General features: G+C 40.2%; 1 protein-coding gene across 1 annotated transcript; it reads left to right on the forward strand.

Moving 5' to 3' along the window:
* Positions 1-741: 741 nt before the first annotated feature.
* Positions 742-38398, forward strand: STXBP4 (syntaxin binding protein 4; the record flags this gene model as incomplete). Its single annotated transcript, XM_010072882.1, has 11 exons — positions 742-824; positions 1292-1388; positions 2728-2840; positions 3502-3588; positions 5137-5202; positions 10501-10677; positions 12770-12886; positions 13422-13471; positions 14647-14780; positions 32644-32701; positions 38287-38398. Coding segments are annotated over 11 exons (1094 nt in total), but the record flags the coding sequence as incomplete, so codon positions are not given.
* Between the last annotated feature and the right edge of the window lie 17549 nt (positions 38399-55947).

Genomic DNA, 55947 nt, shown 5'->3' on the forward strand with positions numbered 1-55947 from the left:
GCTGAAATCTTGCATGTGGGCTGCTTAGGACCGCTAGCGTCTTCTCTGCTCAGCTTAATCATCTGTGTATGCTGGAAATAAAAAAAGATGCACCACAAGTTACTAATGCAACTAGCTAGAGTTGTGCAAAGTTGTTGTATTTCTGACTATAAGGAGTGGAGAGGAGGGGATGGTGGATGATGGCTTTAATGGATGGTAGTTCTTGGAAAAGAGTTCCTCACCAGGGAAAAATATGGAGGATCCTGCTGGAATTCAGTCTAAACTGCCTTCACACAGCCCTTAGTTGGCAACAGGTCATTCCCTCTCTTTCCACAGTGTTTTCCAGCTCACCTGGTATGCTTTTGGGAACTGTGGATTATGCTAAGGGTGTGCCTTGAAGGTCTTTCTCAGAATTCGCAAGTGTGCTTCCCTTCTGTTTCCCGAGTAACTCTCAGAGAAGAGAAAATACCACCAGTACAAGCCATATGCTTGATGAATCGCTGCAGGTTATTCCTGGTTTCTCTCTCTGCTAATTTGCTACTTGTCACTTTTTGATGTGAAAAAATAGTTTGGGTGATTGATGCCCATAATTTTTGTTTATTACAATTATATACTTTAAAAAAAACGCCTATCTAAATATTAACATTTATTTGTGGGAAGTGGGTATTTAGCTGGCATCCCTTTGGTAAGCAGAACAAATTTTTCAAAGCAATAGTTACATCTGTATCGTTATTTAATTTAATATTTTTTTTTTCTTCTTAGTTATTGCCCCCAGCCAGACTGATGATTATGAGCTGCAAAGAAGGAACTCTGCTATTCGGCTCAAAGCAGAAAAGCTGGAGAAGGTAAATACTTACAATCTTTTGGGTTTTCCTTTCTCCCCCGTCATGATGCATGTAAAACATCTGGAGCGTATTTCTAGGCTGACAAACTTTAAGGTATAGATCATACACCAAATTTACTATTTGGATAGTTCTTTCAGGTTGCAGGCCAATATTTCGTCTTCTATATTGGGCAAATTACTGGTTTTGTTAATCTAATTACTGATTAACTCTTCTGGGAATCTGAACATCCCTCAGGATTTTTAAGGACAAAGGTATTCAAGGTTAAATAATATCTGAACGTCTCTCAATTAGAAGGAAAAGTCACAGAGTGTCTCTGGAATAAAAGTCTTGTCAGTGAGAATGTACTGTGATACAAAGGCTCTTTGAAGTATAGCTCTTTAATTACTCCCCCCTGTCCCTGCAGTCATTACCCCTTGTCCTTTCTTTTTTTTTTTTTTTTTTCTCCAAAATAAGTTTTCTCCTTCCAGGCATTAAATTATCTTGGGATTCGGCCCACAAATGAACAGCAGCAAGCCCTAAGGCAGCAACTTCAGAAAGATTCTAATGGAACAGTGTCTTTTGGAGGTAATAATTTGTTAATTACCAGGGAAAATAATGAAGTGTAGGAATATAGAAATGATAGATGCTAACCATTAATGTATTTCCTGTCAGCACTGGGTTGCTGCTGCAAATAAAACAATACTTTGATGCAAGAAGCTTCTACTGTATAAAACTACGCGTGGAATTCTGAAACTAATCAACTGGAAAGCAAATCACAAATTTATCTAATTAAGAGCCGCTTTGAGGAAGTTTTGATTTTGTGCTTAAAAATTCCTAAATTTTTGCCTTGACAGTAGGATACTGTAGTGGTTCCAAAAATTACTTGGGAGACTATTGGTAGTTAAAGAGACTTCTTGAAGCAGCTAAACTGATGGATTATTTAACTTAGTTTGTGAGAAGTAAGAACGTTTCAACTGTTGCATACAGAAAGAGATTTGCATGTAGACCATCGTGGTTCCTCTAGCTAAACCTAGTTCTGATGGGAATGAGTTGCTTCTTCTGGTTATGACAATTTTGGTAGGTGACACTGACAATTTAAGAATATTTCTCATAAACTATGAGACATACGATAGTTCTGATGCCAAAACTCGTGGAAATTTCACTTTTCCTAAAGTTTATGAAAAACAGCGTCAAACACTAGGATATGAAAAATAATTTCTTGTACTTATCCATCCAAAAAGACATTGGATTTTCAAGTACCTTATCAAGAAAGATACTAAAACTTCCATCAGATTTTATGTAATGTAAACAAATTGACCTTTCTATTTCCACTTTTTTGTGGAAATCCATTCAAAATGAGTGGGTAATCCAAGCCGTGTTGACTGAGAATGCTGTGTTAGTATTTAAAACTTTCAACTTGGTCAATGTCAATTTTACGAAGTCTCTATCAGGGTTTTAAAGGACCGGCAAAGGGAAGTATGAGGTCTGAGCTAGGACGAAATTTTCCCCTTTTCCTGCAGAGAAACTGTGTCTCCTTTAGTAAGGTCAACTCATTGGTGGGTGTATAACAGGTGTGCAGATTTCTTTTAATTTTTCACAAGAGGTCTGCTAAATGTAGAGCATCTCTAACCAGGTACTTTGAAGGTGACCGTCACACCACCTTTTGTTTTCTTTTCTCCTTCACAACTTGGTTTAGGGATATTTCATCCCAAGACCTGTTTTGAACATTTTTGTTCTTATTCTTACCAGCTTTACCAAATGTTTCTGTCCAGACAGACGTGTCTGATTTTCTTTTTTTTCCTTTAGGAAGGTTATAGAGGGCAGACGCTGCATTTTTAAAAGGGCAGCCATGCATTGTGATATTAGTAGTTGTGTTGCATCTAGTGATCCTGCTACGAAACTGCCCTTCTGAACTGTTTTTTAGATTTCGTTGAAGTTTCCAGGAATCTGTTCTCTGTGCAACTGAACGCACCAGATGATGACCAAAAATCTGTAACATTTGGGGTCGATGAAATTGCCAGCTTACTGGATTCAAAGGTAAAATATGCGCGTGTACAGGGTGTAACTACTGGGAGGAGATTACTGGAGAACTTATTATATGTAAGATTATTCCAAATCTCGGGCAGATGTTTGGAACAGCTCCATGGCATGGTGTTCTTTAAGATAACCTAGTTTCTGCGAAGCTTTTTAAAGCAGCCTACTTTGCGGAAAGCAATTCACGTAATTATGTTGTGATTTGTTATAAGTATGGACAGCAGTGATTTACTGAGGTTTCTTAATGGGATACGTATTGCTACTACCTGTGTGAGTGACAAACAGTTACTGGGCCCAGTGAGTGGAACTACTGAAAATCACGTTATTCTAGAGGTGACTTTAAGAAAGAGCGTTTGCAGCATAGGAATACTAAAATAAAAGTATGTATCATTTAAAATATTGAAGAAAACAGGGGCAATTAGTGTTGTATTCTTGGTACTTCTTAAAATACTTTTATTAATCCTTTTTAACAGGGAAAATAATTGTTCCTTTGGAAGATAAGTTAGAATTTTCTTAAACATTTTTAGGACTTTCTGAGCTTTAAATAATTTTAAAATTAAGATTATCCTCTCATTTTCTTAACAAGACTTTTTAAGATAAGATAAAGATTATGAAAGATGTAGCTAGCTATATGTTCTAACCTTACGTATTGAAATACACACAGTTTGTAACCTGTGATTCTTTGGAGAATGACATGGAGGAACTTAAGAAAGAAAGAAACGAAGCTTTGAAAGAAATTAGTAAATTAAAGGTAACACTTAATTTTTATTCGCTTGAAATTATTCAAGAGAATAATTTATTTTGGAGTGTATGTAGTAATTTACTGTTTTTCATTTGAATTTTATGTACATTTTTGATGAATAAATAAAAAGGCAGAGCAAACAGTCCTAATCATGTTTAAATATTGTACACTTAAAATATATTTCTGGAGACAGTGCATTTTATTTGTTATACTGTATACTAATGCATTTTAAAATCTGATTCCCAGAGAAATGGGACTAAGCAGACATTTCACAAAAGTGAATCTGGAGAAGTGACTGATTTGCATTGAAATTTTATTTAGAAATGTGTGATCCTAGTAACCGCGGTGTCTGAGCATATGCTAATACTTTTGAAAGAAGTCAGAACTGGAGGACAAATTAATCTGTTTTCAAAATTATGCGTGTTTTCACAGACACTACAAAATACATAAGACCTAAAGTAACAAATATTTGTTGTTTCTTAATACCCTGGGTTACAACCACGGTCCTATGCTCTTGAATTTCTTTTTTCACAACCCAAAAGATAAAAAATTCTAGTTCTGTATTTAGCATGCCTCATTCTTGTTCTTGGTCAGGACTGGAAAATTGATCCCAGGATGCAGGCAATTCTACAGATTGCATCCTGGTCCCAAGAAAACTCTTTCTTGCTATAAATTACAAAAACATTGGGTTGACATACCTGCAGATCCGTTCTTCATTGTGTGCACAAAGATTCTTCTCCTGAAAGCTTTGTACTGAAATTGAAAGAACCCAATTTACTTTGAAGATTGAAGTAGTGAGTACTTGTAATGAGTCCCTAAATTGCTGATGTTAAAAACTGGCAATGATGAATCTATAATTGCCTCATTTCTTATGCTCTTCCCTTAACAATCTACAGTCAAATACTTGATACTGAGTGAAAAATGCCCTTGGTCAGACTCAGTATGAGAATCTGTATTCTTTTATAGCACTATTAAAAAAAAAAAAAAAAAACCACCAAAACAACTCATTAGAACTTCTAACCTTCTGAAAGTGGTGTACCTACAGGCTTGTAGGATAAGTAGGTAAGTGAAAGAATGGTCAAACATACAGCGTTGAAGATAACTTGATGTGAATATTAGGTTGTACAGCACACAAAGCCACAAAAAAATGTCTTTATTCTCCTCATTTGCTAAGTGGCTAGGTAACGAGACTTAAAATTTGTATTTCCAGAAGTGTCCAGTCCTCAGATGCTCAAGAAACTTAGACAGTATCAATGAACTCTCCAAAAAACTAGCTTCTAGAGATTAAAATTTGGTTTTGTCACAGGTTTTATAAAAGCTGTTGATTATTATTTCCACCAGAACTTTTTAAAAATGTGTGTTTCTGATTATACAACGTTATTAACAGACCTAACGTCATAGCCTAGAAACACAGGAGTTGTACAGAAGGCAATAAGTACATTGATAGAAGTTAAGTATCGCGACCTATAATTTTGAAAGTGTTAATTGGGTTTTAGGAATAAAAACTTTTTCAAACCTAATTATTAATTATTTCTTCCTTTTTTTTTTTTTAAACAGGAAAAATTGTCTGAATCTGTGAATTTACAGAAGAAGTTAACAGAGGAGCTACAAATTGTCAAGCAAGTATGTTGAAGTTTCTTAAAAATATAATTATTCTCCATTTTGTACTGGTTTTTGTGGAAGGGAGAAGGGAGCACTTCCTTCTCTCTTGATGCTCATCTAGACTATACTTCCACACTGGTTTCGGCGCAAAGTGGTTCCTTTGTTACTACAAAGCTTTTGATGGGAACTGGAGAACATTGATCCTTACGTTTTTAGAGCAGTAATACTTCTTTGCTGTTGAATTGAGGTAGGAACTATAAGACAAGCTGGATCAGATAAGCTGGATAATAATGTAGTAGCACCTTTCTGGTTTTAAATGTTCCTGAAGTGATTTTGCTGTTCTTAGGCAACGGTGTACCTATTCTGCACTCCTAACTTTAGCTGCTTTATATGTCAAACCAGAGTTTTAAGTATGAAAAAATAGACACACTTGACAATTCTACCTGATGTTTACCAGGAAAAAAATGGTAGTAAGCGTGTTGTGAGGAGTGTCTTGTTTCTGTCTCCATATCGATCTATAATTATGAGAGAAGAAATCGATTCCTTACGAAATTTATCCTTCTTGTGTCTCTGAAAGCAAATTTTCAATTATCTGTAAATCTTATGACATTTCTAGCCTGGATTCACAACCAAGTAACTTTCCTGATTCCTGCTTCTGCTGAACATCATCCTGTCAGCTCTTTTCTTTGTAGGAGCTGGCTTCCTTTCTTTTCTCCTGTGCTGCTAGACCTATTCCATGTAGGCTTCTCATGGCTATTTGTTCCATCAGATGTCGTATATAAAATGCAAGATACAGGTTAAAAATCTTTCCGTGTACTGTTAAGATTAGGTTTATGTTTTATGCTCATACATGTAGATTTGTTCAGCACTTTCATTATCACCTTTTATTCCTTGAATATAAGAGAACCGCCTGGAACCTTTTTCCATTACGTTGCTGACTGTACGCCGTGGGACGACAGGGAGATAAATTGGATTCCTTTTTGGATAAAACTTAACTGGCAGTATGTTCCAGTCTGTTGCTCTGGACTAAAGCACGTGTCAGTCTATCAGTCTAGACTAAAGCTGGTACAAAGTACAAACCCCAAAATGCGTCTGAGCATTTTCACTCACATACCTGCTCTTACTGGGAAGGTGGACTTTGATGAAGATGGTTTAAGATGGTCTGGTTTAGATGTCAGCAATGCCCATTTTCTACCACCTGAGGTCCTTCGTGCTTTTATTTTTCTGCCCGGTACCATCATGGGATGGTGAAGGTCAGCCTTGAGGTACAGACCTCAGGGGGAGAAATACTCTGATTTGCTAGGAAGTGTTCTAAGTAACTGCTGTTGAAAAGGTTCCATATAGTGAAGTGAAAGAGAAATAACAAATTATATGTAATTACAGTACTGTGTGACCTATTTTAGGAGATACAAACAGGCTTTTAATGGAAATTTTAGTTCTGTTTATACTTGGTGCATTTTCAAGTGTTTTGTACTATTTCTGGAGTTCAGAACCAATGTTGATGCTGAGATTCATGGTGATGTGAAGTTTAAAAAAAATAGGCTATTTACTGTACAAGTTGCCATTTAACTTAGGATGATGCATTCCTAAAAGCTGAAGTTAGTGAATGAGTCAATGAGTACATCACTGAGCCCTAATGCCTGATGAAAAGTAAACAAACAAACCAACTTAAGTATGTGCTTAAGGTCTTCTGAATTCAGTCCAGTTTAAACTTTTTTTAAAAAATCATTGCTTTCCTGGAGAAACAAGGTTTTAACTGAAGATACAGGCTACCATTCATATATAGGAGTATCGTTTGTGCTATTTTTATTGTCTGCTAATTGTGAACTGCAGAGATTACATCTTAATTGGGAGAGGTATACGAATATTCAGGTTAACGGGTATGTTTTGCTAGTACCCATTCATTAAGTGGTGCTTGAATCAGTAGCTAACAGGATAAACAAGCTCTTCAGATTAGAAATATTGCTGAATTTGAAATGAGGTAGTAATTCCTTTCTAATATTGGTCTATGGCAATTGAAATATATTAATTGATGTATTTCTGCTTTGAGATTGTGATACAGTGCTATCTTTAGGTCTTCCTTGAAATCATTTGGAAGCTGATTAGCATAAAACATAGAAAGGCTCTTCTGAGTGCCTGAAGTCTTGTCAACACCACGAATGTGAAATCTGTAATGGTGTCTTTTATCTTCCTGGATGAGTCTGACTGTATTCTGTGCTGCCTGAAAGTCTTGGGTCATACCAACAGAATGACCTCTTCTTTACTAGAGCTTTTTTTATGCAGCTATCGTCAGCTGAAGCACCTCAGCTAAACAGAGTAGGTGTGAAAGGTCATAGAGATAGGACACTGTTTGTGGTATCCCGTACTGCTGGGCTTGTATTCCATAGGGCTAAGATCGGCTATTCTGTACTTCTGTTTTCTAAGGGGAAGAGAGGTGCTTTGAAGACTAGGAATTGAATAGCTGCTATTTTGGAAGCAGTATATCATTTATTTCACCCTTCCTGAAAGAAGTATTTGGTTTATTTTTGTTTCATTAGCTTTTTTATTTTGATAGTAAAGATACTCAAGGTTCTTTTTAAAGGATGTACAATTTTGTTCCAGTGTTTGTGGTAGCTGGATTATTACTTGGATAAAATCTTCTCTTGACATTTGAATTTATCTAAGGAAGAAATAGGACCTGGCTTTGAAAGAAACCTGTAGCTTGAAATTGATTCTGTAAGGATTTGGTGTCTCTCCTCCAGCCTGCAGTTTCTTATTTGCTGTAGTGGCTTCATACCAGATCAGGACAAATGGTCCCATCGGGCATTTATATAGATGAAATATTAGCAGCTGCAGATTCCATTTCTGTTGCATATTTCCTTCATACGAGCAGTTGAATGGGACAAGAGAAAATGTTGCCGAAGCATGCTGCAATCCATCGGTTCTTCACTGCTGGGGACCCCTTACCTGCATAAGTAGAGAACCCACCCAGTCACCGCAGTGCAGCCTCAGTAATGGTAGAACTGGGAAACCTGATGGAATCGTTTCCTTTTGTGCCTCCCTGCTCTAGCAAACGGTTTCTGGTTTGTCAGAAAATTTTGCTAATTCAGTTGTAGTGTGGATAATCGTTCCATTGTAATGTAAGAATCCATTGTTCTTTAATTATTCCTTTAGGTCTTTCACTGTTGAAATCTGGTCATACTTAGTCTGCTGTTACAGAGAAATTAATATTCAATAATTGGGTTTCTGAAAAAAACAGTGGAGGAGTAAAGGCAATTCTGGATTATAAGAGATTAAACCTTTATCTCAAGGAGGTTTTATTTCAAAATGAAGACCTCCCTTTTCATTATAGCAATTTTCCCATGACTTTTCCAATGTCGGTTATTTCAGTAATTCCTATGTGTGCATTTTTAAGGTACCGCCCGTTGTCAAGACCCCTGTGTTCATTTATATTAGTCAAACTTAATACCAGAGCATCTCTCCACTTCTGTCTCCAAGAGCCTTTTTCCCACCTCCAGCCTATTACAGAAGGATACCTTTGCTCCTGGAGACTAACAAATCATCCTCTGCGTCAGCAGGACCCAGCTTTTCCTGCTGGTGAGTCACACTGTCCTACAGTGGCAAGAAAACATCCTCTACAGAGGCAGGAAATTTGAGCTCTACTTGCATAGATTCATAACTTCTTAGAAGCCCCTTGGTTTTTTGAATTTTTTCTAGGAAAAAGACCTGCTATGAGCAGCTTGCAGGAAGGATGGATTGCTCCAGTGGTCCTTCAGTGAGTGCTTTCAGTACCAGCCCCTCGCACTGCTTCTAGTGCTGTGCGAACAGACAGCTGTAACACAAACTGGCTGCATAAAGCTGGAGAGGGACTTCTTACAGGGGCATGTAGTGACAGGACAAGGGGTAATGGCTTTAAGCTGAAAGAGGGGAGATTGAGATGAGATCGGAGGATTAAATGTTTTCCTGTGCGGGTGGTGAGGCAGTGGCCCAGGTTGCCCAGAGAAGCTGTGGATGCCCCATCCCTGGAGGGGTTCAAGGCCAGGCTGGATGAGGCTTTGGGCAACCTGGGCTAGTGGGAGGTGTCCCTGCCCATGGCACAGGGGTGGGACTCAATATTTTGTCTCTAAGGTCCCTTCCAACCCAACCCATTCTCTGACTCTGTAACAGAAAGAGATACAGCAATAAGCCTTTGAATAGTCGGTGTTTCCAGGTGGAGATGAATAGGCTCATCTAATGCTTTGTGCAAAAGGAAAAAAAAATAAGAATCATTATACTTGCTGTCAAATTAAAGGTTATTGAAATGTATCTGATCACTTGTGTTCCTATAGCAGAAACTACAGCAAATGTCATCTGAATGCACTAATGATGTTGCTGTTTGCTACACGTGTGATTACTTCTTCTAATGCTTTATTTTCTAAGAGACCAGGATGTCCCTGGCAATCATCCAAATTGGTATTATATTGCAAAACTATTGTCAATATGGGGAATATGGTGTCCTATATATGTCATTGAAATGAGTTTACTTAGGGCCTGAAATAAATATATATTGTTTATTATGGCTAACAGTGTGCAGGTTAAAAGTCAGCTGAAACTGAGATTGGTTGATCATTTTACAGAGAAAACATTATGACAAAGTATTGGAAAACCTGACTTGAAGAATATTGATTGCACAGAACAAATACTTCTAAGTTAGGAAATTATAGAATTAAAATTAAGTTAACTTGAATTAATATTCAGTAGTAGAATGAACTGAGCAATATCTTTCTCTAAACCAGATTTTACAACATTTAGGGATTATTTTGGCTGAATTAAAAGCTAACAGTTTCTGATTTCCCATTTTCTGTACATTATTTATATATAAATTTTATATAACACTCATCAGTGATAATACAGGATAACAATGTAAGAGCAGGAACTAGGCAGAAAAATAAAAACCAGGACTTAGCTTGAGAACAATGTCCACTGAATGCTTGCATTAGAAGACCATCTACATGATGTGCGAACTCTAAATTGTGTGAATTCAGGCAGTAAGATTAAAATGCAATAACATCTCGTTAAAGTCCTTTTTTAGTATGGAGGTGATGGAGCAGTTTAACAGTCTTCCATTCAATTAGAGTTCGGTAATCATAGAATTCATGATTTAATTTATTAGGAAAATTACCTCTCTCTGTTAATACCTGATTTTTTTTTGAACACCATACACCTGAAAATTAGCAATTGAACCATCTAACCATGGATACTAGAAGATGGCCCTAATGGCAGCTGCAGTACTTTTGAGCTAAATCCGTACTTCTTTGTTAGCTGGAGTTGTAACTTTTCCATTACATCTATCATCTGTAGGAAGCCAAGGCAGCTGTCGAAGAGGCAAGAGCCCTGCGAAGTAGGATTCATCTTGCAGAAGCTGCACAAAGGCAGGCTCGCGGAATGGAGATGGACTATGAAGAAGTCATTCGCCTGTTAGAAGCTGAAATTGGAGAGCTGAAGGCTCAGCTCACCGATCATTCTGGCCAAAATAAAGTAAGCAAAGCAGCCGGCTGCCATAGTTACCATGGTTTCCTCGCTGTTGTCATGTATCTTGTTTTCATTTTCTTTTCATCTGCTTTTCTAAAGTAGGTCACTGTTTGTCTTGTATTATTCAATAACTGGAATGATGTGTAGTGAAGGGGATAATGTGAAGTGTATGAGTCTTCCTTTATCCAGATATCTTTGGGCTGGAAAAATAGGAGCTGGAAGCGTATGTGGGTCATAGGTCACAATGGCACATCTCAAGCATCAAAGCATGGAATAAATTCTGGACTGCAGATATGTTGTCCCTAAAGACTATACGTATATTTGTATGCTTTTATATTTGTGTAAAATGGCCTTTGTGTTTATATGTCTCTGTTAGGAAAATAATAACAATTCTAAAGTTCAGTGCTGTTCTTAGGTAAATTTCGATTTAATCAAGATAATCATTTAAATGCTACTAACAGTATCCTGCCAATTTTATTTTTTTTTTAATTGAGCCTCATATTTTAAAAACCACTAGATCTCCAGTGAGGAGTTACAAAACACACTGAGGAATAAAATATTTGAGGCACCTTCAATTTTTTCCCCATCATTGCAGATCCATTTTCTACACGCAGTTTGGACAAGTGCAGGCAAGATGGCATTTGTGTGTTTGCCTTGTTTTTCTCATGAAAAATGGATCTGCATATGAACTGATGAAGAAAACCTACTGAAATATTGCCTTATTTCATCTTGACAATTAATTCAATATTACAAGGTATTAAAAGGTAAAACCGAGCTCTGAGGTGTGTGAGCTCTGTGGGACAGAAACTTGCAAAGAAGCAACATTGCAAGTACGTGTAGCTCCCGGGGAGGAATTCCTCTCTTCTAATTGAGAGTATGTGTGATGAGATGAATCACACGCTAGAAGTTGTTCTTTCTGAACATTTGGGTGAGATGTCCCATCTTTTATGTCGGATATTTTTTTAAGCAGTTTGTTTCCTAGGACTTGAATAAATACCAAATTTTAAGAAATTCAGAGAGTGTGGGTTGCTTTCTTAGGGATTTGGTTTTTGAGATGCTAGCTTGAGTTTCTGAAATTCTGAGTGAGCACTCGAAAATCTGAGTTGAGATTTGATTCTCTGCATTTCTTACTGAAAATAAGCAGTATAAAGTAGTTGCCAACTCTATAGCGTACTCTTTTTAATATAAAAGAACAAGGTCCCTCTGAGGGCTCGCCAGCCCCTTCTCCAATAGCGTACAGTGAGATCTCCAAAAAAAAGGTGGTTTAATCAACAAGAAATATAATTATATATGTAAACAAATGTGTGTACTTGTTTGTTTCAAGTAAAGATAATGAGTGGGTTTTAGTGGGGTTTTTATAAGAGGGTTTATAGTAGGAAGATGGGCTTTCAGAAACGAACACCTACAATGATGTATTTTTAATTATAGTGATATTTTCTTAATTTTGGAGAGTATTTTGGTCTAGTTCTTCTGTTCAGCAGACAGCTTAGTTAAACAAACATACATGTGAAGACTTTACTCGTGGTCCACCCTCATGAACAGTGCCAGGGACTCCCGCTGAAGCCTTGAGCCTCCAGAACCTGAGCTAACGGAGCTCGCGTTCTCTGCAGCTGAAGGCATGCAACACGGTGATCGACAGGTTGTACAAGTGCATGTAGAGAAATCCTAGGGGGTAGTTTTCTCTGAGATATGCCATCATGACTCCCTTGGCCGAAGGATGTACAGATGCAAGTTGGTGGACCGCGTTTGCCCACATGCTGGCTGTTCGTGCCGCCCTGCTGACAGATGCTGTCACCAGCAGGTTGGTGTTTTGGATCCATTCACCAATCAGTTCAAACTCTCTTAAGTTTCAGCCCTATCGCTGTTGTTAGCTGCCAATGTCAGTTTACCTTTATATCATTTGCCAAAATCTCTTGCAGTCTGGGAGCTCATTTGCTGCAGGTCAGGCATGCCTGCCTCCGGAGCAGCTATGTTTTTCAGAAACATAGAAAAGAGTGTGTGTTAAACGTCTCAAGCGTCCATTTCAATTCACCCCTTATATATGTGTGCGCTACAGGAGAAAATTATTAGAATAAAAGCCTTAAAATATCTCTCCCAGGATAACATCCAAGACTTGAGAAAGAGAGTTACAGTGCTTGACTGCCAGCTGCGGAAATCAGAGTCGGCGAGGAAGACCTTTGAGGTGGCTACTGAAAAATTGCTGCAATTTGTAGAGGTAACTTTGCCTATCATTTCGAGCAACAATTTATTTGGAAAAGTTTTGTGTTGGTGTTTCTGAGGAATAAACATAACAAACTGGCTACAAACTAGTTTGCAGAGATCCTTTCGTTGCTAGAAGTAAAGATGGTGTAAAAGTGTACGGATAGAGCCATGTAGGAATTTACTTAATCTGTGCTTTGCTGTACACTAAGCGAACAAAACAGATCAGATAACATTTTATAACATAATTTTTCACAGACTCAAATAAATTTCAGTTAAATTCCCCAGACAGAAAAGGCAGAAAAAGTATATAATATTTTTTATAATATTTGGAAATGTTACAAAACAAAAAAGCGATATTACGATATTTATTTAATTTCAAGGGGTTATAATATTTTGGTTTTTACTTTTACACTTCTGGCTGAGAGAGACTAGACTTTTTAATTACAAATTGAGTCCCCCCACACTCAAAGAGAATGTCAAATTATAAGGTATTAACTTTTTGACGGTGTCAATTTATAGACTGTTAACTTCTTGCCTATGACCAACAGGTTGTGCATGAAATACTTTCAGATAACTCCACTTCCTCGACAGTTTTAAGGTAATAAAATAGCTATTAATGTTGAAATGGCAATATTAATATTGAAAAACTCAACTATTGTTTCAAAGTCTCCACAAACTGTCTTGTAACCATTTTTCCTCTATTTTTTGCAGTATGTTTCCAAATGTCATTTTATTGAGGGGGCGGGGAGTGGCGTGAATTATAAATTAGGCTTTCAGGATACAGCTTCATTAAAAACTTCAGAATTAAATTAAAGCAGTTAGTAATTACATGGCTATAGTTGTCTGGATGTTTCCATGAAGTAATTATAATGTGCTAAGGATTAGCTAAAATTGCAAGGAACATTAATAGTGGGTTATAATTTTTTTTATTATTTTTTAGATTTACCCAAGTGATTTTACATTATCATTAATCAAGTAGCATATAAATAAATTGATGATATATATATATCCATTCAAGTTTTATCACTTATCTTGTTTAAAAAGGTAGCTAGGAATATTCAACAAAATTTAGAGCAGCCTTTGTTCCTTCAGAATATCAGCATGATTGTACCTACATATCCCAAATAGTGTTCCATTCGTATTTATGTAACAGCAAAGTGGTTTGGTCTCTATCCTGCCATATTTTTCAGTAGAGCTCTCAAAGAAATCAAACCTATTTAAGTGAAGTTAGCTGGAACTTTATTTTTAAAAAATCTGCAGGATCACATCAGCTATTATATTGTCGGTGTCTGTGTTCTCATGTGCTAACCCCAGTCAATTAAATGCAGTTCTCATTGGCACTGCACAGGGGTGATGTTGCATGTTTATAGAATTCGTAGACTTTATTTTAGTAAATGGATTGAAGCATTAAACATGAAGCTAAGGTGACAAACTGGCTCACTAACAGTGTAGAAGTATTGAGTCCCCTAAAGCAGTGTCCCTTCTTAAATGTTAATTTGAAATTTACTTTTAAGTAATTTACTTTTTTGACACCCACGGAGTTTTTGACACTGGATTTTGAGACGTGAACGATGTTGTTTGAATTGAACTTTCCTGATACCTTTATTGTACAGACAGAACTGCTTCGGGGCAAACTCATCAGTTTGATAGCATGAATCTTTTTTGTTCATACAATGAGACCAAAGCCAATCTAGAAATACAAGTTTACTTTATTAAAAGCAACCATTTCTTTTATAATCTTACAAATAAACACTTCCTATTTTCTTCTCTTAGTGACAGAAGAACAACATTGTCTGCTAAAGCACTTCTTGCACGGTTGGGAAGGGTTGGACCTACTGTCACAACAGGTCTTGCAGCAGAAGCCCGAGACCTCGCCAAGTCTGTCCGTGCCATTCTGGAAGTAGATTGTGAGTGAGCGTGTGTGGCTTTGTGTCTGTCTTCATGTACACACACCTATAAATATTTCCTTTCTTCCGTCAAATATTGTGGCTTCAGCATCTGGCTTGCTAACTGCGAGTAGCGTGTTTCAGTAGTCACCATGTGGAGTTTTTTCCCAAAAGTGGAAGAAGGATCCTGAGCAGGAGTTCTGTTTGGATGGGGTTAGGGCTGTGGTGTAGGTGAGGGGTCCGGAGACCGATCCCTTTCAGAATGGTGGAAGAGCTACAGCAGCAGGAAAAGGGCTGCTGCTGCTAAGGGCTGCCCCCTTTGTTTTTCTAACCCTAACCATAACCTAAACTTACCCTACCCACAGAACCTCCTCCTGCAACGGGGCTGTTTGCAGTGGTCTGGCCACTTTTCTGTTGTCTGCTTCACCCAGCAGACTTTGTTCACTGTGTTGTTTTTTCGTTTCATTCCAAGATTACCGAGCTGCCTTAATTCTGGCTGCTTAAGATTCAGTCCGTGCTTCCTAGGTCTGATATAGAATGCAGAATGAGGAAAAACTAGTATCTGTCTAGAGTTAGAAGTGGTTTTCCCTATTAATGCCCTTAAAATCGTAAGTGCATTTCCTCCTGAACTTTAAGCAGATATCCCAGGATCGTTCACTGCATGCTTTTTCACTCTTGCTGTAAATGTTAGGAGGAAGTCAGAAGTAAGCAGCATTCTAGAGATGATGCTACAATTCTGGAGACCTGGGTTTTCTCGGCTCAGAAGACCACCTGGAACTCATTGGTGGGAAAATTTCCATTAACCTTGATTGGCTTTAAACAAACGTAGTGAATGCGGTCTGAGTCAACGGGATTTTGGAATGTAAGCTTTAATAACTCGGATATAGATCTTTCTACCAAGATGTGAAGGATGCATCAGAGTGAGAAGATTTCTGCAAATCTTTAGAAAATCAGAGCATTATTATTAAGGATTTTTAAGTGTGAGTTTTGAAGTCAGGAAGTGCCCTTGAGGAAACAAATCCTCCAGAGCTTTTAAATCTGGTATCAGTTCATCAGCAAAGATGATGGATATATTTATTTCAAATTGGATGTGAACTGGTAGAATAAATCATTCATAACACCAGAGGACAGTGCCACTTCACTGTACACCTTCATCAAACTCTAATTAGAAAATAAAGTTATTCCAGAGAACACTTTTTTTCCTGGAAAATTTAAAGCAGAAAATCAATACCAAAATGAAGAATATGAAGATTTCCAGAATTGTGTAAAACTAGCAGAGTTTCCTGGCTGTAATGGTCTCTTTTCATACCAGGATGTTTATGAAATGTTATTCTGCTGAATTTACATGAACGTGTATCACATAGTGTCTTAATGAAGATTTTACTGCTGCAGGGAGTGAATGGAGCCTGCAGCTTCATTTGGAGATACGTGTATATCCCCAGGTCGTTAGCAGAAATCTATTTCCGTCGGTAAAAATTATGCTAGTTCCTGACCAGTTACTGTAATAAACTGCATGCAGTTGGAAATCTAGAAAACAGCTGTGGGTTATTATATGATTCTTATTTACCTATAGTTGAGCAGACATGTTAGTTGTAATCCAGCTCAGCTGGATTGATTTGCAAAAATGAAACAGAAATGGCCTGACACATTACAGGAGTTTTTGGAAAGCTGGTGAATTAGAGTTGACAATAATCATTGTATCAAAGGTTTTAATATCCTTTGTATGTTGCTTGGGAATTAATTTAGAAAGGGACAGAATAAATATATTTGTTGAGGAAATGGTTCAAGATATGAAAAATGTCTTCTTTGGCATTATGTACACAAAACTTATTTACGTCACTCTGTGGAGAAGAAAGCAAAATAAGAAGATAAAAAAATTGTTCAGAAGTGTCCAGAATATTAGAATTAGAGTGATTGGTGGAGGTGAAAAGAATAACAGGGGCCAGGAGAGGAGATAATTGGTTTTCCACCGGTGACAATGATAGGGTTCTGTCACACTGAGTTGTTTCCATCACACTACACAGGAAATCACGTGAGGAAGACTTCTAGTTCCAAATGCAACCGAGTTCTAACGTGGCTGTGTCCAACATAATAGGTGGGATACATGTTGGAAGTCTCTGGAGCCATAGCAGGGATCCATTTGATGAACCTGAGAGTTAAAAATAGACCTGCAGAGAAGGATTTAAAGATTGAACGTCATCCTTCTGAGTTCATTCTGATTTGGAGAGTATTACAGATAGATTTGGGCTCTGACGAGCTTGTGTATGAGATTAAAGCTTTAAACCTTGCTTGCTTTCTCTCTCTCTCCCTCTCTTTCCCACTCTCCCTCTCTCAAAAAAAAAGTAGTTAAGGCAGAGTATGCCTATTTAATTTAATGCTATTTAATAGCGTTCTGTCTGCAGCCCTCTATGCCAGATTCTCACAAAATGTTCCCCTTGTGATCTTGAGTTTTCTTGCAGATGGGCTGTCATAAAAAGGCGGCTCTTGTGTATGTAGCATTTCATAGATATATGGTACGTCAAAGAAAAAAGTATAATGGACATTACACTGCAGACTGAAGGCTTTCCTTTTTGCTGGAAAGATGCTCACCGCGTAATAATTTGTTAATGAATTCTTAAAGAATTGGAGTGAATAGTTTTGAGATTGCTAAGTGGATAAAAATGCATAGCTGGGCAACCATCATGATATATTTTACATTCTAAATAGATTTTCTCTTTCAGGGTTTGCTTCATTTTGTCCAACGTGAAGTAAAGGAGCCCTAACCAAAATACCTTTTGGATTCCTTTACATGTGAAACAAAGTCTAGGTGCAAAGACAAGGATGTGGAGGGTTCTTCCAAAAGCAAACTGCTTCCTTTGTTAAAGATCATCCTTGACAAACAGGTCAAAATGGCATAGTTATGAATTAGCCAAACAAACTGTCTTCTTCCTCTGTAACAGCAGGACATTTTGTCTGAGGGAAGAGGTTTAAAGAAGTTCAGTGTATTCCTGAAAGTCTCCAAGTACATATTGCCTTGTGATAATGCTGCAGATCTGTTTTCAGCTTTGTAGGTTGAATGACAGCTCTGTGAAATCAGTTTGGCGATTCTTCAAGTGAGGACTGTTTAAGAAAAAGGAAAAAACGAAAACCAACTTGTTTTCCAGGGCTTACTACTACAGGATCCTCAGGATCCAGAAATGCAAATAAGAAAGTAATAAACAGAATAATCACGCTCATCCCTTGAAAGATTCATCCTTCATCTTCTTGAAAGACTGTAAGCTATTTTTAGAAACTAAGTCTTGAGAGGCCTTTCTGCTTTGCAGAATACCAGCATCTCCTGAAGACATAAAGAAAATTGCTTTCATCGTACAAAGGATAATAATGCCTCGGTGAAAGAACTGCAACACTTAAAAGTAGTTGCTGGCTGCACTTAGTAGTCCATATGGTGCAAATCAGGCTAAAAAGAATTGAGAAAGCATCTTCTTCTTTTCTATACAAAATTAGAAAAGAAATACACTTGGTACTGGTAATGGCCAAAATCTGATTAACCCTGGAACACACTTATCTCTTCATAAAATAGCAGGCAGTCGGCATTTTGAGATGTGCATGAGCATAATGCAGCTTTCAAGTATTTTGACTGCTAATTTCCTCACTCTGCCTCTGAAATTTCTATCCAAAAATACAATCTTGCTCTTGTTGATATAATCCCAGTCATCAGGATCCATTAAGTGCTCTGAAGCCTGCTTCTCTGGCAGGAACTCAGGCAGTACATCTTGAACTATTTTTTCCCATCGTGTTCCTTTAATCTGTTGTCAGCCTGGGCTCTGACACATGGCAATCCTGCTGAAAAAAAGATCCCCAAATTAGTAAGGCTTCTGAAAGTCCAGTTCACCTTACTGATGCTGATCTTACCAGTCACAGTAGTCACTATACATTTGATTATGAAGATCTTACCGGCAGAAGTTCAGTTGCCCGGTTTTTGTGTTCGTTTTCCTTGCATGGTGACTGTCTGTGAAAGGAAGGTGATGGAAGCTGCTGGTGGTCAGCATCCATTAGTGCTCGTTCTCTTGATAGTTCAGTTGCTTTTGGTTTTTGGACCACAGACAAAGTCTTGCATCTCAGGCATTAAAAACTGATATTACAGAATCTATCCATTTCTTCAGTTTATTTTTTTTTAACTATACTGCAGTCAATTGCCAACACCGTTCCATGTTCAGCAAAGTGTTGTCCCTTCCTGTTCCTTTGACGGTGTGGATGGAACAAAGTTACAGGGTAGAATAGCAAGTCTTCAGAAATAATAATTTTCCTCTTTTGAGAAGAGCAAATATTGTTAAGTACTCATTTTTCTTATTTGTTGCAGCCCTGGTGTGTGTGTTTGTTACAACAGAATTAATGCTACATACATTATTACTATTTTGTTCTTAAAATTAAAGATCCAACAGTGCTATAATTTTGTTCAGATAATTGGCTATAGTTCGTCAGGAGAGTTCTGGAAAAGCTGACGTGTAGTCGTGGGCTGTTCCTCCCCCTGTTTCGGTTCATGTTTGTACATCAAAATCCAGATGGGTAGGTGTACGCTGGATAACTTGCCTTTTGTTAATTAGGTCAGTGATATTAAAGATGCATTTGCAGAGGCTGAATATCAAAATGCAAGTCCTCGACTCCGAGACTCTTGTCTGGTTGCTAGCATTTGCTGAAACTCATGCTGCTGGGTATTTTTATACTTCTAGTGTCAGAAAGAGAAACTGATTTCCTGAAATGTCATATTTGAGAGGACAGTTCTGCACTGGGGGGACACCATACCTGTAATAGTCTTTCAGTAATAAACTGGAAATGTACCTTTTCTTCCTCACTAGAAGAGCTGCTTGGGAAGGAGCAGCATAATGAGAACTAAAGAGGTAACTTGTGTGTTTATTGTTCTGGCAAGGCCATAAATATTTCAGGGAATTACTGAAATCAGAAATAGAAGAGACCTATTAAATTGTACAATGTGTATCCTGAACACATCTGTACAGCTCCCCTTTGTAATAGTCTTTGACTAGCAAAAGAAATAAATCTTAAAATCAGTGCCGTATCCTTTAAAGATAAAGAGGATGTTTGTCCATTAAACATTTTCTGAGACAGTACTTTCGTTAGAAAATATTAATTTAGTGAAATTAAAATGTATTATTCCTTTGAAACTTTCAACAACAACAACAACAAAAGAATAGAGTTTTCCCAAAAGATAATTTATTGGCTGTTTTATCCACTGGAAAATTTCAGTTTTACTAGTCCCTGAAGGTTGAAGACTTTTTCCTCAAAACAAAAATCTATAATGGGAGGATAATTTCATTTTCATCATTACTGTATGTTATATTTGTGCAGTGCATGATGCCTTGACTGTAGAACGGTGTCAAGTAGCACCTTTACACTGTTTTACCCTCTTAAAGGCTTCATTAGGAGAGGAGAATGACGAATGAGGAAGCACAGACTTAAAAACAGAGACAGCCATAGGCTCCAGTAAAATTTTATGAAAAAGTTTTAGTGGTTTTGGTTTCTTGCCTTTTTTATTGTAATTGCTCTATTTTGATGCTATATGTTTGATGCTATATTTCAATGCCGTGTACTTGATCCGAATTAAATTTTTAATGCATGGTTATCCACATATTTCAAAGTAATCTAAAATTACAGCTGTGGTTTTCAAGCTGTAGTTTGTCAACAGCCACTGGACCACAAAACTCTTGTAACTGATTTACAGCTTGTCTACAGAACCTTAGCACTTCTACATTATTTTCAATTAGAAGGTTCATTACGATAACCTATGAGAATTTTTGAGGGTGGGTGGTGATCCCTGACTCAGAAAACTTTGAGACCACTGAGCTATAGCAGCATCACTGCTGAAGTAAAAGTAGTACCTATAATGTTACCTAAGTAAGCAAGGTCAGTGAAGCCAAATCAGAGTTGAATAGTTTATTAGAAAGGTGGTAGACAGCAAAAAAACTTTCTCAGTTTCACCTTTGGCTGTGGTGGTGGCATTGGTTTGGTTTTAGTACTTGTTCGTGGGGTGGGAGTTTAGATGCTATCTGGCAAGCCTGAAAAACATCCTGTAAAGCCAATTTCTTGGGCCAGAACTGGTTTGGTTTTACAATAAGTACTTGGAAGGAGAGAAGCGGAGGTTTGTTTGGTACAGAATATAATTAAAATATATTATTCCTATGAATGCAAGACATAAAAATGCCTTGCAAATGGGAAGCAGAAGAAATGTCTGAATGTAATGTTAATTACACAGAAGTTTCCAAAGCTAGTGCTCAGACAGGAAAAAGATTTGGCTGGAAAGGACCTCCAGCAATTGGGCAGTGCATCCGCCTGCCTCCAGCAACACGAGCTATATCTCCCTGAATCCAAGCAGATATCGATCTGGCATATCCAGTGGCTTCTTTAGGCAAACTATTCCCATGCTTAATTATCTTTGCCATTAGAAAGGTTTTCCTTTGGCCTAAATCTTCCTCGTTGCAGTTCAAGCTCATTACTACTTGTCTTCATCTCTGTCGTTATTGCAAACACCCTACTGCTTTCCTCTCTGTGGCAGCTTTTAACTATTTGAAGACTATATTGTGTCTCCACTCCGTTTTCCATTCCCCAAAATAAACTCATATCAGTTTGCTCCTTTTTTCCTTACAGAGTGTGTCTTCCAGCCATTTCATCACCCTTGCATTTCTCCAAATTCTCTCCAATTCATCAAAATCATATCGAGTTCTGTAGTTGAGACCTTCCTGTGGGAACCAAAAATGGAATAAGGTTGTTTGATTTAATATATAGCGCACCAGCTCTTGTGTGTCCCCAAATGGTGTTCCCTTTCCCTGACAGCTTCGTGTTCCTGAAAAATACGAAATTTGGACTTTCCTGTACTTCCAGAGCCTTTTCTACTGAGCCAAAGGCTGGCTAGACATACCCCACTTGCTTTGTGCAGTTGGTATTTGTACCTAGGGTAGTACTTTGCTTTTGTCTTTGTTGAATTACACCCTATTTATTTCAAACATTTGATCCAGTTAGTCAAGCTCGTACAAAACCCTAATCCTGTTTTTCAACGACATTTCAAAGAAATGTCCTTTTACTAATGGGTTTTAAATCCTGAATTATCCCCAAACTCTCTTTGCTCAGACTAAAACCACATGTTGTCGGATGTGAGTGAGGAATGACGTTGCTTTCACCTCACTGGTGTTAGTTGTGGGCATTGTTACAGGACCTAGAAATTAGAACCCACTTGTCTAATTTGATGTCTGACAATCAGAACATTTCAGTAATGATGTACAAGCAGAGAAGCCAGATAAATGGTGACACTAATAAGGATGGAATAATTTTATAGCCTGGTCAAAAAATATATATATATTTAAAGTATCAATTATGAATAAGTTGCTGGCTAATTTATTGGTAATTGAACACGTCTCTTATTCCCAGTGTTTCACAGCAAGGAAAAAGACAATTGAATGTCTAAAGCATGTATTTAAGACAGTTCTTTAATGTGACCTAGATTTCAGAACTCTGTTGTTGCTGCTAGAAAAGCAATTTATTCCCTTTCCATTCACTTACCTTTAATGAGAAAAGATGAGTCAGCTTTTGAATAGGCACTGTCTGTACTGACTTTGAAATCAAAACATTTTAATAATGAAAAATAAGTAAGTGATATTATTATACCTTAAAAGGCAGATAAGCTGACAAGATTAGTGCAGTCTCGTTAGGTTCATTTCCAGCATCTCTGAAGGAAAGCTTCATTAAAGAGCAGACCTTTAGAAGTCTATGAACGTGCTTAGTTCATACTGTGACCCCAGTGTGAAAAAATTAATTGACTTTGTTTCTCTTCCCATTTGAGTTGTACTTGCTCTTGGTAACTATGGAGACTGAAGTCAAAAACTCTCCAGAATCGACAATTTTACTGGATGGTAAATTCTTCCTAAATTGTCCCTCTGTTAGTTTCTGTTGATATAATGTTTAGGTGTTTAGTATATTAATCCGTAATTATAGTATGATGTTTTGACATAAGAGGGGGGGGAAACCTTCTGAATTTTGTAGCATGGAGATGCAAATTGCTCATGGACAGAGGAAATAGGTGAGACAGGAACTGAACCTTGAGGTCTCAATCCCAGACCGGTGTCTCGGACTCGGGGCTGACATCCCTCTCTTGATTTACAAGCACAGGTCAGGTGTAGTCACCTGGTTCTGGGGAGCGGTGGGTGACCCGATGTCTCTCTGGGGTACGTATGTCCCACACCAGTCAGGGAGCGGCTGTCGCATCATTTCTGGTACCAAAAAATAAAATAACCACTTCAATATGGAGCTCAACCAAAGGAGTTGTGCGTATTTTTGTGCAGTTAACGCCAAGTTAATTTTCTGTGGCTTCACAACTACAAGCATCCTGAGAGAGCTGGATTAAAGCTGCGGGGCGGGGGGGGATGAACAGACCTTTGTTTCGAGTGTCAATGTGTGCTAAAGCTATCGGTGCTCATCTTGTCGAAGAGGGCTGGTATGCTTTTCTGACAGCTCCTTCAGTTGTCACATTTTTTCACTTTTTTTCAGTAGGTAGGAGTGAGAAGCTGAGGGCTAGCAGAGTTCCTTAGACATATATGGTGCACAAGTGTGAGAATTTAAATGGAAAGAAGTACAGAGAAAGTTGATTGCCAAGAATGATATAGGGAGCTTCTTTAAAAGTGTGTTTTAAGCAGAATTTGCAAGGGGAAAACATAATTGCTTGGTGCTTATGAAGGAGACCAAAGTGAGGTACAAAATGTGCATTAAGTCTCGTGCTACATCTCTTACCTCGTGCCATAAAGCACACATACCATTAGCTGGGAGTTAGGGATGACGGTGTTACCATGCAGCGCTGATCACTACAGGTATTCTGTTTGGATCCTTTGCAGTTAGGGTAAAATAATGTATGCTAATCTAGGCACATGGTGGAATTTTTTTCCCCCTTCAGATTTATAACAAAAAAAGGAAAGATATCTCCTAGTTTCTAAGAACTTTTGACGTTATTTTTAAAATATGCTGGCTTTAGAGTCCCATCTTATGGTAAATAAAACCCTTTTTTAATTTACATGTAGCTACAGTGGTTTTTGTAACAGGCTCAAAGGATTTTTTTGTGTTAATGTATTTTTACAATTCTTGCTTCAAAAGGAAGAAGTATTCCTTTGGCCCTGAATTTACTGTGAAGTGAGCTCAGCAGAGCGTAGTTCTGTGTCTCTCTATTGTAGGTGGTTCCTGCCAGCCCCCTGCACAGTTTAATTTCATCATCAGCGCAAAAAAGCAAGATATTACTTAGCAAGAAAGGCATATCATCGTATCATGTAATACTATTACTTTTAAATCTCAGACAATTTCTGCTCAATTCTAATTTTAGACATTTTAATTTGTTACCAATGAATGCTTTCTAATTAAGCTCATCTTTAACAATCCCATGCGTCAGCGAGCGGTATGAGATGACATGATGGAGGTGGGTGGATGGCACAATAGATGGTGACAAGAGAGGTTGATCCAGCAAGGAAAGGAGGAGATGGATGAATTCCGGAACAGAGAGTAATCGGGGGAGTAAGAGAGTAGGGAAACTGAGGAAAAAAGAAATGTTTCAGGGCTGGGCCATGCCGTGAAGTGTTCCAGGCTATTCCTAACCACCTGGTCCTGGTGGGGAACGCCCTGTGTGCGGAGGCTGGTATTTCTGGAATAAGAATGTGTTATTCCAGATTATTTTCATCAGCTGGAAGTGGATTGTACTAATTCAGAACAAGAATGTTTTTCAGAGAGTACTTTACATTTATGAATTTAACTTTTTTAGCCTATATGTAGAGGAAATTAAAAACCAGTATTAAAATCTAACGTATATATGGTATTTCTGTACAATTCCCCAGTTATGGATTATTTCCTTAATTTTATAATAAATAACGTGTTTCCTGACTTCTCTTCATCAGTTTAAGAAGACTTGTAGGTGTAATCAAAATGAATTTTAAATTAACTTATGCAAATATTTCTCAGAAATTACTTTGTAAATTGTAGTGGATTCAGTCAGCAATGGAAATAATGGTGTGTTCTGGACCAGTCCCAAATAGACAGCACCCATGTTAACAGCAAACACTGGAAAACTGTAGAAAAATGCCTGCAATTAATTCATAGAAAGGAATTATTTTTTTTTTTTAAAGCTATTGCTTGATTAATGGATGAGACTGAAAAAAAATGTAATGGGGATCATCGTAACCATTTTTAAAATCTTATTAGGAAGCAGTACTAGCTGTACAATCCTAGGGCACTGTGTTTCTCCTGCCGTGTCACTAATTGAGACTGTTATTGCAGCCTTTGACATTAAAAATAAAATAAACCATCTTTGCGTTGGCAAACTAAAGCAGATGGGAGCCACTAGAGGATATGGAGCACTGGTATGATTATTTTTTTTATTTGCAGCCTTCTCTGCAAAAGAGGTCGATTTCTGCATTCTGCAGTTCTCTGATTTTCTGTATTGTCTCCACCTCATCCACGGATTCTTAAATCCCAAGAAACAAAAGAATTTGGGGGGCTTGGTCATTGCATTCTTATGTATTTTCACTAGACATCCAGTAGCATTTTAGTAAGAAGCAGTGTAGGTGAAAAATACAAAAATAATTGTCAGATAATCAGTATGTTAAATGCATTTTAAAAAGCAAATAGTATGAGCCAGTGGATTATGCGTAATTCACTGTCTGGTCAGAATGAGCGAGTCTTAAACTCCTCTCTGCTTTCGTATCTCTTACCTTAGAGGGCTCAATGCTTTCCCGACCTAACGACTAAACAAACATATTACATTCACGACTAAAGTAGCTCTAACGTGGAAGGACATATGGCCTAATGGTATCTCAGCCTCCTCAAAATCGATTGTTGAACTTCTGGCTGTCAAAGGTGCAGCAAAAGCCCAATGTGATACCTGGTGATTGTAGTATAAGCACATTGAAATAAGAAGCTTGGTTTTTTTCAATATAAGTTGCTAAATAATTCCTTTTTTATTGAAAGGTGTTTATATTACAAAAATAATAATCATTAATAGTAGTTGGAATTCCTTTCATGTCAGCATCTCAAGGAACGCGGTCTTTCTTTGGCTTTTTGTCCACTAAGGAGTGTTCCCAGTTTCCCATCAGGAGCCAGTGCAGATGCTCAGCTTCCAGCCTGTGACTGTAGGTAATGGGACGAATCTTCTGTTTTACCTCTGGGCTGAAAGGAGGACTCATCCAAAGGCTGGCAGGTTTTTTGTGTCGGTTGCTAGTGGCTTACCTTCCCCATTCTCACAAAAGTCTGTATCTTCTGCAGCGGCCCTTAGAACAGCTTCTGTTTGGTGAAGCAGCTCAGTACTCAATTTGTTGTACTCTTCCATTCCCTGGAAAAGTCAGAATGTTTTATAGTAATGTGATCACGAAGGATGTACTGCAAGCTCTGGTGTAATTGCCATCTCTGTGTAATTGGTTGTACACATTTGATTGCCATCAACTACGCAGAATTTTATTTTATTGCCCTTGTTAAGCGTATTGTGCTTATTTTGTACTCTCTCTGCTTACCTCCTGCATGGATAAAAATGAGCATCAGCTCAACTGTTTGCTTCTCATTTTAATAACGGTCCAAATTGCTCGAATCCTACCGTACCTAAAACTTTATTTGAAAGGATAATGTGAGTCTTTATTTGAAAATATGTAGTTTTGGGTTTTTGTTGTATTTCCAATGTTCAGCTTCTGAAAAGGTAGATTTTTAAAGTAATGTTTCAGGAAGACAAGCCTTTATCCTTCTTGAAGACACATAGCAGCAACAGCATTGCTCGGATGACTATAGCTCTCACTCATTTCTCGAGAACTTAAGTGCACACACTGGACAGAGTTTGTTCTAAACTTGGATTTCTTTATTTGCTAGGCATGAGAGCAATATGTCTTCAGCAGTGGCTGACCACATGTACCGATTGAGGTCATTCTTATTTCCTGAAATTAGTCATCTGACTCATCATTGTTCATATATTACCATTTCTGTTGTATCCATACTGTTTCTAATTAACTGTACCAAGTTATCCGCAGGCAAGTGTAAGAAGAAAAACATGTATAACAGTTTGCATTTCAGAATTACCATAAAGATCTTAAAGCTGATCATATAATGCTTCAGCACCAGAAGGAAACTGTTTTATAACTTTCATTCTAAATTGTAACTTGATACAATGTAATTGTTTTAATAAGAGATTAATGGGTTTGCCAACATAGATGGGTTAATACCTTATGATTAATAGGAAATGGGGAAACACAAGGTCATCTTTCACCATGCCCTGAATATCCAAAGTAAGAAAACTATTTTTCCTGAAGCATGGTTTCTAGGAACAAGACTGAAGGGAGACAAGCCAATCTGCCAGCCATCCTCTAAATTAGCATAAAATTCAGCTGCTAGTATTTCCCAGATATCTCCACTTGAAAACTACTTACTCCATCTTTGTTTTATTAAATTACCAACAACAAAAGAAAAAGAACAATTTCTTTACAATGGAATTTGATATGTGAAAGGAAGGAATGGAATGTCCCTTTAGCAGAATATTATTCATAAAATGAAATACATTTGTTTGTGGGAAGAGCACTCGAAATGGCCTAAAGAATAGTGGCACACAAGCAAATGCCAGAAGTGCATACTCTCTTCTGAAAGCTGTTTTTCTGAACTTGAGGTTTTATACTTCATTCTCAAACAAGCAATAAAATCCAGTCTGTGTTATTGACAGCCTTAAAAAATAAAGGGTCGTTTTGTGCCTGCACCCCACTGAACACACTTGGCAAACAAGGGTGAATATTTCTCCACAAATTTTTCCTTCAGCTGTGTCAAATTGCATAACTCGCAGAGGAGTTCCTCTGCCGCTCTCGCATCCTGTGATAGCTCCAGTCTCATCTCTGGGATGTTCCCATGTTCCAGTAGCACTCAGGAGTCCAAGACCAGGTAACTCAGAACCAGCAAGTCACGTCTCCAGCTCTCCATCCTCTTTGCATTGCCAGACAGCTCAAAGAGCCAAAGGCATTGGGGATCTTAACTAACAAATTTTGCTTTATTATTGAGGCCACATGAGGCAGGTTTAAGTGTCGAGGAGAGCTGAATATATATATGGAAGAGAGATCAGAATTCAAAACCTCATTTATTAAGCAATGGAGAAAACTGTTGTAATGTCCTCTAGCAAATCTTCTGTATCAGAAATACTTTTACAACAGGTAAATCCTATTTCTGCAAAAACTTTCATTTTGGAGAATAGTAATATTAAATATAAATAAATCATTAGGAGGTAGATAAGAAGTAGTTCTGAGCTAGATCATCCTTTGACCTGAAAAAAATATGTGTAAGTGGAAAAGTCAAGCTAGGTAAAAGGATATGTAAAAAAGACATTCTTATTTCTGTTGTTGGTCAAAGAATGTGTTCATTGTGAGACTGAGTACCTATACTATGTGGCTTTTGAATTCCAGATAGATATTACATCCCTTAAGCTCGATACTTCCTATGAATTCCAGATGCGGCGGTTTAATAATAAAGCTGCAGCCCTGGCAGGAAATGAGTCGTAGCCAGACAAAGCTGTGAACACTGCTGGAAAGACGTTTATGCTTCGCAAAAGAGGTTTTAGGGTGAGATTCCCACCTCTAGCAGGCGGCTATCCCTAAGCAGTCTTCTCAGCTTCATCAGTAATGTTTGTGTGGCCGCATGTAAGGGAAGCTGGGTTTTAAAGTCTGCCCTTGGGGCCAAAATAAAGCGCTTAAGGACATACTTACCTTGAAGCATCTAAATAGTCCCACTCTGGCCAAATCTAGATAAAATCCTAGTGAACAGTAAATTTTTGAGCAATTCTTACTAGAGTCTCTAAATCTCTCGATTCCTTTCAGTAATTTTGTCAGAAAATGAGAAAAACAAAACATTTAGGACTGCAGTATTTAGACTGGCAGTTTTGAGTCAACTGAATATTCATGCTATGGATCTGCTGTTATTAGTTACATCTGCTGATCTCCACATTTCTTTAATATTTTAAACTAACTTATTGGGGAGAAAAAACAACTACACTACTGCACGGTTTCTGGGTTTGATAACTGCCCAGGAAAATGAGGCTTGTTCCTAATTTTTGTATTTCCCTCCTTCTTCCTTTGGCGACACACTTTGATTGATCATGCGATGTGCGGCTTTTGTTGCAGGTAGGCTGTACTGAAGCACGAGGGACAGTATAAGCGTTCTGTCTTGGAAAGAACGGGAAAAATCTTCAACATCTGTCGCTTCGTACAATTGATAATTTGGGTTGCTGTCTGTCTTTCTACTCACTGCAGCCAACCACGTATCAGTGCTGGTGCATTTTCTTTGTCCTGTTGATCTGAGGAAGTGATAAAGATCCATGAGATCCACACTTTATCAAGTATCAGGGAAATTTTGTTTGCCCTAGGGGTTCACTCCCTTTCTGCTTCCTATAACGTTAACTTGACAATAGTGGTTATCCCAGCAGGCAGCTCCCAGCTGAGGAGGCAGGCAGTCACCAGGGACACAGCTGCAGCACTGCTGGTATCTATACAACAGCAAGGGGTTGTTGTTTTTCACATAGAATTATAGAAACCTCCTTTCCATTATCCCTAATGAAGTGTCTATACTCAGAACAAAATAATGGCAGGGTATAAATGTATCTTGGCTGACGTGCACCCCTCATGAGACATATTTATTCTAGTTGAGCGAAGGATGCTTTGGACTGTATTCCATTTCTTTTGCGGGAATAATTACTTTTGCAGTTTTACGTTTTCTTTACCTTGCAAAAGATAAATAATCACTAATATTTGAATAGCAAGAAGCCCTGTATTTTCTGCTGGAAATAAATTATTTTAAAATATTGTAGATCTGTAAATTTTTTAATTATATATGCAGAAAACTGCAGCCAAGATATATTATTTATGAAGTTTCATCAAAGACTGTGGCAATTCACAGAAGAGATGATGAATATGTAGGAAACTGCTGGAGTTCATATGGGCTAAATCCTGCAGCTTTCAGACTGTATTTCTGACTCTCTGAGCTCCTTTACCTCCCATTTACTCCAGGTGAGAGCTTCACAGTCTTTCAAAGCAAGTCCTAGGACAGGCAACAAATCTCACCCTGGAGGCTGTGAAAAAATATAGCACTATGTAGTGGATCAACTTATGCATGATTCATGGCGAAAATGAGCTTGGAGGAAGTGAAGGTGATGTCTAGGGAAATACGATGCAAAACATGAGAGCTGCTTGGCTACCATGGGAAATCCCAGGAAACATAAGTACAAATCTAACAGTAAAGGGAACAGCAGTAAAAAACTAGTGGAGAAAGAGCAAAAATGTGGAAAATAAAGGCAGTGAAAAACCTACAGAGGTAGGTGAAACTCTGAAGCTTGTAAAGAGTGGATAGGATGTACAACCTGATGCCTGTAAAATCAAAAAGGCAAATAAAGCTGTGGAGGTATCTCCAGAGTTCCACTTACAGGTGACAAATGTATTCAGTGCTTTTGAAAAGCACAGTCTTTCGTGGTTAAGAAAAGAATAGAGCATCAGTTATCATTGCCACCGAAGTACCGTTTCTAATTTAGAAGAAGAAGAAAAAAAAAAAGACAATTTAAATCAAATTACTAGTGAAAAAAGTGTACTTATCACTGCTGAATGAAACAGGTGATGTAGGGGATCCATGTGAGCATGGAGCAGGTGCTGAGGTTTTATTCGTAGTTATCATTGCCACCGAAGTACTGTTTCTAATTTAGAAGAAGAGAAAAAAAAAAGACAATTTAAATCAAATTACTAGTGAAAAAAGTGTACTTATCACTGCTGAATGAAACAGGTGATGTAGGGGATCCATGTGAGCATGGAGCAGGTGCTGAGGTTTTATTCGTAATTGAGGAAGTCTGTTGTCATTTATTTTGGATATGCATGTTGCATGCAGGAACAAGGAAAGGCCAGGGCAGATGGAAGCAATTGAAGGATGAATCCTATTGCCATTTAAATAATTAGAAAATATCCAAGTTGAATAAAGTTCCCATCTTTTATGGGAGAGGAAGGAAGAACTGGAGCTCATGTCTAGCATATTTATAACTTAAAACATCCTTTTCTTCCTTCCTTCATAGAAGTCAGAGCTGGAAAACTGTTACACAGCAACTACCTTGTATTTAAAGGGAAATAGCTGTGGATTATTCTCTCTCAAAGGTAGTAGGTGGTGTGTTTTGAGGAACAGATTGTATAGATCTGTGCTAAACTGAAAATGGAAGAAGCCTGAGATAAGTGACTAATAGAGGGTAAAAGTGAAAGGAAAAAATAATCCTATGTGCTTTTTGCTTTTTAACCTGTACCAAACATTAACAGTGCTGCTCTACAGTTACCAGTTCTGGAGTTTTGGTAGACTTACTTCTTGTTCTTCGCTTGGTGCCTACAGGTATAATGACTTCTCAGATGGTTTGTATCTGCTCCGCTGTGCTGAGTCGTGATGCAGTAGCTGTAATGAACTCTGTTTATCTTTGAGAACTGAAGTTATCCCTTTCCAGATTTTTAGGAAGTAAGGACCGCACTAGAGACAAAGGTGTGACAATGGGAGAAAAGAAAACAAGCCTTTTTAAGAAAGAACTAAATATATATACATGTGTGCACCTAGGGCATGCCTTGGTATGAGGCAGCTATCAAGGATCATATGGTGTGTGCAGTCCAGCACATTTTCCAAATAAAAGGTTTAAATCTAAAGCAGGCTCACAGATGGTTCTAATGAGCTGGTCTTTGAGATATACTGTGACTTAAACAAAAATAGTGTAACTCCTAAGACACTAACATTTCAAGATGGCTTTCAAGCACTTGCAGAACAATTTTTCATGCATATTTTAATTTTATATAAATTTCTAGTCTCCAAAAAAGGGAGGTTTTTCGGGACCTTGCACTTCCCTTGGTAAACGTTACAGTATCACCAAAGCATACATCAGGAGCATTTTTGGATGTTGACTGATGCTTCTTTTTCTGGCAATTTTCACATTTGATTTTGAACAAATAGTAATAAAGAAGGTAAAGGTTTCCCATGAAAACTGAATTTTTAAAGTGATATAGTACCTTACTAAAGATGTTACTCATTATTCTTGTAGACAGGACTTTCAAACTAAGAACAAAGTCCAGGATTGAATTTTTAAGCTTAGCATGACTGATAATTACAAAAGGGAAAAAGAAAACACAGTTTCTTAGTGCATGTAAAAATTGCACCCTTTCAGAATTATTTATTTTAATTTATGCTAAACGTTGCAGTATTAAATTCAATTCCCAGAAACATTAGTGTAAATCACAAAATTAAGCAATGGATTAAGCAGATTAACCTTTGTCAGGATCTGTAGACATAGATAAATACAAATACAAATATCTGTACATATTTTCTCTGAATCTGTCTCTAAGTGTCTTGGAGTTTGTGTCTGCATTTCCAAATAATTATGTATAAACACAGAAGTTGGTGATAAACCAAACAGCAGAGGATTTGATTCTGCCCAGACTTCTACCTCAGACAGTTACTAGCATCTGTATGTAATAGCTGTAAGAGCAGAGTAAAACAGACCTCAGCAAACCACAGACTTGGTGGGGTTTGGTCTCTTCATATAGGTGTAAATTACAATAAAAAGTTCAAGAAGAGTTAACTGCTGCACTCTGTGTGACCAGGCTGCCAGCTTCTACAACAGAAATGCAAGTAGTGAAAGTATCATCAAATGGTTTATGGCTTTGTAGCACAGCAAATATTGATTAAATGGCATTGTTTATATCATTATCTATTGCAAAAATAGCAAGAACTAATTTATAATCTTTTTATGACATGGTTTGGAATTACAGCCCTTCTAACTGACACCGTTTCAGAACTATGTTCTTCGTGTCACCTGAGCTTTGAGAGACATTTCTTCATTTCCTCGTAGGTCTGCCTTATGGATGGGAAGAAGCGTATACAGCGGATGGAATCAAATACTTTATCAAGTGAGTAGTTCTGGGGGAAGATGGGTCAGTGTTGGAATAAAAGCACTTCAAACTAAACACATTTTAAAAGCTAGAATTAATAGAAGAAATGAGTAAAACAGCAACAACTGTTGTATGTTTTAAATACCTCTTTCTTACCAACATCACTTGTTCTCTTCTGGTTTCTGTGACTTCGACGTCCAGCAGGTTCACAGTCACTGTTGAATGGAGAAAGACATCTCTTGTTAAAAGACACAGCCATGATTTAGTGTAAGACATTTTGCTAACTAAAAATTAATGATGACTTACAGAGAGCCAGGGTAATAGTTTCTAAGGTTTAGAAGTGGTTTATTGACAGATATTTGGGCTGTAGGTATTTCAGTTTCTCTGATTTTCACTGAAATCATTTTGCACAACTATAAGGAAAATCATCTCAGATGTAAAACCAGGAAACTTGGCATTGGATTTTATGATAACATGAACTTGTAATACAAGAATGTTAAGACCTTAAGCTGCTTTTGGTTGGGCAATTTTTTTTTTTCCTGAGCGGTTGTTTGTTTTTTAATATCAAGAACCAAAATGGAGAAACATTCTCTCAGCTTCCGCAGATACCGCACACCCTGGCCAGGTTCTGGCCGAGCACTTAAGGCAGCTGTTAAAATTTCTTCCATGAGAAAATACATGAAGCTGAAATTATTTTTTGCTCTAGACTTACAAATCCTTTGTTACCTCTGCCGGGTAATTTTACTCTTAGTCTGATGCGACCAGAGGTCTAAGTCTCACCCATCTAGTTACTGCTATGAGCAGGACGGGAACTGTGGATGTTCAGACTCCTGTTAAATTTGTTGTGCGATTCTTCCCAAAACCAGCACCGCTCAGCTTTTTGTTCTGGTGCATTTGCAAATACGCTGCACCAGAATCTTTATGCTATTCACTTAGAGACACAGGATTATGCGTAACTGTGTGTATTAAACCGGCACTTTTAGGGTCATAGGAGTTGGCTAATACTCGGGTGAGACAGATTTCAGGTGGTGCTTTAAAACTGTGACAAGTTTGTATGTCCTGTCACTCAGACCTCTGGCCTTATTCAGCCTGGGCTCCTATTCTACTGTTATTCCTGTTTTCATTTTATATTGGGCCACTTGTTTATTGTTGACAATTTTTGATGATACAGCATGCTATTTGCCTGTAAAAACCTTCTTCCCAGTGATAGCTGCCTTCTGAGATCGCTCATAGATTTGTGTTAGTAGACAAGTGTTTAATCAGTTTAATGAAGGAATAAATAGCGAGACTGTCTTCTGAGGTTTCACTTTATATCCCTCAATCTTTAATTAATACTCCAGCAAAATCTGTGATCCCTGAGGGAAATACAAGAAACATTTGTGTCAACTTAGGGCACAGTTCCACGAGGTGACAAGTGCTCTCAGTCCAATACAGCGAGTAAAAGTTCTGGTCACTTCCAGGACCTGCCCAGCATCTTTTACGATCTTTACCCTACAGTTATATGATGTATGTTCCTTTTGAAATGTTGTCTTGAGAGAGGGTCCAGTCTTAAGCCAATGTTAACAGAAAGAGGAAAGAAAAAATGAAAGCTTAATTTCAAATAAACTGATTTTGATAAATACGATAAAAAAACCCTTCCCAAACTGCCTATGGGTTGTGTTAGCAAGCTAGAGAAGTACGAGTAAAATAGAGATGAAAGAGCCGGGTGCCCTCTCCAAGGTGCAAGGTTTGGGACAGTGGGTTTTAAAGAGAAAAAGGATCTTTGCAAAGCAAACGGCTGTTCCGAACACAAGGGGAACAGAAACAGACCCAGCAACAAAAGACAAAGGTAGTAATTAAAACAACTCTTGCAAAGCTGTGTGTCGTCCAGCAAAGAGCTACCCAGACAGATTGTGTGCACGAGCAGGCAGGGAAGATGGTATAACCTCTCAATGAAGGGCTCAGTTTTGGGATCTTCATTCCGTGGCATTGTTCTGTGTTTTCCTGTCACTCTCACCTCTATTACCCTCCAAGGGGCCCTGCGTACCCGTGTGTGCCAAAGGAGCGCCTGGTCTCCCAGATTGCTGGTCCTCTAGCAGATGGCACGTACTCCTCTCCCAGCAACTTCACAACTTCCCACTGGGATGTGCATGTAACTCCAAAAAACTAAAAAAGCACAATATGGAATATATTTCTGGGTAGTATAGAGCGTGTCCCCTTCCGGCCCATTGCATCTACATCTAGCAGTGCTATTTGCTACATCTTTTTAAATTATTATTTCAGTAACAGCAGTGGAAGCACTAAGGCATAAAGCTTTCAGAGTCTGCAGTTTCCTGCATCTCAGCCTCACGGTTGCCAGCGTACTGCACTGCGACAATGGCTTTGCAAAAATTTCCAATTGTGCACAGATCGGTAAAAGCTCCATCAAGCGTCAGTACTCTTGAGCTGAGCATAATTGCATTTTAAAGTTTGGGAAATCAAAAAGTAAGATAAAAAAGATTAAAAGTTTAGCAAAATTGCTGTTATGGATTTAGGTTATGGGGTATGTTCATTTAGGGGAGGAAATAGCTGCCTTGGGGTTTGTGTTGTTTCATAAGAGCAGAGTTCTGCTTTCACTTCCATCCCAGGACTGCTCAATTTGGTGAGAAGCACAGGGTTCATATGAAGCCAGAATCTGGCTTTCCGAGTTCAGATACAACTAAACCCTGCTTGGCCCCTAATGAGGAATGGTCCCTATTCATTAGGAGGGTTTGACTGGTTCATTGTTTAGGGCTGCATCCTGCCTCCTGAACAGATCTTGAACAAGTGGGTCTTGCACAAGATTGCTCCTTTTAAAGCTGAGTAACCCTGGTGCACTGGAAAAATTCAGCCAGGTGTTATGAATGTTGTCCCATGTCAAATGGGGAAAAAAAAACAAAAAAAACAAAAAAAACCCAACAAAACCCAACTTAAAAGAATACCGCATGACTGCTTTGTAGCTCAGCATCCTGCCCAGTGACCCACAGCAGTTGTGTTTTCTGCCAGACCCTTCGTGATTCCCTGTTAGGCTCCAGGGTCTGGCCCTAGTTGGAGAATGCAATTTAAGGTGAAAAGCATGTCTTGATAGTGCTCAAAATCTAACAAAGGTGCAGACATGTTTTCCATTAATTTGTCTTGGAATTATTCTTTTCCTAAAAGATTGTCTTAAGTTCTCATTTTAAAATAAATCATTTTCCTTGCAAAGAAGTAAAAGCCATAAGGGGGGTAATTATAATGGTTTTTTAAATAATTTGCTACCATTTCTTTGCCAAAAAAAATGCCTGTGTTCTCATGTTTTGTTTTTCCAAGCTCTAAAATTTGTCCTGCAATTTACTAATGTTAAAAAGACAGAATAAGCTACTGACATATTTCAGATGTTTCTGTTTTCTAACAATAAATTTGGCTACCCTCCGGTAGCAATGACTTGTCTGAAAACCTAAAAATCTTTAAATATTGTTAATTGCTCTGAAAATGTGAAATTTGAACGGGAACATTTGCAAGTGGAAAATGTTTTACGTTTAGAATTTGCAATGCTGGCTCTCCAAATATTCCTTTAATCTTCAAAACAGTTTCATCAATTAAGCAAAACCTAGGCATAGTTTTGGATTCCCTCTCACTTTTGTTGCTGGCCCTAACACACGAATCAGAGAGGATGTATTTCTAATACAAGAATGTTCTGCAAACCAGTAAATCTGGGATTATCTCTTCGGACTGATTATGTCAAAGCTCTTTAGCCACAGCACTTTTGGAGAGCTAAAAATAAAGAGCCCGAGGTTTATACATTTATTCTGTGCCTAAATAATCTGTGCATATTGTGTGTGTCTGTCTACAATGTGAGACATGGTATCTGGACTTAATGGTTATTTAGGAGAGTTCTTTTCCTAGTAAGGATTTTGGCAAAGGGTTTAAAGCAAACTGTCCCAATAGAAGTGTTCGTGGGTTACAGTCTAGTGCAAGTTTAACAGAACTGAGTTCAGATCAGAAGCGTTTACCGCAGATTGACATTAGAGCAAAGTTTGGCCCCATGTGTTTTGAAAATGGGCGAAAACTAGTTCTTTCTTGGCAATGTTGTGCCGTTGAATATAGAAAATTGTAGTCGTGATTTCAATACCACAATTCTGCACTATTAAAGATCTGGGAGAATTTTTGCATATAATTTGTATGAGAGAAGACCTGATGACCAGTTCAGAGATAGGTTAGTCTATTAAGGCAGCTTGAGAGGTGATTTACGTTGGCATCATATTTACCTCTTGGTGACCAGTAGTGTTGTCCCCGTCATATCCAACTTACTCTGAGCTCAGTATATTCAAATGAAAGCTGTGAATACGAGGTAAGATCACAGCACGATCATGGTGACTGGAATAGTGATCCCATCCCCATAGCTCAGTGTAGTGGGACGTTGACTCAAATTCCTCCTTTAACGTATCGGTTTCCATAATCAGAAATTCAGGAGAGTATTCCTGAAGATAGAAAGACAAAACCTGTTTTCACTTGAAAAGGTAAATCTGGAATAGTTCCATCATGGCACTTCAGATTTAGTTAAACCAATGCACCTGAAGGGTGAAGGTAGCCAGGGGCTATAGGTACACTGTACGGTAGAAGCTCTGAGAAGAGCTGTCTCTTATGGTGTATATTGTATGTACAATATTTTTCAGCTAGTTCTTATAATGAACTTACATTACAAAATTCATCTTTGCACTGACATGACTGTAAAAACTGTGAATTTATTAGCGAGATTTTTTTTTTTTTTTAAGTGCAGAGAAGCTATTTCCTTTACCAAGAACACACTATTCCAGAAGGGAGAAGAGGCTGTGTCTTGCCCACACACAGTATGGCTAGCATGCATACCACCAGTCAGGAGGTGTGCGGTGTTCTCACCCGCACACAGTGAGCCTGCAACATTTATCTGTCCTCACCAAGCCTCCATCAGCTTCTTTCCATTCATATAGAACCTTACCAAAAGCATAAAGCAGCTTAGACTGCAAGTCAAATGTAGGGTTTGAAGTACTGACTCCCTTTTATTATGTGTTGAAAGGCTGTGGAAGCATGTCCAGAATTTGGTCTAGAGGACATGTAAAGAATGTCCTTTTTTTGGATTTATTCATCATCCTTTTTCTGTAAGAGGAATGGCTCAATGAGGCTGGAATGTTAGTTCATGTTCTAACAAACTGAGCGTATGATGTGATTCTACATTTGATCAACTTCCTCTTGCCCACTGTGCCTCCGCCTTTAACTGGGATGATGGCAGTGTTCATACCTTGTCAGCTTGTTGGAGTTCTGCAAGATGTTGCTGGTCTGGGCTGTACACTGCTGCTGGGTTAATTGTCTACAGCTCTATTAGCAGGAAATGTCACCAGGCTGTGTCAGAAGCGTCTAACAAAAGCATTCTCTCTGATGTATTGGGAAATGGGACCTTCAGTCCAGGTTCTAGCACCCAGAGGACTCCACATTTTGTTTGTAAAATCTCATAGTTAGTAAGAAGAAGAGAATTCTGTATTTGAAAGTGTTGTCATTATCTTTACAACTCCAGACTCCAGCTGGTATTTCTTGTTTTGAGACTGGTAAACCTCTTTGGGTTGCTAATAGCGTTTCTTGTTTCTTTTTAGCCACGTGACACAGACAACGTCGTGGATCCATCCTGTAACAAGCACGCTAAACTTGCTTTGCTCTGAGGATGATGACGATGGAATAAGAGAGCATCCTGGGCCCAAGAGCTGAGGATGTCTGTTGGCAGAAAGTAGTTTGTCTAGTTAGTACCTTAGTGGGAAGATGCACACTTTGTAATCTACGTGCTGTCTAGTCTAATGGAATAGTACCGGGTGATGTTTCCCCCCTTCAGTCCTTAATCTGCCCCAGGCTGGTGTGCAGGGATCGGTCTTGTTTTAGGGCTCAATCCAGTCTTTTCATGAGTTCTTTACTGGCATAACTCACTGACCTGAAGTGAAAATTTTCCCAGCTTTGACCAGCAGGAGAGGTACAATGGGGCCGTTGGTTGTAATGTCACATGGTAAATTCCAGGTAACTGAAAGATGCCAGGTGAGCTTTTTCCTTCTTTTAACTAATGCTACAGAGTGTAATGTAGATACCTTTTAACTACTGAAAATTCTGATTTTTAAGGAAGAAATTTGCAAATAAGTTTTGTTAATAGGAATTCAGCAATTTATTACAAGGATTGGAGCCCTGATGAGTTTTAAAACTTACTAAGATTGGTGGTTGGGCTTTAGCAAAATGAGTCTTTGGTAAGGTGTCAAGTATAAAGAAAGAGTTTTGGTAGAGGACACCAGACTCTGTCAACAATGTGAGGCAAGAATTAGAATAATTCTACTTTTGTACTCTGCTAAACCGATACATACATGCATCAAATACTTCAGTGGAAGCTGTGAAGTTTCAAGTACAATGAAACCTGTGAAACCACCTCCAGGATCAGCAGAAATCAGTCACCTCCTCAAAGCTGGTCTATAAGTAGAACAAAATCATTTTGTACACATTGGTGATGATTTAAAGAGGATGTAGAAAATGACAGGGGGTGCTGGGGCAATCTGATGAACAGGTTTCACTGTACCTCAGTAGCACAGAATATTTAAAATCCCATTATTCACAGCACAATGTATGATGCCAGCTTTGGCAAATGTATGATTCTATGCTGCATTTTTCCGGAGGCTCTCTCTACATGTGTATAATATGTATGGTAGGTGTTGACTAATGAATGAAAGAAGGACCTCAGACTTTGCAGAAGCACTTGTGAATATGCCAAAGGAAAACGCAATCTCTGACCTTCAGTCCAAGAAGGAGAAGGGGATTGTAACAGCGTGAGGAAGGCACAGGCTGCGATCTGCGTTATTCTGAGCAGCACGCTTTAGGACTTCCAAACATCCCTGGAAAGGTTCAGGCACATTTCTGCACTCCAGCTCACCTCTGTTGGCCGATACAAAGGACTATGCAGTCACATTTTTTGAGGTCTGTCTGCAGCAGCTGTGGCATTCTGAGGAACAGATAGGTTATAACCCTGAGGAACAGGGTTATTTGCCGTTCTGGTGCCTGTGCTACGCTCTGTCCTTAGCGTTACAGAGCTGTGCCAAGCCAGGCACGCTCTAGCTGTTGATCCTTTTGAATCAAAAAGAATATAACTTTTTTAAAAAATCCAAGCCAAGTCTGTTCTTTGAATAGCAATCTACTGCATTTGGCCTGTCAGCTGTAGAGCACATCACCAAATGTTCTTCCTGGAGGAACAAAGTGCAGCTCACAGAAGAGTTTTCTGCAGCCTTTGCTGGAAGTAGATGTCAGGATATATTGAATAAGCAAATAGGCAAATGTGCTTTGTACTTTTAACTAGGTCAGAACCAAATTATCCACGAATCTACACAGGTGGTGTGGATTAGGAAGAAGAGCTTGCTCAGCAGCCCCACAGTAGCATATTTCTAAGAAAACTTCTCCTAGCAATAACCCGTAAATGCTTTAGCCATGTTTTGCTCCAGTGGCTTGTCCGTGCTTCACAGCCTCCTTTGTGTCCTCAGAGAACACAGGCTGAAGGGACAGAGCCTGTGCTTCATTTTCAGGGCTGGACACTGTAGGTGCACTTTTATTTCAATCCCTTTTCTGAAAATGGCACAGGCTCGTGACCCATAGAGGATATACCATGTTCTCAATTCCTTGAGATATTTGCTGTAGCCTCAGTAGTCATCTGGATGCTTCATGACAGGCGCTTTCAGTTCATACTTCCATACTGTCCAGATTGCGTATAGATTCCAGTTTTCCAGTTCTGCTCCAGAGAGGTTTGAATCTCCACTTGATCCTCGCAGACTTGATTTATTCCGCTCGTGGCTTTGTGACAGCTTCACATGGGAGAAGCTATTTAGGGACAGAGACTATGGATCAGGCAGGCTGCATGAGCAGAGACTGTAGACACCTCAGCGCAATTTAAAGCTGTCCTTCTGTTCCATCAGCTGGAGGAGGACAGCTCTGCACACCCTGCCTGCCCTCCCTGGGAGCTGGGGATGATCTCTGGCTCCCGGCATGCGGCGCACAGCCTGCTGGGCACGAGAGGGGGAGAAATCGAGACAAAATGTTGGCGTGCTGCCTGCTCTGCTTGCTGTCCCCACCCACAGATGGGAGCGTTGCAGAAACTTGGAGACTATTTCTCCCTCTTATAAATTTGCCTAGAAATTAAAGATGTTAGAAATAGATCTCTGCATCTATCTAGCTTCTTCTCCGGTAAGCATTACCTCTTGAGATAATTCACTACTTCAAATTCTCCGTTCCTGAGACTACGTTTTCGTACCTACAATCTCCAAATGTTCTAATCTATTTTTGTACACTGGCATACTTGTTTCCTAGGTTATTTCTCTCTATCTCCCCTTGTCTCTTCCTTTTCTGTGAAATAGTTTGTGAAATTATTTTGATTAAGCTGAACTGTGTATATTGAGAAAATGGTTTTAGGAGAACTTAAAAAGAATTTGTAAAGAGCAGTTGTCAAAATATGCAACACTGTAAACATCAACTTTTTATTTTTATTCCAGAATAAAAATATTGAAGTGGAAAAGAAATGAAAGTGCATGTTATATCCTTTAAATTAATGAACCTACAGCTTCATAAGGGAGTGGCATGGGGGCCATAAATGATTCCTGGGTCTCTATTGATTTTCCATGTAAAGGTGACATTGTGAAAAATACCGTCGTGGTACACAGTGGTGTTAATTGTTACCTGAATACTGGCACCACACTCAACTTCACAGATGCTAAATAACTTCCTTATAACACTACTCAGCATCTCAATAAATTAATTATCTTTTCATCAACCCCGCCAGACAAATAGAAGCGTAAATCCGTCTGTGAGCTGGCCTGGAGGACTCACACGGGTTCGAGCGGTGCCAGATGCCGCACAGAGCATTTCACGGTAACTCTCAAGGAAAGGATGCTCCTACTCACCTTTGTCTAGAAATATCATCCCCTTTGAACCATAACTGATGCGGGCTGCTGTTCCCCTTTGTACTGAAAAACATTGGTGGTGGAAATCTCTTGTGTACTTCAGAGTACGGATTTCAGTGGCAGAAAGTCTGTCATTCGTATGTAATTAAACAGTGCCGATCCCTCCGGCTCCCTGGGCTGTGCGTGTCATGGAATAACTCCTGCTTACTTTCTAGAGCTGTTGTAGGCACGTAATGGGGCAAAACCCCAAGGGTCAGCCTCATCTGCTCCTGGGATGACGTGGAGCCAGGGTCACCTCGAGCACCCGCTGCAGGCAGCCGGGCTTCGCCGCCTGTTTTGCTGTGGAAGATAAACCCGACAAGCCAGAGTACCGAGAGACAGGCTCGGTCCAGCAGCGTGTTTAAGGGATGCTGATCTGTCCTGCTGTACCTTCACCGGCTGTTGAAATGCTTCTTGTGACAGGCTGCTTCGTGAACCTGAAACAGATGGTTTGGTCAATTCCTTTAGGTCTGTTTGTGACACGCAGGAAGGTGTCTGTTGGTGCTGAGCTACAGCAAGGAAAATCCTCTAAGAAATGTGTTTGTGGCCGGTCTGTGCAGGACTGGCTCTTGGGAAAGGCTCTCCTGAAGCTCAGCAAACACTGTGATGACTTGGCCTGGGAAATGTTCACTCTCCTGGGAGCTGATGGGATGTTTAACACTCAGCTCAAGAAACCCACTGAGCCAGAAACATTAATGCTTACTCCAAACCAAGCACCAGAATTCAGCGACCTTTTTACAAATATTGCTCTGGGTGACTTTTGTACGGCTCTGCCTTAAGTCAGTAGCAACACCTGCAGTCAGCTCAGGAGCCTTTGGTCCCATCTGTGCTCCTGGTCCCCACGTGTCACCCGTTCCACCCTGCTCCGGGAGCACCAGCGTGATCTCAGCTGCTGCCGAGGAGCACGGCCACCCTGGTGCCACAGGCACCTGGCAGCTGGGCGCTGCGGCCAGCTCCACAAAGATGTTTAGCAGCTTAAGGATGTTGATGGCGTTAATGGGAATTAGGCACCTAACCTACTTAGATGCTGCTATAAATGCTGCTAGGCATGTTTAGGTACCTAAATACCTTAGTAAATCTTTCCCCTTGCTGCTTGCAATGATAGCCTACCAAAAATCAAACGCTAATGAATAAAGCCTAACCTTTTGCCCTCTGTAACCAGCTTTGCCTTTCCCTGGGGATTGTTTTCATCTAATACTAAAAATACCAGCCAACTCACAGGTTGTACCATCCAGACTCTGGTTTTTGGTGGCTTGATTATTCATTGCTCGTTCTAGATTTTTTTCTTCCCAAACAGTGGCTGATATTGCCATGGATTTAATAGGTTGTTATTTTCATAACACTCTTTTAAGATTTTATTACAAGATAATAGTATTGAATTCTCTTCCCACAAAGATGCAATGAGTTTTGTGTCATCATCATTAAGTCATATAGTTGAACAAAATTGAATGGGCTAAAATCTGTTGCAAATAAAGCCTCATGTTTCCAAATATGAGGATGGGAAGTTGAAATCTAATAACCGATACTGATTCTGTCCCCATGGCACAGTATCCAAGTCAAACCCAAACGAGTTAAAGCTGTTCATTTAAAGTGAGTAGATGAAAAAAAAAATCTTTCTCTCTCCTGTTCCAATTAGGTTTTGTTATGTATCTCCTGGAAATTCTGTCCCTGAAGCCATAAGGCCACGTTCGATCTGATGTATATGATAAGGATCTCCATTTACAACTTCCAGAATTAGCAGAGCTTCAGTATCTATAGGTTTACCTACTTCCTAGGGATATTTCCTTGCATTAGACCGTATATATCTTCTAGGTTCAGCTATTCTCAGCGTAACAGAAAGAACAATGATCAGTTTAGTAGTTACAACAGCACTCGAGACTCACAGAATTTAGTCCATCATCTTCTCCAAAACATACACAAGCTTTGTTCTTCCTTCAAGTTACGGAGGAGTTTGATGACGAGAGACATTGAACTGCAACGATAAGATGCCTCGTTATTCACTGGGGGCTGCAGACGAGGGAGTTTGCTGAAATGATCACTCGTCTTGACGAGGAAGAATCCAGTTTCTCAAGACAGCCGTTACGGGGAATATCGGTTTGATTGCTAGGCTTCTTGGCTAAAAGCAAACCATGAAAAATCAGTAGTTTTGCTGGTGCTTTGGATAAATCACCATTTCACCCTGACCCCCAAAAGCCACACGCTGATCAGAAATGTCTTCATCTCTTTTTAAGTACCCTGCTCTTCAGCTACGAAACAGTCAACGCTTCCCAATGGCCCAATTATTGTTATTATCAAGAAAAATCCTTGCTCTTGCGTGTGAAGAGAACTCATTAAAACATATGATTAAAATGGAAAAAGAAATAAAATTGTGTTTGTGGCCTGAAATAAAAATATAACAATAACAGCACTGATATGGGGAAGAGAAAGAATCTTAGGAAAGGCAAAGCATTCAGGTTCCTTCTAATATTTTCATTTTGACTCCAGAGCCTGGCGGTGCATCACTGCTCCTTTCCAGCCCCAATGGCCTGAGAAAACCATGAGCACTGAGCTCCCCGGGGATGGTGAAGCTTGCAGTCCCTGTTGATTAATCTCCGGTCTGTGTCACTGGGGACCCCAACGTCAGGTACTGTAATTAGTCACCATGGGGGCTACACGTTCCAAGTCAAAGACAACTCTATATAATTGATGTCATGGCATGAGCAGGAGCAGAGAAGCCCATTAAGAAAGCTGCCTGCCACTCTCAGAACATGTTATTCCTTCAAATTAAATACAAAAGTGTTGTAAATAATAAAGAGGCACAGGAAATAGGACACCAACCGTGTTAAAGTGTGATTGTCTTGTTAGTTGGCTATTTGAGAGATGCAACCAGAAAGAATCGTTTTATTGTTAAAGGAAAATGTGTAAATGCAATTAATCTCATTTTGTTCATTTCTTTGTCTGCTCATCGTTGGGAATGCAGTCTGGTCACTTGAGCCCAAACTCTCCGTGTACGTGCTTAACCCCTTCTGACTGTGGGTGCTGCGTAGCCTGGCAGTGTAGGCTGCGGTGTTCCAATAACCGATTAGAGCCCCGCCGTGAATGATAGAAAAACCAAAAATCGAATCGATAGTAAATGTACATGAACACAAAAGTCCTGTGGCCAGCTGAAGATAATGAAAAAGTCTGGGTTACTGCTGTGCTCAGGGGTTGTTTGGTACAAAGCTGCGGATCCTATTTCAGTCCAGGTTTGTTATCATCGCTTGTCCTGACCCTTACACATACACAAATCGACCTGCTCACAACTGCATCAGGAAAGTGAAGGAAAAGGCCTTGGTAACTTTCTCCACATTCATAAAAATATAGATTCCCTCTTACAAGAAAACTTGTTAGCCATTGGGGATGAAGCTTTGCTGCAGCACAAGCGGGTGCTACAGGAGGACTCCTCCAGGCAGGGGACAGCTCTTGCCCAAGGGGGAGCAGCACCACGGGGAATTGCCAATGTGGTTGCTGATGTGGCCGAGAGAAACTGCGGCTTTCCGAGTAAGCAGAAGTATCTAGTTTCTTTTTTTGTGGCAGCCAGAGGGGAAAGACAAGCCCAGGGACTCTGCAGCGGGGAGCAAAGGCATCGGCACAGGCAGGGGCATCATCACGTCCCCGAATCCGCAGAGCGTGAGAGCTGGCTCCTGAGAAAGGAGCATGGCCCAGGCAGCTCTTCTTGCCCTAACAACTTCTGGCTTATTGTAGTGGAAAGTCCCCAGTAAAAAACCAGTTTGTTCTGTAAAGGTGCTGACCCTTCTAGCTCTGTGCAGGAGGCTTAAATGAAAGAGATCCACAGAAGCGTCTGCAATTCCTTGGTGAAACCGAGCCCCCAGCACAGCCTCCCATCATTTAGCACCGACTGCACAACGTCCATCTCCAGCTCTCCTCCTGCCCTCCCCAGCTCTGGTTGCTCCCCAGAGGGACACAGTTCTTGGCTCCCTTTGTCCCTGGCATCTCCCACGGCTGCGAGGGAAAGGCTGCGACTCTGCAGCTCCCAGGCAGGTGGATGGAGTTTGCAGTAATCCCAAACACCTGGGATAAGACACCCGGCTCTGCGGCAGGGGCTGAAGGGTTTAGAGCAGCGAAGGACAGGGAGTCAGCCGGCCATACGTGCCTCCTGCCATGTGTCCCTGCCAGGGCTGCAGCCTAATTGGATTTCACAAATGCGACTTCTCTGTCTCTTGATCGCAAAACCAAATTAAACCTCAAGAAGTTTTGAACAAATCCCCACCTGAAAGTTTGCCTCTAAAGGAAAATTCTGATGGTCTTATTTCAGCTTCTCCTCTGCCCCAGAAGGGGCATAAGATGGAAACTTCAACACTATTGCTTTAAACCCAACAAGAAGAGAAGCAAAGCACACCCAGCAGATCTGCTGAATTCCTGGGTGCACTGAATAAAATCAGTCATGTGCTAACGATGGGATTTTCTAGAACACCTTTTAGGCATGCAATTTCTGTATTAAATCTATTCAGACATCCCTAGAACATCTGTTTCTTCTACAATGGGAATAACAGCCACTTTTTACAGTGCCTTGACAGCTACAGATAAAAGCATGGTAACTGCTGATAGTGACTCCTGCCTAACAAGAGATTTTCTTGAAAATTAACCTGCCAAGATTTTTAAGACTATTGCACATCTACGTGCAGATTCTGGATAAGAACCTCAGCTGTGATAGCCCTGTGCTGGTTCACACCATTCTGGGAAGTGGGGGGCATTAAAATGATAGATAACAGCAGGATGCAACTAGATCCAAGCGTCTCCCAAAACCAGGTCCCAGCATGCTGGCCAGAGTCAGGCAGGAGAGGGGCAGAGCTCTTCCCCCAGGCCCACACTCTTCCCTCCCATTTGCTGTTGATGTGACCTAAAATCAGCTGGAGCTGCGCTGGCATGCTCTGCTCCCTTTGGGGGACTCAGACACCCGCTAAAATACCAGCCAGCCCAGAAAGAGAGGAGAGGAGCCAGGTACAGCTACTGCTGGGGGACCCACAGCTCTGACCCAACCCGGATCCCAGCTGCTCTTCATCCGCCTCCTCTTCCCCGATGTTTATTCATGAGTCAGAGTGCGGAGCCGATGAGAAGGCTGCTGGCAGGCTGCTCCCAGGAGTCACAAAAAACATGGTTCCCGGGAAGCCTCGCCTGCTCCCACAGCAAGGCTGGCACCCACGGGGATGCCGGGGTTCCTCTGCGGTTCCCCAGGCAAGCAAACATCGCCCTGATCCTCCAGACACTGCGGCAGAAGGAAAACTCCCTAAACCTACTCCACTCGGGTAAGATCCCAAAGCTAGAGGGAAATTTCACCTCTTGAAGAACCCAACAGCAACAGTGGGATGGGTTTGCTTGGTGCCAAGCTGTTCTGGCCTTTCTGGCAGCCACATGAACAGCTATAAAATAGCACCTGAAAGCCAGGGGAGAGGGAAACATGGGCTGCTTCCACACCGGGCTCGAGCAGGGCAGAATCCTGCTGCAGGAAACCTGGCTGACTTCTTTGTTTGCAACAGGGAACAGCAGGTATTGGAGCAGGAAAACCCCCATGACCGAATGAAAGCAGAGACGTTGGGGAGGCACCAGCTGGGAGTATCTGCTGCCATCCTTTGTCCCACCCTCGAGGATGTGACATCGGAGCAGGGATGGCTGGGCGCAGGCTGGCTGCGTGCTCGGTTCTCCATATGCAGCGTCCCCTTGCTGAGGAGTAGCAGTTACTCCCTGGAGCACCTACAAACTGGAAATGAGCTAAATCAGGCTGATTTTTTTTTTTTTTAAATTTTGAGGGGAACTGTTATAAATATTGAAAAGAAATCACATCTCCAGTCATCTATTATAAAACTGGAAAGCTTAATTTTTTTTCTCAGTTGATTTGCAAACTCTCATTAGTGCTGTCTGTGCAGATGCCTTATCTAAGGGTGTCTCTGAGTGCTGAGATGTGCATTCCCTAAATGAACCAAAAGCGCAACATTTTGTGTCTGTAACCGCAATGTGTCTTAGAGCTACAAAATCCTCTCCCCTGAACTCATGCGTATTTTACTTTTTGTTAAAATTTACAAGCACCTGCAGATGACAGCAAACCCTACATTTATAGTAAAGCCAGCGTTACCTTTCCAGAAAACGCGGTGGCAGGGACCACGATGGACCCTTATTCCAGAAATACGATGTCTCCACAGATTTTTGTGATTTTAAAAACCAGTCAGTGTGGCAGTGAGATGTAGCACCTGAGACATTTCAACAGCCTAGGGAGAGTGGATTGGTCTAGTAGAGATTACTCATGAGCTACTCCTCTTAGCGTAATGGAGCCTTTGACTGGCTTCCAAAGGACCTCAGTGCAACGTGTAAGTAAACCGCTCTCACCTACTGGTACCCCAGAGGAATCGAGGTGTTTTCTTGCCTGACCTTGTGCAGGGTCCCTGCCCCAGCAGACTGACCCTGCCGCTGTGCCTGTCCCCCCTGATGTGCTGAGCCATTCAGCACCCAGCAGGATCAAACCCCCAGCATATAACTGGGATCTAACAGGTCAGGTTTCATACGATGAGCAATTATTAGACTGTGTGTCTGTGCTGGCAAAGTGCAGAAATCTGCAATAACCGAGATCAATACCGACCCTAGTACGAAGCAGATGCCGCCTCCCAGCCTCTGAGCAGCTCATTAACGGGGCTTGAGAGCAACAAGAAGATATTACTGGGAGGTTCAGAGGAATATAATGTGCTGCTACAGGACTTATTACTGGAAACAAGCCCCCGGTTGTTGTGTACCAGCAGTGTTATAACAGACTTCTTTGGCATATTTCTATGAAATCACATGGCTAACTCCTGCAAATATTCACCTGGGCTACAGATGTTACTCTCTTAAGATCCTCCTTTAGGAAGGAGAGAAAATGAGAGAGATAACACCGGCAGAACAGAGTGACTTGCCCAAGGTCCCCCAGCAAGCGGTGGCAGAGACGTGCACTGGTCACCAGCCCAGTGCTGGGACCCCTGAGCTGAGCTGCCTGGATGGGTGAGACTCCAGAACTGGTGTGAAGGTTTAAGTTAGAATAAAATTTTATTCTTCAAACACGGTATTAAAAAAAAAAAATGTTTCATAACTTTTCCATCTGCTAACACAGGGAAGATCCTTGCCAGTGATGAACACTCCTGGACCAAACATATGATGCTGTTGCCCAGCTCTTCCCACCCTGTCGGGGCCTCAGGCTTGAGGTGCCCTGTAGCTTGAACCCCAAATATAACAGATTGTAAACAGATTGAGGCGGAATACAGTTCTCAGACCTGCAATCAGGAGTACAGGGTGCAGACGGCTGTGAGAGCCCAGCACTCCCATGTGCCTGGGTCTAATGCCTGCTGCTCAAGGACATTCAGACAATGAGACATGACGGCTCTGCCTGCAGTGGGACAGCTTTGCCAAGGAAGAACTCACATAATCTAACAGGTGACAAGGCAGGTAATATCCACAATAAACTAACAGTGCTGGATATCTGAGCAAAGCATCAGAGGATTGTTCCAAAAGGCTTGTCTGAAAGTCTACAGCAGCTGAAGGTTTGTTTCTGCTGCATGGAAGCTCCTTGGCCGTAGAGGCATTTCAGTGCCCATCAGTGCCCATAGAGACATTTCAGTGCCCATTGGCTCCAGTTCTCGCCAGGACAGAGAGGAAGGAGCACCCCAAGGAGCAAAACAATCATTTGGTTGTGCAAATGCAAGAGTAGAATATTGTGAAAAGCTGATTGTACGTAATGGAGTTAGCGGATGAAAGGCTGTATCCATGGTATCTGAGCAGGTGACTCATGGCACCACTATAAATACTAACTTCCTTGCAGAGAATATATTCTAGTAAAATCTGCATTTGCACAAGCTTGGACTGAGGTTCCACTTCTTCCAATGTTAATAACGTGTCTCTCAGGATGAGATACTGGTGTAAAACAGCTGAGGCCAAAGGAGAACCTGTCCTCCACACGCTCTGCCCCCTCTTTCCTCGGGCGATGGCACTAAGGGCTGACCAGCAGGTCCTCCCTGGGCTGAGCATGTTATTGAGCATTGTTAGGAGTGCATCAAATCAATGAAGAAACATCTCTGTGTACATCTTCAAGAGCTTAATGCAGTAATTGTAATTCAAAATGTTTGCTTTGCACACAAAGGCAGCACTGGCTCCTCTCTGACGTGAGTGCTTTCAGCCGTTAAGGACTAGTGATGCCACCTGGAAAGAGAGGTGGCTGCAAATGGGATGACCATTAAATAGCTGCGTGCCAGCTTAGTGAGATCTTTCCTGGGAAGCAAGAACATGGCAGTAGAGCATCTGAGAGTTCCTAGAAGAAACAACAGACCTCATAAGGTAAAGACATCAGGCAGGGCTCCACTTGGCAGTCTGGAATTCACATCAGCAAATAGCTCTGGATGTTTGCACTGGGAGAGGAGACTGTAACTTGCCTCCCTAGGAAAAAAAGGAAAAAAAAAAAAGAAAAAAAGGCAGCCTCTCCAAATTGACAGACCTGCTGCTCACTCCTGAGCTCAAGAGCTCTGTGTCCCTGAAGAGAATGCAAAGATGTCTATGGATTTCAAGCACGCTGCTCTCCTGGCTAATTTAATTTTTCTGGCTAAATGTTCAGGGGCATGAGTAAACCAGTGGGGAAGAGAGAACTGTATTCACTGCTGCTCTGTAGTCAGAGGTTTTAAGTGATATAAATAGGACTTTGTAAAAATAATATACTGAATTCTTAATATTTTTCAGGAGATACAAAGAACTTTCTCATTGCAAGAACCTTCTTTGCTCCCCTTAAGTATTCCCCAGCTCAGCGAAGGTGGAAAAAAGTCAGAAAGCTGAGTTGGATCAATGCTACAAGGCTTTGGAAAAAAATAGTGATAGACAAGCACTTCTCCTCCATCCAGGGTCACAAAACAGATGAAAGCTAGCTGCTTGGGTAGGTTTTTTGCATGTGTTATTTTATGTCTTCACATGCTGATAAAATGGAAAGATAATCAAATTGGAATCTCATTACTATGTACCTTTCGTAAGATTAGTAATTTCACGGTATATTATTTTTTCCTAGATTAGGTTAAATGTGTAACAGTGCTTGATTTAGCAGGGAAGCATGGGTAGACAATATTCCAGCATTGCTGTCAACATCTGTTCCGAGTTACCAAAATTCCAGCTGAAAAACAAATATTTCCACTATAAATCAACCAAAACATTATCCTGAGTGTTGTAACAGATGCAAAATGATTCTGGCTCCTTCAGCCCTGTGGTTTGGCTCTTTCCTTAAAATTGCCATCAATATATTTATTTACACACTTCAAGAAATATACATTTGAAATGGCTATTTAAGCTTATTTAGAATACGACTGATGTTATTTCAAAGCTAATGGTCTGTTGATAGACTATCTTATTAACTACAGATGCAACCAATTAGCATAAACTCCAGTTTTACAGATAAACCTGGTCTAGAGCGACACTTAAAGTCCTGCTCAAGTGTTCGGATTGCTTCAGCCCAGTAGTGCTGGAAATGATGGCGTGGGGTTTGTGCAAGGGGAGTATCACTGTGGGTTGTGCTGTCATTCCGTTCTGGCGTGCTGTGCCGGGTTTTTTACCCCCATTGTCACTGCTGCTCTTCAGCTTTAGTTTCATGAGCCAAACGAATCAGAAGAGACATAAATTTAGCTGGAATAAAGAAATGAAATTTATTTACTAAGCGTGACATTTGGCAGGAGGCTTTGCAGGAGACTTCCTGGTCAGTGGTCGCAGTGTGTGAATAAAATGGTTTGTTCAGGCAGAAGCTGCAATGCCATACTTTGAGGTGTTTAATTGCGTTAAGCTGCATCTGAGCAGCTCTGATTAAAGACCCTTTCTTTTTTTGAAGTATTTTGTATGTAACAGATAAGCCAGACAAGCAGAGAACTGAGTTATACAGCACCACAAATAACAAAACCTTGCAAAATGGGGAAAAGTCCTTTTTGTTTGTCCCTTTTTTGCACAAAATATACTTTGGGGGACAAAACAACGCCGTGTTTTGCGAATGACATTTTGTAGTTGTTAATCATTTTTTGTCTTAAATGCTTAGAGAAAAACAGTGTGTGAGTGGACTAAATATAGCCGTGCCTTTTGTGAGGGTTGGGCAATGGGAGCTGCAGGCTGGTTATCCAGCCCACAAACAATAGAGCACAGGGGCCATCCAAAGGCGCGACGATGGCAAATGGAGCGCCAAGGGGAAAGCTAAAGGGCCCAGCTCACGCTGTCCCTGCGATAGCGGCGTGCGGCGGGCTGGAGTTTTCAGGAGTCTGTGTCAAAGTGAACAGACATTGTACGGGGGGTTTCAGCCACAAGCACTTGTGTTATTCCCCTACAGAGGTGTTATAAAAGTCTAGGACTACATTTGCTAAGGGCAATTTGTTAACTAAGGCATAACAGTAATTTAAAAAAAAAAATAAAGCTGCATGTATTTAAAAGAGCATTAAAAAATGTGTATTTTGTTCAATATTTCTCTTTGTAAAAAGTTTGAAACGCATTCTATATGCAATAGGCTGCATCCCTTTTATGGCATTATACGTTTGCTGTATATATTGGCAATTAGACCTAATTTAGGCCTTGAAAAGAAAAAATCTCATTAAAATTCTGATTAGTGTTGTTGGCAAGCAGCCAGCTGAGAAGGCTCTATTTCTTCCTTTGATAAGTTTGAAACAGCTATAACAAACAGTAAAAATAAGACCACAGCCTTCTGTCTCATGCCAATCAACATAATCTATTTTCCAGGTCAAAACCATTTAAGGGAAAATACAGGAGGAGGACATCTTTATTTCCTTGCATACATGCTGTCAGATAGCTATAGAAATCTGTAAGTATGTTTATGCCCTTTGGCAGTTTAAATTAAAAAAAAAGAAAAAAAAAAGACTGCCTATATGCTAGTTGTGAGCCTTCAAAAACAATTTATTCCACAAGGCAATAAAATAAGGATTTTTTTTTAAGGCTTTAAAAATGAATGGGAAAAAAAATAATACAAACCTGGTTTAATATTAAACTATTTATGTCTGGTGTTTTCAGTATAACTTTCTGCCTGATGCTTTCAATATAGCTTATAGTTTAAATGCCTGGCCAGAAAAACACACAGACAGGAATATCTTTAGTCTGGCTACAGTCAATTATGCACCCACATTACTGCAGATCGGAGCAGATAACTTTAAAAGAAAACATGTCAGTAAAAAAATAAGTCAAAGGCAGAATAAAGCAACAAACAATAGCTGGGCTCCTCTGCTTCCTTGTGTCTGCATGTATATGGCGGGGTTACTTCGATACAGCTGCCAGCTATCGTTGTATTCATCTCAATTAACTTAAACATTCCACTTCAGTGCATAAAAACAACTTTGCAAAGCTGACAGCACAAAGCTTAACACAGTTTGAAATGGCAAAAATTATGCAGCTGTTTACTGCACATCTTTTCTGTACACATCTGTCCTCGGAGGAGGCGTTAGCACTCAGTCCAGCCTTCCAGCGGGTAAGAGGGCAGCAGGGCTCTGGCAGAGGCAGGGGGACTCGGGGCTTGAACGCTCCGAATCTGTTCCTCTCTCTCGGAGCACAATCCCCCACCTGCAGCTGCTCCGTCCTGCGTCACAGCGTGCGGTGCCCTGGACACGGGCAGGGCAAAGCCAAGGTAGATAATGGGAAAATGCCGCTTTTTCCTCTGGTACCCACAGAGCCACGTGACCGAAAGCCAGCTTTCGGATGCTCGGTGGGGATCAGTAAAGCGGATTCTATGTTTGACTACACATTTAAAAAATCCAAGTGACTGATAGTCTATTTCCCAAGACCTTTAAAACTGTAATCTTCAGAGATCTAACCAGACTTTCCGTATCAAATAAAGTAGGGAGATCTTTATTTGACGTGCACAGAACCCAGGGTGCCTTTGCCTCTTCAGACAGCGTGCACTCCCTGTCACTGGCTCTATGTTGCATTATGGGATGTGCAAAAGCAGGTTTCCCAAAGCCTGGGAAGCTTGGTACATTGATATTTAACATCCTCAGTGTGTATATTCTGATACTGAGATAGTAACTAGTTTCCAACTGAAATTTCTGATGAGACATTTAAACAAAATAAAATGGGCCATGAGAGAGAGAGTTGTGAATTCAGCAGAATCCCCCCGGCTGGGCTGAGGAAGGGGGCTTCAGGCCGATGTTAGGATTTGGAACCTGCTCTGCTGCTGCATAGAACCAAAAGTGGGAGTAAATTTGAAAAAAAAAAAAAAAGAAAAAAAAAAAGGAGGGGAAGGGAACAACAAGCCAGGCTCATCTGCAAGACTTAATGGATCCAAACCTACAGGATAAACCACATACAGATTAATCATGTGCATTTCTGCACTACTTGCTGTTAGGGTAAGATCCTTTCATAAAGAGACACAGCATCAAAGCCTGAATTTAATGCCTTTATCTTTAGAAGCCTGATTTTTGTCTGCAGGATTTTTCCCAATTTTCCAGCAGCAGGTTGGGCTTTCTTGACAAGGACAAAAGAGGTTTACCACATTTCTGGGTTCTTAATAATCTAAACCCATGGGATTAAAAACTAGTCCTGGGTTTTCTGCAATTTTTAAGAGGGAAACCTGGGAGCAAGGTGGGTGTCGCAGAACTGAGCACAGAAGCGCAGGACAGAAAGAAATCCTAGGCTTAGGTCAGCCTTCCAAGACCAAAGCCCAGGGTACCAGTCACTCAGTGACTTTTGCAGCCCTCATTGATGAACATGGGTTTCCAGTATCAGGTTTTACAGATCTGGACCTGATAAGCCTGTGCACGCAGAATAGTTCAGGCTAAAATCTGCCTGACCTTCCCCAGCACCGTGCCTCCAGCGAGCTCTCTGAAACCAGCCATTTGAAGTCAGGGAAATCTGGGTCATTGACTTCAATAGAAACTCAGAACAAGGAGATGCTCAGCTCCTGCACCTCTCCCTCCTCCCTTCTGCTACAGCTCTGCCTGGGGATGGGCTGGTTTATTCTGTGCTCATGGGTGCTCTTCTATCACCAGTAAAACCAATGCCAACTTCCCAAATCAAACAGTCTGAGCATGTAAGAACAGCTATTTCTAACTGCCTGTCTGCAGCGTGCAAGCCAAGAGTGAGAAAGGCAGAGGAATGGAGCGCAGAGGAACAAACGAAGGATCAAGTTGTTTCTCCCATTGGCACCAGCTGGGAGTTGTCCTTATTCAGGGGAAGGTCTGACTGCAAAACCAGCTACCCCTTACCCCTTGTCTCAGTCCAGTTCTGTCATCTGACTGCTTACACCTACTGGGTCTAAATAATTCGCCACGGCACCAAGGGCACGAGGTGCCTGAAATGGGCTCGAGAGGCTGGTTAATGCTTTACAGGGTTAAGGTTGCTTTAAAAAGCATAGCAGAGGATTTGTTCCAAAAATGTAGTCATCACTGAGAGTAACGCTGGCTGAGTTCAAACCAGGTCAGCTGCCCAGGCAAGTACATGTATTTGATCTCCTGTCATGGTAAAGGCTGACTGTAAACTTTGGCAGAGAAAATTATTAATCTTTCAACCCATAGCATATAAGCAATGACTAGTAATACCTATTTTTCTGAGAACTGGAATGCTTTTTGGAACCACTCCAGATTACTTAAGAGAAGTTCCTCTGCCATCACCCAAAAGCAGTTCCAAACCTGTCTCTCCCATTCAATTTAACCTAAAAAAAAAAAAAAAAAAAAGGGCAGGGTCAGATCATGGTTCATTCAACAGACATTTTTCCTCTTGCGAGGAGCCACAGCAGCTCGCCCAGCTGCACACCACGTGGATGATAAACATCAATTTGAAGTAATTCAGAGCCGTTGGTAGCAGCTTTCACTTGGAAAGCCCAGCCAAGCTACTTCCAGAGCCTCTGCGATGGTGAAGGAAGTGGGGGACAGGCTCTGCTCCTTGGTGCTTCTCAACCTTGTCTTTGAAGGCGGCTGCTTTTCAGCTCCGGTTAGGGTGCAGGTACCTGATCGTACTCACGGGGCTTTTTATGTACCTCCAAGTTATCTGTCCCATGGCAGAGCTGGAAATGACCCACTATCTGAGGCCAGTCTGGGAACGTTTCACTGTTTCTGGATAAATTAGAATTAAAACAAAGTCTGAATCTTGAGTGTCTTCAAGTAATCTCTTCTGGTTTTTGTACTTCTCACTCAATCCTTTCATCCCGAAGGGCCGAGGCAGGTATCACTGTCGATGAACCAGGAGGTGTTTAAGGTACTCCAAGCCATTTCATTTTCCAGTCTGTCCCATGCCTTGACCCAAAAGCCTGTTCTCCTCCATTTTTTTATCCTCTCTCTTCACCTCATAGCTTGTTAT

The sequence above is a fragment of the Pterocles gutturalis genome, unplaced genomic scaffold (assembly GCF_000699245.1).
Source record: "Pterocles gutturalis isolate BGI_N339 unplaced genomic scaffold, ASM69924v1 scaffold22371, whole genome shotgun sequence".
NCBI lineage: Eukaryota > Metazoa > Chordata > Aves > Pterocliformes > Pteroclidae > Pterocles > Pterocles gutturalis.